This window comes from Oryctolagus cuniculus, chromosome 19 (genome assembly GCF_051225735.1).
Source record: "Oryctolagus cuniculus isolate XC-2025 breed Fujian yellow rabbit chromosome 19, ASM5122573v1, whole genome shotgun sequence".
NCBI lineage: Eukaryota > Metazoa > Chordata > Mammalia > Lagomorpha > Leporidae > Oryctolagus > Oryctolagus cuniculus.
The window spans coordinates 24,525,073-24,597,161 of record NC_142885.1 but is presented as its reverse complement, the minus strand read 5'-3'; the positions used below and the strand labels follow the sequence as shown (position 1 = coordinate 24,597,161).

General features: G+C 41.9%; 3 pseudogenes; 1 reads left to right on the top strand and 2 right to left on the bottom strand.

Moving 5' to 3' along the window:
• The first annotated feature begins 21,214 nt into the window (after positions 1-21,214).
• On the top strand, positions 21,215-22,246 carry LOC138846969 (egl nine homolog 1-like; annotated as a pseudogene).
• Positions 22,247-37,983: 15,737 nt separating this feature from the next.
• On the bottom strand, positions 37,984-39,054 carry LOC138846895 (N6-Methyl-AMP deaminase pseudogene; annotated as a pseudogene).
• A 21,230-nt stretch (positions 39,055-60,284) lies between these two features.
• LOC138847164 (Krueppel-like factor 13 pseudogene) lies at positions 60,285-61,325 on the bottom strand (annotated as a pseudogene).
• Positions 61,326-72,089: the final 10,764 nt, after the last annotated feature.

Genomic DNA, 72,089 nt, shown 5'->3' with positions numbered 1-72,089 from the left:
TGGGTGCTTTCTTTCTCTCTCCCTCTCCCTCTCTTCCTCCCCTACACACTTCAAAATAAATAAATATCAGAAAGCATATTCCAAGGTATTTTGGGGATTGCCTTGTTTTCCTCTTTTTCTTGCAATTGATTATTGGTGTACAGAAAGCCAACTAACTTTGGTATCCTGGTTTTACACCCTGCAACTTTTAAAAAAATTTATTTTATTTATTTGAAAGAGTTACAAAGAAAGGTAAAGCCAGAGTCAGTCTTCCATCAGCTGTTTCACTCCCCAAATGACTGCAATGTCTGGAGCTGAGCTGATCTGAAGCCAGAAGCCAGGAGCTTCTTCCAGGTCTCCCAGGCAGGTGCAGGGACTCAAGGACTTGGGCCATCTTCTACTTCTTTCCCAGGCCATAGCAGAGAACTGGATCAGTAGTGGAGCAGCCAGGACTTGAACCAGTGTCCATGTGTGATGCTGGCATTGCAGGCTGGGACTTTAACCTCTGTGACACAGTGATGGCCCCTTATACCCTGCAGCTTTTCTGAAGTGTTACTTACCAGTCCTAAAATTTTTTCTTTGCTAAATCTTCAGTTTTTTTTTTAAAATGAACTCTGTTGCTATTCTTTAGTCAGTATGTTGAAATATTATTATTTGAATTTAGCAAGTATTAGTAATATGGACAAAATGCATGTCTTAACTCCTTTCCTGAACACTAAAATAAGTTTAGGACATTTTCATTCCAGTCACTTAATATTTCTTTTTCTGACGATATCTTGATTTTTTCCATATTTTATTTTTATTTCTTAACTTTTTCCCAGAAAGGCTTTAAATTTACAAAATAAAAGTTGTGTAGGATGAGTTCTAATCTAGCCTACATGCAGCTTTCTCTATTGTTAATACCTTACATTAGTATGTCACAGTCCTTAAACCACATCAAGTAGCCCCTACTTTTGAAATACAGTTTTTGCTGACTACAGAATTATGGATCTCTCTCCATATCATTGAGATTTTACTTTTCAGTACTTTGTCTTTCGTCATTGCCATTGAGAAACTGGCTCTAAGTCAGTTGTGATTTTCCTTTCAGGTTCTCTGTTTTAGTCTCTGCCTACTTTTCAGCTCATCTGTTTTTATTTTATGTTCTACAGCACTATTCCTGCATGTATTACAATGAATTTCTGTTTATTTATTCTGCTTGCTACATGTTGTATTTTCCATTCATGTGAACTTTGAAATTCTCATCTTTTATATACTTCAGTGTTTCCTGTTCATTATTTCTAGTTTTTCTTTCTGCAACTCAAAATGGGCTGTGTAAAATCTCTCATTCTATCTTCAATATCTCTATATATTTTGTTCATGTTATTATTCTGAAAAAGTTTTTTTAAGTTTTATTTATTTATTTGAGAGGTTGAGTTATGGAAAGAGAGAAGGAAAGACAGAGAGAAAGGTCTTCCATCCACTGGTTCAATCCCCAAGTGGCCACAACTTCCAGAGCTGGGCTGATCTGAGGCCAGGAGCTTCTTTCAGGTCTCCCATGTGGGTGCAGGTTCCCAAGCACTTGGGCTATCTTCCACTGCTTTCATGGGCCATAGTGGAGAGCTGGATTGGAAGAGGAGCAGCTGGAACACATACTGGCATCCATATGGGATGCCAGCAGTGCAGGTGGAGGCTTAGCCTACTATGCCATAATGCCAGCCTCCTGAAAAAGGTTTTAAAATGCGTCTTCCATTTTCTTTCTTCCAAGGTCTCTCTTTGTCTGTGTCTAATCCACTATGTAAGTAACATATCTTATATATTTTGTATTTCAATAATTACAATCTTAGCTTTAGGAAGTTATATTTGATTATTACATTTACATGGTAATTATTTATTTATTTGAAAGAGTTACACAGAGAGAGGAGAGGTAGAGAGAGAGAGAGGTCTTCCATCTGATGGTTCACTCCCCAATTGGCTGCAATGGTTGGAGCTCTGCTGATCTGAAGCCAGGAGCCAGGAGCCTCCTCCGGGTCTTCCACACAGGTGCAGGGGCCCAAGGACTTGGGCCATCCTCTACTGCCTTCCCAGGCCATAGCAGACAGCTGGAAAAGAAGTGGAGCAGCTGGGACTCAAATGTGCCCATATGGGATGCCTGTGCCTCAGGCCAGGGTGTTAACCTGCTGCACAACAGCACAGGCCCCTATGTCATAATTATTAACATGCTTTGCTCTTCTTACACACCCTTTTTTTGAGCACAAAATATGTAATTTTTTAATATTCTGAATCAGATAATTCCAAATTCCAAAGTCTTGGGAGACTAAATTTATATTTTGTTGTGCCCACTGTCTCACTTATGTCATCCTTCCTCAATGTATTTGTTTAAAAGCTTGAAGTATCACAATACCAGATTTCAAGACATAATACAGGGCAGTTATAATCAAAACTGCCTGGTACTGGCACAAAAATAGACATACGGACAAACAGAACAGGATAAAAACCCCATAAATCAACCCACACATCTAAAACCAAACTTATCTTTGACAATGTAGCTATAATCAATCCTTGAAGAAAGGACAGTCTCTTTAACAAATGGTGTGGGAAAAATTGGATCTATGTATGCAGAAGTATAAAACAAGAACCCTACCTTACTATATCTTATACAAAAATAAATTCAAGGGTCTGAACTAGGACTTGATTCCACCAAATTACCAGAGAGGAACATTGGGGAAGCTCTGTAGCACATTGGCATAGGCAAAGACTTCTTAGAAAAGACCTCAGAAACACAGGCAATCAAAGGCTAAAATAGACAAAAGAGATTACAGCAAGCTGAGAAACTTGTGCCCTGCAAAAGAAACACTCAACAAAGAGACAACCAACAGAATGGGAGAAAATATTTGCAAACTATGAAACTGATAAAGAATTAATATCCAAAATCTATGAGGAGCTCAAGAAACTGGACAAAAAACAATGTGGTTAAAAAATGTACAAAGGACTTGGACAGGCATTTTTCAAGAGAAAATTCAAATGGCCAACTGACACATGAAAAAATGCTCAGAATCACTAGCCATCAGGAAAATGCAAGCAAAACCACAATGAGGTTTCACCTCACCCCAGTTATAATGGCTCTCATACAGAAATCAACCAACAATAAATGTTGGTGGGGAACGTTTGTGGGAATGTAAACTGTTGCAGCCATTGTGGAAAACAGTGTGGAGATACTTCAGAAAGCTGAAAATAGATCTACTAAGATGACCCAGCCATCTTACTCCTGGGAATTTACCCAAAGGGAATGCAATCAGCAGATGAAAGAGTTATATGTACTCCTATGTTTACTGCAGCTCAATTTGCAATAGCTAAGGTATGGAATCCACCCTGATGTCCAACAACTGATGACTGGATAAAGAAATTTTGGTATATATACACTATAGAATAGTATTCAGCTATAAAACAAATAAAACCCTGTCTTTTACAACAAAATTGATGCAACTGGAAACCATTATACTTATTGAAATAAGTCAATCCCAAAAAGACAAGTACCATATATTTTCCTTGATCTGTTGTAACTAATTGAGCACCTAAAATATAATGTATGGGAGTGAAATTGACATTTTTAGCTTTGGTAATTGTTTACAGCCCTAAAAAGTAGCTTTTTTCCTTCCTTCTTGCTATTTGTTGAACTCTTTACTTAGTGTGGGTTTAATCTTATGCTTATAAAGTAAACTGTGGCATAGCAGGTAAAGCCACTGCCTGCAGTGCTGCCATCCCATATGGGCACCGGTTTGAGTCCTGGCTACTCCACTTCCAATCCAGCTCTCTGCTGTGGCCTGGGAAAGTAGTAGAAGATGGCCCAAGACCTTGGGCCCCTGCACCCAAGTGGGAAACCCAGAGGAAGCTCCATGCTCCTGGCTTTGGATCGGCACAGCTCTGACCATTGTGGCCATCTGGGGAGTGAACCAGCAGATGGAAGACATCTCTCTCTCTGCCTCTCCTTCTTTCTGTGTGTACTCTGACTTTCAAATAAAATAAATAAATCTTTTAAAAAAGAATAGTAGGTCATTGTAAAAATTAAGTGTGGGATTAGGAGAGGGAAGAAGAAGAAGGGTGGGAGTGTGGATGGGAGGGTGAAGTGGGAAGTATCCCTATGTTCCTAAATCTGTATACATGAAATACATGAAATCTGTATAAATTAAATAAAATTTTAAGAGGGAAAAAAAGCATTTGTTTATCTTTGATTGTGAGTTCATTTTTGTTTGAAAACTTGATTTGTAAGAAGATACATATTTGCCTTTTTCAGTTGCCAGGGGTCTAAAGTACCTGTAACAATTTAGCCCTTCCCCATTTTTTTTCCTGCCCTGTTGTGAGAGTGTCAGGACTTCTGGGTAAGTTTTACATGTGTTTACTGCTAAAATTTTCTTTCTTTTTTGAGCATTGCCCTTCAGCCGGAGATCCCAGTAATGATGGAAAAGTTTATATTTGTGTATTTTTTGCTTGTGTGTAGTGGAGAACTTTGTGGAGAATTTAGTACTCTACATAGGACATGAGCTTGCATTTTCTTTCCCAGGGAAGGCCACTAAATAGACATGGATGCTATCCTAAAACACTTGCAAACACATCCTCCTGTCTTTCTAGGTTTTGTGTGAGGTGTTTGTCTTAAATTACTCAAAATTGCCCATCAGTTCCATTTCTCAGACTTCGTATCTTCTTTTTTTTTTTTTTTTTTTTTTTTTGACAGGCAGAGTGGACAGTGAGAGAGAGAGACAGAGAGAGAAAGGTCTTCCTTTGCCGTTGGTTCACCCTCCAATGGCCGCCGCTGCAGCCGGCGCACCGCGCTGATCCGATGGCAGGAGCCAGGATCCAGGTGCTTTTCCTGGTCTCCCATGGGGTGCAGGGCCCAAGCACCTGGGCCATCCTCCACTGCACTCCCTGGCCATAGCAGAGAGCTGGCCTGGAAGAGGGGCAACCGGGACAGAATCCGGCGCCCCGACCGGGACTAGAACCCGGTGTGCCGGCGCCGCAAGGTGGAGGATTAGCCTATTGAGCCACGGCGCCGGCCTAGACTTCGTATCTTCTAATGTAGCCTCTACAAAACACTAGGCTGGCCTCAACATGCCATTTTCCTGAAAAACATTATGACAAGTCATTAGCATGCTCTGCAGGTCTCCATCACTTTCCCTCTCGCTTCCCAGGTGTCCCAGTGCACTCCTTGCTCCAGTATCACCAACTTCATGGCCTTGTCAGTGTGTTTTCTGTCCTCTTCCAGGACAAAATAATTTCTCACTAGCTGTTAAGTTATTGTATTGTTTTGCTCAGAAGTCTGTTCATTTTTTTCCTAAGTAATGAATCTGCTGCAGAGGCCAATTATTTTTAACCTACAATATTTAGTGAGAGCCAAATATTACAGAAGTGGGAATTAAAGAAGAAATCCCCAAAGTCAATTTTAATATACTGTATAACCAATCTACTCCTGAAAATAAGTTAATTGCAGAAAGAACTATCCAAGGATGAAATCATAATTAGGTTATAATCTTTGAAATCTGAGCTTTGTCAATAATAAAAAAAAAGGTTTCATGGGATGACACTTCCTCCAGCAGTAACACATCTACACTGTCAGCCAGGCTAAGGTGTGAGTTATGCTTGGTGCGAGGAGGTTGTTTGCAATGCCTAATTCTTTAGCCTGACTGCATATCTGTCTAGTGACATAAAAACTGCATGAAGGCCTGAGTTCCCCATGTAGAAGGTAATCAGTATATTAAATTTGAAACCATGTTGAGGTAATTGGACAAAACCAAGTAAGATTATTTATTAAGAAAAATCTATCAGCTGAAGTTTTTGTTACCACATCAATAAGACAATCCACTGATTGACTATTTCCCTGTTGTTAGCATTGTGCTGCAGCCTTAATGAATAGACAATTTGGGGATGCATTGAGACCCTGTAGTGGATGAGAACATCAGTACAGCTCAGCAGTCTTGGGCCAATGATCTCAGATAACCCTACTTGTGTTCTAAGTTTCTCACATGGTTGATGTGATGATTAAACAAGTGAAAATATGGCAAACATCTACCATTGTACTTATTCTTAAAGACCTTCCACACTCAAGAGTACAATATAAAATTAACTGCCATTTTATGACTTTTATATACAGAGAAATCATTTTTCATAACCTGTAGAAACAACTTGAATAAAAGCAAATAAAAATGTGGTCATAAAATTACCTTTAGTGAATCAAGAACTCCAATGTTCACTAATTGCAAACATTTTATATGAAGTTCTCTTAAAGGAGGTTTCTTGTGTGAATAATTTATTTTTCTTTCTTATAATGAAACCTTTAATGTCTATCTATACCTTCAAAATATTGGACTATTTTCATTCAATTAATTTAAATTATGTAATGTGAAAATGAATGATGGCCAGGAGTCAGGGACGGTGTAATTCTGGTGAGGATTTATATTTTACACATTGTTTATTTAGTTAGAATTTTTTGGGGTAATAAAAATAGTGTTATATAGAAGTTTGTGGTATTTAGCCTCACACATACTGCCATGAATGACTCTTGCAAATCCTATACACTGTGCAACAGTGACAAGCCCTGCAGAAGGCAACTTTACAGGAAAGCTTGACTATTCCAGATTCACTGGGAATGAGTTGTTGTGTAGGTTCCAGATAGCTGTTTTAACATAGCAAAATAATGAATATTTCAATGACTTGTATTGGAATGTTTTTTCAACTTCAATAAGTTTTTAGTTAAAACTTTTTAATCGATATTTGGAAGACAGGGAAAGAGTTATAGCAACAAAGAAACAGAGAGAGAGACCTTCCAATCACTGACTCACTCCCCAAATGCCTGCAGCAATTGTGGATGGACCAGGCCAAAGCCAGGATCTGGGAACTCAGTCTGAGTCTCCCATATGAGTGCCAGTAACCCAGCTACTTGAGCCATCATTGCCTGCTGCCTCCCAATGCACACCTCAGCAAGACTCTGGAATCAGGAGTGGAGCTAGGACTTGAACCAAGGCATGCTAATATGAGATATGGGCTTCCCAAATGACATCTTAACTGCTATGCCAAATGCATATCCCAGATTTATTATTATTATTATATTAATTTATTTATTTGAAAGGCAGATCCCAAAGAGAGAAGGAGGGACAGAGAAAGATCTTCCATTTGCTGGTTCACTCCCCAAAGGCCACAATAGTTGGTCTGGGACAGGTCAAAGCGAGGAGTCAGGAGCTTCTTCCAGGTCTCCTACATGGGTGCAGAGGCCCAAGGACCTGGCTTTCCTAGGAGCATTAGCAGGGAACTAGATCTGAAGTGGAGCAGCTGGGACTCAAACCAGTACCCATATGGGATGCTGCCACAGGAGGCAGCCCAACCCCCTACACCAGTGCTAGCCCTCCAGATTTTTAATTGATTCAGTAATTGCATATATTTATAGGGTACAATGTGAGATTTTAATACATGTCTACAATACAATGTGAACGATAAGGTCAGGGTAAATGATTAAACACTTATTATTTCTTTGTGTTGGGAACATTTAGAATCCTTTCTACAAGCTATTTTGAAATTTACAGTTGTTAGGGCAGGAATTGTGGTGCAGCAGGTAAAGCCACCGCCTGCAATGTTGGTATCAAGTATGGGCACCAGTTTGAGTCCTCGTTGCTCCATTTCCAATCCAGCTCCCTGCCTGGGAAAAGCAGCAGAAGATGGCCCACGTGCTTTGCCCTGCCACCCATGTGGGAGACCTAGAAGAACCTCCTGGCTCCTGCTTTGACCTGGCCCAGGCCTGGCTGCTGCAGCCATCTGGGGAGTGAACCAGCAGATGGAAAATCTCTCTCTGCCTCTCCTTGTCTCTCTGTAACCTTGACTTTCAAATAAATAAATATTTAAAAAAATAAATATACAATTGCCAATCATAGTTATCCTACTGTATCCTGTAGAATATTTGAATGATCCCATCTATGATTGGAACATTATCTAATTGCATCATATATCTAGTTTTTTTCTTAAATGGATCATATATGGAACTTTTCTGAATGACTCATGATGTATGCCTCTATGGCCTAGATACTTAGGAATCAGAGAACTGGATCTCAGTATTTAAATACACATAAATACAGCTTCTTTGGAACACAGCCATGTCTGTGCATGTATATGTGGTCAGGCAGTTAAATATCATTTATTTATTTTAAAGGTAGAGGGACAGAGAGCAAACACACAGAGTGAGAGCTCCCATGATCTGGTTCATTCTCTAAATGTCCACAATTGCTAGGACTGGGCCAAGAGGCAGGTATTCAATCCAGGTGTCTCACATGGGTGGCAGGAACCCAACTGCTTGAACTATCAGTACTGTCTCCCAGAGTCTTAACTGGGAGGAAGTTGGAGTCAGGAATCAAACCTCAGTACTCTGATGTGGAGTATGGGCATCTTAACAGGGGCCTTACTCCTAGGATAAAGGCCCTCCACCTGGCAGCAAGTATTTTTTAGAAAAGCATGTTTCAAGCTGATCCCACATGTAATAATTATAAACACAAAATATTGTTTGAAAAGGATAATATTTGTATGATTATGTCAACAATTTTCACAATGCAGATCAAGGTTTTAACCTTCCCCCAGTCAACCAAGAGCATTCATTTACCTCAAGTTATTCAGAATTTGTTGAAATAGGAGAAAGAGAAGGAAAGGGCTGATCCCTAGGTTTTGCCTACCAATATGGGGTGTTTTTTGTTTGTTTGTTTAAATTCATTCAAACACAATGGTCTGGAAACTTTTAAGAATTTTCTAAATTTCTTAAGTAAATCATTTCTGATGACCCTGGAATGTGAGGTCTTCTCTCCCAGAGTGGGGCAAGCTGTTTCTCTCCCTAGCCCTTATTCCCAAGGGAAGATCAGGGACAAACAGTTCTGATAAACGAACTTTGAACCAGCTGAATGAATAACTCCAACAAAGAAGTTTTAAACAAGAAGAGTCTGAGTCTCTTAATTAACCACTTAAATTCTAAGCACTCTTTCTACTCATCTCTCCTACACAGGCATGCCTAGCTACGTAGGGACAAAAATCAGTTAAGAAAATATAGTCCTTTTCTTAGAATATATGAAGAGTAGTGTGCTGTTTTTTTTTTACTTCTCTTCTATATTCAATCATCTGTTTTCTCTTAAGCAGTGACTTCAAAATGTTTTGATCATACCCCTGAATAAAAATATATTTTACAGCATTATCAAGAATATTTCTAGTTATGCATGTGCTTGAAATAAGATGTCACAAAATGGGCAGGATATTTGGCTGAGTGATTAAGATGTGCTCATCCCAAGTATCTAGGTTTCAGTCCCAAGTCTGCTTCTGGCTCCAGCTTCCTGCCACAGCATCAAATGATGGCTCAAGTAATTGAGTTTCTGTCAACCATGTGGGAAACCTCTACTAAGTTCCTGGTGGCTTTAGACCTGGCCCAGCTGCTTTGGGCATTTGGAGAGTGAACCTGTGGATGGGAGATATCCCTCTCCTTCTGTCTGTCTGTGTGTGTGTGTGTGTGTGTAAACAAATAAATAAATAAACATCCTTTACAAGTCAGAGATAAAATTTATCTTTACTCTGTGTGATGTACTCTGTATTTTCTGTGCTTTAAAAAAAGTCACTCACATACAACTAAATTTATTTCATGACCCAGGTGATATTCTGTGACTGATAACTTGAAATATACTTCCCTAAAGGCATAATGAGGTGAATAAAACCTTTGTCCCTTCATGGTATAGCTACAGATGCTGTGCTTTCACATCGTTCTGTTTTGATAGCTCTACTGACCCCACAGTTGCAGGAAGCAATCAGTTATTAAGGCTATCACCATAACATTTACTGTAGAAATCAAGATGCTTTCAGTTATATTTTATCAAAACCCAATCCAAACCTAAAGTGATAAGTATGATCTCATGTAACAGGAGAACCATGATAATGTTAACTTCAAGCATAGCCGTATACAGGGACTAAGATATTTTTATTTCTTCTCTCACCTCTCTAAGTTGTCTTATTTTCATTGAGATCTACTCTACTAGGTAGGGATCATGTCTTGTCCCAAACAAGAATCCCCACAGTTCACAATGTAAAAAGATGAAAAGTGCTGCTCCCCCTCACTGTCCAGATGAAATCTCATGGAAGCATTCTGATTGGCCATGCTTTAGTACTCCTACACAGGCATGCCTAGCTACGTATGTACTCCCCCTTGAACCCATCACAAAGTCCAGATATATAAAGGAACTCTGATTGCTTCATTATGATCTCATGTTCAGCCCTTGACCTAGAGTGCAACAACAGATTGACAGTACCTCCAGGCCCACATGGAAGGGGGAAAGTGAGGTAGCTATTAAAATAAGGGAGGGGGCATTTTGCTCAGACAAGTAGAAAAATCAAGGAAGATACATAGGTAGACAAATTAATAGTGGTACTTATAGAAAGATAGGTCTTGTGTGGAAGTATAAATAACTCTCTTATCAATCAAGTCAATTTAGCAGCAGACTTTGTGACATTCTGTGCCCTTTTAGGAAGACAAGGGGAGGAAAGTGGCAGATAAACTAAAGAAATAGTGAATCCTGGTTTTTGATATGCTAAATTGGAATAACATTGCAGGTAGCTTCAACAGTGCTTGCTCCTTCAAGGCAGAATCAAGCAAAGAAGCTGAGAAAGATGCTAAGGACAACTTTTCTTTTTGTCTTTGGTTACAAAAAGTATGTTAAAGAAATATAATCCCCAACGCACAGCTCTTATAGGATGAAGGGCATGTGAGTATCAGGCATTAAGTGCTATTATAGCCATTTACAAAGATAACACTAATGACCATTTCCTGTAGGAGTGAATAACATTGAGTCCATTTCCCATGCTGCATAGTTGATTGTGTCTCTTACATCCAAGCTCTTCAGCTGATGCCTTCAAATAACTCACAGCAGGTGTTCTTAAACCAAGGTCAAGTATGGATTCTGTATTTCTGAGACAGTGGAAACTTAGTTAACCCACAGGGGTAGAAATCAAGATCTTTGCCTCATTGGTCCCTTACAGTACCTGCAGAGCTAACTCAATGCAGACCATTTGAGAAGGAAAAAAAAATTTAAATAAAAGATACCTTTGACAGCAATTATATAGCAGCTTTTGAAAGAACTCCATATGATTTACAAACTTTAAAGACAGTTTTTCAAAACATTCTCTTATGGCTGGTAAAGTGAGAGGGTAGTAAGAAGATAGAAATAAGACAAGAGCCCTCTGCTTTCTTCCTCTTCTAAAAGCCTTTCCTTCATCAAAGGAACACATGGCTGCTGAGCAGCAGCTTACCATTTTTCCAGGGTCAGTTCACTTGTCCTGCTGCTCTAAACTCTGCTGAAAGCTAGCTCCTTGGGGAGCCCCAGCTGTTGGGGCTGGCCCCTCTTCAGTCTGCACACACTCAGAAGGAAATGTCCCTTGCTGAGAAGGCGGTGGTGTTGGGGGGAGAATCCATCTACTGTCAGGAAGTATCAATTAAATGTGGATGCCAATTAATTTAATTTATATTTCTGCATGAAAAATGTCATTCCATTATACATGCACTGGAAGGATGCCAGGAGCCCAGGTTAATAAATTACATCTCAACTGACATCATATGGAATCATAAACTAATCATATACTTATTAAATGCCCACCTGTGCTTGGGGCTATACCTTGCAGAAATCCAGTTGAAATAAGATCTGTCAAGTAGGGCCTGTGCCTACCCTGTGATCATCTGACACACACCCTTGTGCTCCTCTTCTCCTAGCTTTAGGCCTGTCTCCTGGGAGCAACTCTAAAAACAAATAATCAATATTCAATTACCAGTGGTTCTGAATGGCTTCACTGGATAAATCAGGGAATGAACACTGAGGAAGTATACATAATCTCCACTTAATCAGGGAATTGGTCTGTTCCAGTTAACAGGTTCCCTGCCATAATTGATATGGATTCACATCAGCTGGTGGAGGGATGAAGGTTATGAAGCTCCCACTATGTGCCAGACTTGCTGCGTGTTTGATTTTGAAGCCTTATGGCAGTCTGTCAAGGTGGGGATTATTCTCTCACCCTACTCCACCCCTGTTTTATTTTTATTTATTTACTTATTTTAAAAGATTTGTGCATTTGAAAGGCAACGTGTCAGAGACAGAGACATATACACAGAGAGAGAGAGGGAGGGAGAGACAGAGAGAACTTCTATCCACTGGTTCCAGTATACACTAATGAAAAGGAGGTCAGATATATGGAGTATCAAGTAATTTGGAGGTTTGATATTTTCCACTAGTAAATATCATCTAACTGAATTCAGGTAAAATGCCCTTTGAGTAAGTCGAATAGACAGGAGCTTTGAATGGGGGAATTAATTATTGCTGTTCTCTCAAGGAAAAGAATCCCACTGTGGCAGGAAGAATATAATTAATGGGAGGTAAGCACCAACAAATCACTCCCTAAAATATTAATGCTATCAAAGAACAGCTGGGTAATGAGAAAAACTTGACCCTTGGGGACTGCAGAGGCTGCTGCTGTAGAACTTTATGTACTTGTGATGTAATGAAATTCCTCTCCATGTTAACAGCAATAACACTAAGAAGTGTGGTTCTGGGAAAGTTATTAGCAGTAAATATCTCTTTGTAGCTTTAGCATGTTATAATTATTCCATCTTACTTTTGCTGTGATTCCAAATTACCTTTCCCCTTCAGTGCTTAGGATATATTTACAACATTAATAACACTCCTAAAAACAAAATAGGGTAAAAAAAAATTCATTAAGCCTGGTAAGAACATTTTTTTTTGGTAAATAAAGGCCCAGTACCTAAAAAAAAAAAAAATTCTGCAAAAACATTTTTCTATGTGTTTAAATTCTTTAAAACAATATAAACTGTCCCAAGAGTTGTTGGTTGATTAAAAAAAAAAGCCCTAACTTAATTTTGTTTTATTGAATAGCTTTTTATTGTCCCAAGAAACATCTATTTCTAAGAGAATACGGTTAAATATTTACAGTCCTACTGAACATGTTAAATGTGTTGGACATTTAGTTTTACAGGGCTATAAACCAAAGGATAATCCCAGTATTTAAAACTTAGAAGTCAGAAGCAATTCTTTAGTTGGAGTACACTTTAGCTTAGATTTCATAAAAGGAGCCATTTTATTCGAAGTTTGTTTGTTTGTTTGTTTTTTGTTTTTGTTTTTGTTTTTGTTTTTGTTTTTTGACAGGCAGAGTGGACAGTGAGAGAGGGAGGAGAGAAAGGTCTTCCTTTTGCCGTTGGTTCACCCTCCAATGGCCGCCATGGCCGGCGCAGCGCGCTGAACCAATGGCAGGAGCCAGGTACTTATCCTGGTCTCCCATGGGGTGCAGGGCCCAAGTACCTGGGCCATCCTCCACTGCACTCCTGGCCATAGCAGAGAGCTGGCCTGGAAGAGGGGCAACTGGGACAGAATCCAGCGCCCCAACCGGGACTAGAACCCGGTGTGCTGGCGCCGCAAGACGGAGGATTAGCCTAGTGAGCCGGGGCGCCGGCCTTTTTTTTTTTTTTTTTTTAAAGAATCTCTAGAACAGACTGGACCATCTCGAAGCTGCAGGTGCGACAGGCCCTCGCTGTTGCACGCTGGCATCGCTAGTGCGCAGCCCATTTGGTTTCACTCACTTTGCCAGCATCTGCATCAGGGACAAGGGTAGTCAGCGTGTTTGACAAATAGAGCCATGCCAAACACATTCACACATCCCCATAAACGATGAGAGGTAGCTCATGGTGCAGCAAAAATAAATTCTGTAATTTGGCCCAGGTTTCACATAACACCAGTCCATAAGGCAGTTACGCCTCTAAAGGATCAGTGCCCCTGCAAATAGCACATGGAGGATACATCATTTAAAGAAATGTGTTTCTTTGCCCGAACAGAAGTTCAGATCTGCTCAATTGTCATTCATTTTGTTCTATGTCCTTTAGGGGCGCAAACCGCGAAATCAGGCCCAGTTCGGGTGCGGGAGCCTTGGCTGGCAGAGGGGGCGAGAGGCGCGCAGCATAGGGTGGGCGAGGGGGCGACGGGGTGTGGACGTGGGAATACCGTCCCTTTCTTCCGGGAACCATGGTGACACAGGTGGAAAGCTCAGTGATAATGTTGCCGACCCGTAAATATCCTGTTGTGAGTCCCAAACCCCGAGAATCGGTGTCCTAGGAATGAGGAAACAGAAGATCTGACAAACTTCAGTCACCGCGTGGACACACGTGGAACCCCGCACCCTCGACCTCAGTGCGCACGCTTGTCTGGGCTGGGTGAGGGCTGGGGTGTGTGTCCCTGAGGTCCCAGTCCCGCAGGTTTAGCGTCCGGTCCTGGGGGAGCGCGATGGGCAGGGGTGACAGGGGTAGGCCGCGGACCGCGCGTGAACCAGAGAGTGCAGAGGCCCAGCAGCGCTCGCCGCGCCCGCCATGATTAGCTCCATTCGCGACACCCGGGAGGGCGGACTCTCTCTTCAACCTCATGGTCTCCTCCTTCTTCTTCTCCCTCTTCCTTTTTAAGGGACGCCTCGCTGGCAGGGCTGTCAGCAGCTGGGAGGCCATTTGCACTTGGCGGCGGCCAGTCTGACTCCCGCTCCTGTAACAGGCAAGGGCGGGGGCTGGACAGCCGCACGCACGCGGGGAACAAATTCTGCCTCCTTCGGGCTCCTCTTGGGACCAGGCTACAGGCACAAGTCGGGACGCAGTGTGGTCCTGGACTTGGCAGCCCTCGCCCTACGAGATGGCTCCCGTGAGGAGTGGGGAGGGAGGTGGCCGGGGGGATCCGCGCGCCCCTCGTGCCCCTCGCGCCCCTCGCATGGTGAGCCTGGCAAAGGGCGGCAGCAGCAGCCTCAGCGGCAGCCTCTGCCAGCACCTCCCATGGTCCCTCGCCAACTCGCACCCGTGCACCATGCAGACCCCCTGCCTGCGGAGCCCTCAGCGCAGCCCCTGTTGCCTCTCCGGCCACCGCTAGCCTCAGAGGGAGCGGTCAGCCGCCCGTGCCATACCCCGAGGGAGGCGGAACTGCGGTGCCAGGAGGCAGTCCCAGCTCAGCCCTTCGCTCTCCAGCTGCGTGCGTCCCCTTCCCCGCCGCCCAGGCATCCAGAGGCGATGGGGGCGCTGCTGGCTCTCTGCCTCCTGGGCTGGCTGCCCTGGGGACCTGCGGGTGCCCAGCAGTCTGACGAGTACTGCCGCGGCTGGTTGGCCGTGCAGGGAAACCACCACGAGGGCTTCCAATGCCCGGACTTCGACACGTTGGACGCCACCATTTGCTGAGGCTCCTGAGCGCTCCGCTGCTGCTGAGCCGAGGCCAACGCCAGGCTGGAGCAGGGCGGCTGCACGAAAGACCGCGGGGAGCTGGAGCACCCGGGCATCACCGCGCATAAATGCCAAGCCCTGGGGAGAAGTCCCCCGCAGGCACGCCGAGAGCGTCCGAGTGCTCTCGGGGGAATGCGCAGGCCTCCCAGGGTCTGTGCGCAGAGTGCACGCAGCAGCCAGGTGGGGGGAATCAAGGGAGGAGTGGGTTTTCTGGCCAGGAGGCCTTGTTCCTTTGCAGCCCTCGCGAGTCCCCGCGAGGGACAGCGAGGACCAGGAGTTTACACCTGATGGTCCAGGAGAGGACGCTGGAGGTCCGGGGAGGAGGCGGTCGGGGTAGCACTAGAATACGGGTGGCTTTCGGGGCGGCGAGGGGCCACCGTGGTGCCAAGGGCGTGGCAGCACGACTGTGGCCCCGCTGCGCTAAGCAGCTTCAACCTCTTTCTTCTTCTCCTTTTCTTTTCTTTTCTCTCTCTCTTCCCTTCCTTCCTCCATCTCTCTCTTTCTCCCACCATCCCTGTAGCGTTTTTAAGACACTGCTCCACTCTTCCGACTTCCTTTCATTTCTCTGCATCGAATGAGTCTCCCCAGCCCACCCCCTATTGTCACGCCTTTCAGCAACACCCAGGACTTGGAGGTTGAGATTTAGAAACTGGGGTCGCAGGGGCCTCCCTGCCCCCTATTCTCGCGTCGAGAAACACGGGTCAAATTTCCGTTCACTTCAGAGGGAAATATATTTAGTACTCACACTGTAATTTCTATGTTAATGATAATTGTGGCGTTCTAAGTCCAGCTATTGGTGTAATCATCTAATATTACATATCTCAAGGGCCACTGAATTTCATGCCTGATGATTATGTATGTATTTGGGCAAATATCCTGCTGGGTTAGAATAAATAAAATATGTTTTTATGAACTCTATTTGAATTTCAGATCAAAGCACTTCATTTTATCTCCTGAGAGATATTGTTTGTTATTCAATAAAAAGAAATGTCTTTACCTCATATCTTGAAATTAATTTTTTTTCTCCAGCAGGGCTTAGGAGAGCAGCAGAGGAATCGACATATTCAAGCAGTCTCAGTCTGAGGGCTGTACGCAGCCCTTGGACAAGTCCTTTGGTCTGTAGAGTTTTAGCAAAGCAACACTGCTTGTAAGAATCTAGATTTCTGGCTTCTTGTGACATGCAGAAGGGGTGGCATGATGGGTCCTTCACTGCCATGGGGTCAAGCCAACCCTCTTCAGTCAGGGCACCACCTGCCACTGGCTGGCTTTCTACCTGGTCTTCCCCTACCTGGCCCACCTGGCCCCTGCAGTGTGGCCTGGGAGTGCAGGTTTAAATGAATTCATACTATTACATGTCTTCCTCAGTGGTTCTTTCTGAGCACAACTGGGCAAGGATTGAAGTTGGATCTCAGAGAGTGGCTTTGTTTTCTACATGAGGGAACAAGTTCAAAGATTTGCTCAGTCTAATGGCTCTGACTTCCAGTCTCTTGCTTTCTTCCACATCCACACGGGGTCTGGTTCCCAGGTATCTCAAATTACTCCGGATAATTCAAGAAGGAAATAGTGGGTGTGAGAGGGTGGTCACACTCCTACACCATCAGACTGATTTTATGTTTGCTGTGTACTGCTTGTTTTTTCAGTTTTAAGTTCACCTTTATTGAGCTCTTATAATGGGCTGAGCACTCTTCTAATTATTTACATATACTAACTTATCTCCCAAACAACCTCAACAGGGTGGGATTATAATTCCTATTGTACAGATTTGGAAATTGAGACTCAGAGAAATAGGTCCCACAGTTAATCACTCCTGGAGTTCGTTTGCAAAAATAGATTCAAACATCAAGGGGAAACACTTGCTTTGAGATTCTGACATCTCTGTACACAAAATCCACTGCAGAGGTCAAGTGTGAGTTAAATCCTCCAAGGAGGCTGACCCAAGGAGCTCTCCTTGGAACAAATATTCTGTGAGATCCCTTTAACCATCTTAAAATGAAACTCATAACCTAACTCATAATTATAATATTATTGGCAGATAGAAAGGAGCAAGAAAAGGAAAGTAACTTGTTTCAAAATATAACAATTTGAACAGACTCAAAGAACTCAGAGGCTAACTCCTTATGCAGAATCACAGGGGTGCAGCAGCTCCGAATCTGTATCACTGCAGGTGTGTGAGATGGACAGCTCAACACAGTTGCCCTGCTGCTGTTACAGTGATTTTTCAAACAAAGCAAAAGTAGAACTTCCTTTGACTTACATAATAGTTGTATAAGTAGAGAATTTGCTATATATGAAGCCAAGAGTATTTTCTTTATAGGTGTAATGGGATTAATTTTGTACGCCAATAGGAATGGTGGGACATTGCAAAGTCCTGGTCCTGGACATAGAGTATTTATTGTGCAGGTTGCTTCATTCATTGTAGTATCTCTGTTATAACCAAGTTCTACCCAGTGAATGACAGTAGCACACCCACCTCTATCCTCAAGCCTCCTAATGCCACAGGTGCCCCCCTGCAATTCTGCAGTATCCTCCAGAGGATAGAACCATTAGGTTTGTCAGGTTTTTCTGTGACTGTATTTTTCTATCTGTTTGGAGAGCAGTTATGTCCACCAGGCTGATTAACACTAACAAATTCATACAGAGCTCACATCTGCAGATTTTCCTTCCTTAGTAGGATGTCCCAGTCAGCTAAGTTCACTGGCCATATATCATTTAAAATTAGGGAGATAATGCTACCTCATTAGACATCCAGCGATAATGAATCACATTACATTCTTATGTAATTGGTGGCATAGTGCATGTCTTTGACTTTCTATCTAGAAGCTACATAGCTGGTAGTATTATTATTCACAATCCTAGGGTAACAAGGCCATCCTGTGACAGAATTCCAGATGCTGTCCTATTCAACCAGCTTTTTTGGAACAACACTTGTGAGGCACTGTAATAGGACTTGAGAATCCCAAGATAAATGATAAGCTGCACCTCTAACTCAAGGAGCCACTATTTAACAGGGACTTGTGGTAAAAGTTATAGGTGCTTTATGAAAGAATCTTGTTACCTTTTGGGCTCTCTAGAAACACACAGTCAGACAAGGGAGGAGGAACTCATAAACCAACACTTAAACTGCATTGAGCTAACTGTGATGGTTACAGGGGAGTACAGCATGCCCAGGCAGCATGGACAAAGGGCATTCATGCAGCCTGGAAGGATTAAATTTGGAATTGGGCCTTGAGATATGCATGGAATTTGAATGAAGGAGACCAGGGTTGGGTTGGGGGGAGGTGAGGAGGAAGAGATAGAGGAAGAAAACATAGATGGAAATAAGGGGATGAGCATATTACAGAAGTACCCATGGGCATGAAACAACAAAGAATATTCTGGAAAGTAGACACAATCCAAAAGATAAGTGAGGGTGGAGAGCTCCTGAATGCTAGGGTGGTGGCTGGGAAATGTGCCAGTTGCAAGACAGACCTTGAAGGGTTTTACAGAGGGCAGTGGCTTTATCACATCTTCTTTTTGGAAGATTAGACAGCAAGGGTCAACCCAAATCACTTGGTTTTCCACAGGGATATTCACCATAACCTGCCACAACACCAGAATGCAGCAAAAACTTGTCTGATGGATGTTTTTGTTACTTTCACACTCAAACAAACACAAAAGTGAGCCTCAATATCTTCAAACCATGGTTATTATTAACAGTGAAAGCTCTATACCCTAAAAGATGGTTATGTCAATAATGAATAACATTTATTAAGCTCATGTGTATTCTGAGTGCTTTATGGATTGTACTGTTTCATCTTCACAACCCTGAAGCAGGGACTATCATGCCTGATTTGCAGATGAAATCAAGGCAGGAAGGTTAATCACGTCCAAGGGCAGATAATAATAGGAGAGCCCAGATTTGAACCCAGGCATTCTGATTTGAAACTACAATTTTTGTGACATTAGGCTTAGAAAGCCTACATTTTTCAGGAAAACATATCCATCCTAATTTCAGAAAATCTGTGGGAGAAACATTATTAATTGTGTAATATTTTATCCTGAAAATATCAGGGGTTTGAAATAAGTAGAGTTTGTGCTACATCATGAGAACATAGAATACAAAAAAGCTTGAATAGAGGTACTGGATGATAAATGTTTCTCCCCATATGCATGTGAGACACAGGGCACAAAAGGTTGATTTAGCTTTTAATTAATTTATTTGAAAGGCAGAGAGACAGAAATTTTCTGTTGACTTGTTCAGTCCTCAAATGCCCACAACAGCTGGTACTGGGCCCACATAGGTGACAGGAACCCTATTACTTGAATCATCACTGCTCCAAAGTGTATAAGCAGGAAGCTGGAATCCCAAAAGAGCCAGACCTCAAACCCAGGCACTCTGATGTGGTTTGTGGGCATTGTAAGCCAGTGTCTCAACTGGTGCCTCAAATTTCTACCCTTAGCATGGATTTTGAGATTTTGAGTTTTTCTGGCTCTATCTCTTAAAAGAGGAGTAGCTTTTGAGTATTGTCTTTCTCACCCCTTCTTCTCTTTTAAAAAAAAAGATTTGTTTGAAAGGCAGAGTTACAGAGGGAGGGAGGGAGGGAGGGAGAGAGGGAGAGAGTGAGCAAGTGGGCGTGAGCTTCCATCTGCTGGTTCACTCCCCAAATGGCTGCAATGGCTAGGGCTGGGCCACACTGAAGCCAGAAGCCAGAAACTTCTTCTGGGTCTCCCACATGGGTGCAGGGGCCCAACCACTTGGGCCATTTTCTGCTGCTTTTCCCAGGCTATAAGTAGGGAGCTGGATTGGAAGCAGAGCAGCCAGGACTTGAACTGTCACCAACATGGGATTCTGGCATCTCAGCCAGTGGTTTAACCTGCTATTCCACAAGGCCAACGCCTTGGCTATTTTCTTAACTGCCTTTTTCAAAAAAATTTATTTGCATGCATTTCACAAACACAACATTGGGAACATAGCAATTTTTCCCACTGTACTTGCCCTCCCACCCACTCTCCCACCCCTCCTCCTCCTCCCTCTTACATTCTCCATCCTGTTTTTTTTTTTTTTACCAAGATTCATTTTCATTGAACTTTATACACAGAGGATTAACTCTACATTAGGTAATGGCTTAACTGCATTTTATCTATTTTCTCATCTGTAAAGTGGAGCTGTGAAGAGTACCTTATTGGTTAGGGTTGTCCTGAGAAGTGAGAGGCATCATCTCAAGTAATTAACATTCCAGTGGCTAGGGAACTGTGCAACAATCAGCGCTAAATAGCAGGGAGCAGATGAAATATTCTAGAATAAAAACGAAAGGTCCAGTACTGCAGAAAGCAGATGTCAGTGTCAGTCAGGAACAGGGAGCAGAGAAAATGGCCAACAGTTTGATGCTCCTGGTAACCGCAGTTTCCCAACTTGAGGCAGAAAGGGCTCAGGGATCGGAGAGATGGGGCTGGACCCTAGGCCGAGGCCATGTCCTGCAGAGTGCAGGCGATCTAAGGAGGAGGCCTAGGTGCCACACCTGCGACCAAGCCTGTAAGCAGCCACTGCCCCCCTTGGCCCTCCTGCAGGCCTCTCATGCCTCCCAACTGGGTCTCAAGGGGGCTGTGGTGTACATACAGAGCAGAGTACGCAGAGATAGAGGAGTCTGCACACCCTGCGCTCCTCCAGAAACCGGGCCTGGCCGCCCGGGATGCTAATGAGGTGGCCCGGAATGCTGATGATCTTGTGTGCCCAGAGTGGAGATCCTTGTCCACCACGCAGGCCATACACCCTTGGCCCTTGCGAGATGAGGCACTGAGGCAGCCGCTGATGCTGCGGGGTCGTACCCAAAGACGAGAAAGCAGCCTGGCAGAGGGCGAGGGGCGCTGGCCTGCTTGAGTAGAGGGGCGGCAGGCGCATGGCACGGTAACATTCCCTACAGCTCTCCCTGCCCCCTGGCCCTGGGCTAGACATTGCGGCCACCACCTCTCTTACTCGACCACCGCCGCTGCCACCATGGGCAATGACAGTGGCGGGCCTGGCGGGCCGAGCCCCAGCAAATGGGACCAGCAGTACTGTGAGCCCTGCGGGAAGATGGAGAACCTGCTGTGCTGAGGCCACTGCCGCAGCTCCTTCTGCTGCAAGGAAGGACCGGAAGAAACACAAGCTCCTGTGCTAGGGCAGCGAGGGCGCCTCTGGCCACGGAGCAGGCCAGCACCAGCACCCAGGCCGCTGCCCAGTGCCGGTGGGGTCTGAGCCTGGGAGGCCAGAAAAGGAGCGGCGCTTCGGGACAGCGTCGCCGCCGCCGCCGCCGCCGCCGCCGCCAAAGTTTCAGGCTGGCCGGCCGCCGGAGATGCGACCAAGGCAAAGGCCAAGTTCCTGGCCAACCCTGCAGTAGCTGTGTCCCTGCCTCCTGTGAACCCTGCCCTCCAGGGCCCTGCATCGGTTAAGGCGGAGCCTGGGAAGGAGGCACCACTGACCGGCTGGTCGCTGTACCTGGAGAAGGGGAACCTGTACCCACCAAGCAACACACCCAGGGAAGGCTGGGCCACAGCGTCGGCCTGCGGCCCAAAGGGCAGAGAAGCTGCTGTGGTCACTGAAGCTTGCGCTCGAGTACATCCTGTCTTGCATGAACAAGCATGGTATCTGTGTAGTGGATGACTTCCTGGGCAAGGAGACTGGGCAGCAGATCCGCGACGAGGTGCACCCTGCACTACACCTGCAGGTTCACGGATGGCCAGCTGGTTAGCCAGAACAGCGACTCGTCCAAGGACATCCCAAGCGATAAGATCACCTGGATCAAGGGCAAAGAGCCCTGCTGTGAAACCATTGGGCTGCTGATGAGCAGCATGAAAGACGTGATCCACCACTGTAACGAGAAGCTGGACAACTACAAAATCAATGGCCGGATGAAAGCCATGGTTGTTTGTTATCCAGGCAGTGGAACAGGTTATGTGCAGTATGTTGATAATCCAAATGGAGATGGGAGATGTCTGACATGTATATATTATCTTAATAAGGACTAGGGTGCCAAGCGGAGGTATACTTTGAATTTTTTCCAGAATGCAAGCCCAGTTTGCTGACATTGAACCCAAATTTGATAGACTACTGTTTTACTGGTCTGACTGGCACAACCCTCATGAAGTATAACCAGCATATGCTACAATAACTGTTTGGTATTTTGATGCAGATGAGAAAGCACGAGCTAAAATAAAATATCTAACAGGTGAAAAAGGAGTGGAGATTGAACTCAATAAACCTGATTCAATCAGTAAAGGTGTCTTATAAAGCCTCTCATCCAGCAATACCCTCAGTTCACTACAATAATTGCTGACACTATTTGTTAACTTATGAATGCAAATAAATGGGATAAAGAAAAATAGACAACCAGTTGGCATTTTAATGAGGAAAAGATACAACTGTTTTGTGGTGCATCAAACAAGAAGATTTAATTGCTGTGACTTTGTACTGCATAATGTACCCCAAATCTGTGATTGCTTATGAGAGGAAGGTAAGCTATCAGTTGAAAGGGTTTTTACATCTGTACATGAAGTAAGTGCCCTGTGCAGAATTTTTTCTTTCTTATATTTTGTCCAATCTGTCATCTAGCTGAGTTCATCTCTCCCTTTTTTATATCAAGTTTGAATTTGGGGTAATTTTTGTATGATTAGGTACAATTTATCAAAACTGAATTGAGAAAAAATTACAGTATTATTTCTCAAAATTATTATTCTCAATCTATTTTTATAAACCTCTTCATACTATTAAATTTTGCCCTAAAACACCTTAAAAATGATTGTTGCTAGTGACTGATGATTAATTAATTTTCTTTTCATTTAAAATAAGAAAAGGAGCACTTTACCAGTGGTTTCAGATGTTTTGTAGTCCAATCTTGCTCTATTTTGGATTCTTAAAGATTGCTGCCATCATGTTTTTGACATTGTTAATAATAAAACCTAACAGTAAAACAGTCACCATTTATTACCAGTAACTTTAGTTCATGTTTTATAAGGAAAAATACACTGTATGAAGGATTTATCTTTTCAAACTTGTTTTTTTTTTTTAACAAAACTAAAATGACTGCCTCTAAATAAGCTTGAGATTATCCTCAGCATCAAGTTCCTAAGATAAAAGGCTTTCTTCTGCTTTCAGGTGTTTCCTAAAGAGTTAGATGATGATTTCCCATTTCCAATGTTTTCTCAAATTGATTGTACTTTTAAATTTATTGTTTTCTTCCTATTACTATGATCCATCTGATTTGCAGATCAGAACCTTGTTTCTTTTGAAGAATATCAGGGGGAGATTATATTTGCACTGAGAAGGAAATGTGTTTATGCAGACTTGTTGTTCAGTGAGTCTTCAGACAGCTCTTGAGGCATTCCTCAAATGTGATGCCAGCCTTCTTGTCAGTACTGATAGATGTATGCTTAGTTTAGAAAAACAAAAAAGTGCGAAACCAGACAATTTTATTTTGGGGGGGTTTCTTTTTTACATTTTAGAAAAAGAAGAAACACCACATAATCACGCAAGGCCTCTAAGACTTCTGTTATTTAAAGAATGAGTTGAGATAGACTTCCTGGATTTCATTCTCTTAGGCCCTTTAGCAAAGAGCCCTTACTAATTTAAGTTTTCTATCCTCCTTCCTCTATCTTCTTTGCCGAAATCTGAGTATACAGAAATATTCCTATATATTTCAATTTACAACAGTTTTAGAATCTGTATAGTTTGTATGTAATTACAGACCTTTTCTATGGAAATCTCAGTAATTTTTATTAAAATATTGCTATTGTTCATGTAAAAAATGAAAAAAATTATTTAGTGAAACTGACAGTGTGAATTTAGAATGATTAATTATTTGATATCATGTTCTCACTTAGGAGAACCTGCAGGAAAAAAGGTGATAGTTTGTTGCTTCTCCTTGCCCATGTTCAGCTTTGTCTTACTTCCTCCCCCAGATGCTAACATAACATCCCTACAGTAAGTTCCTCTCTGCCAGCCTGATCTGGGAGTGCAAGTTATTCTTGCCATCTCATCTATAGTGCAGTGCACTGCCTTGGACCATATCTTGAAAGCACTATCATTTTTAGGGTTAGTAGGAATTGTTTTATGTAGAGTGAAGTCTGTTAAGATGTATAGCACAGCTTTTTAATTTGGGAGCCCCTGTTGTTCAAATGTGTGTACCTTTGCAGTTGTACAGTTATCAGATTCTAATATCTATTGGTTGTGCTTGATAGACAGGTCTTAAATTGTATATTTTTTGAATAAGTTTATATACTTTCTTGGAGATCATTGTGAAAATATCAAGAAATCAGGATAGTCATTTATTTTAATACTCCCTGAAACTATTCATTTGATGTTAGTGGGACCGTTAACTTGTCACCGAGCAGGACTATAATTAAAACTAAATTGAAAATGATTTGTGGCATCTATGTGTTTAATCCTGGTTAAAGATAATTCTTCACAATGCTTATTTGTATTCAACACATTAACCAGTTGTAAAACACAGAACTTTATCAATAGTAGGCAAATAATTTCAGGATTCCTATATAGAAAAGACTATAAAGTCATAATTTGGGAAGCAGTGTTTCTTTATGAAACAGCTCTCAAGTTGCTTGTAAAGCTAACCTAATTAAAAAGACATATAAATGTTCTTGAAAAAAATTTAATGGTTCCTAGAGAAAATTCTGGCATGACAGACCCCTATTTAGAAAATTACTTAAAAGAAAAACAAAAAGCCAACCATTTAAATGTTCTTTAAATGATTGGAAGGTCATACAGCAAATAAAAGAAAAATACTTACTGAAGAAGATCTTCTAAGAATCAGTAACAGCATGGAGATCCAGTGGTATTTCAATCCAGAACTTCTCTCTCTCTCCTGTCAGTGAAATGGGAACTCTATTTCAGACATGTGGAGTCAAGAGCATGAGGCTTCCTCTCCCAGCAGTTGGTTGGTGAGTATTCTGAGTGTGACAAGACATGCTCATTTTTTCTCCTTTCCCAGGTACCTGCTGCTGTTCATATGTTATAGTTGAGTGCAACTGAGAGGTAGGTTTCTGACCTCATTTGTTGATGGGGGCTCTACATTGTGCATAAGAACACTTAGATACCATCATCAACTGCATGTAATGTTTACAACAGGCAGATTTCTCAAAATAGTAGATTTCTGGTTGCTGTGGATTGGAGGGATGAGCATGAGCATATAGTTAAGAAAGAGTAGGCCGGTGCCGTGGCTCAACAGGCTAATCCTCCCCCTTGTGGCACCGGGTTCTAGTCCCAGTCGGGGAGCCGGATTCTGTCCCAGTTGCCCCTCTTCCAGGCCAGCTCTCTGCTGTGGCCCAGGAATGCAGTGGAGGATGGCCCAAGTGCTTGGGCCCTGCACCCCATGGGAGACCAGGATAAGTACCTGGCTCCTGCCATCGGATCAGTGCGCCAGCCACGGTGGCCATTGGAGGGTGAACCAATGGCAAAGGAAGACCTTTCTCTCTGTCTCTCTCTCTCACTGTCCACTCTGTCTGTAAAAAAAAAAAAAAAAGAGTTACAAGGCACTAAATTTGGGGGAGTTTTTTACTTTAACAAAATTGGCAACTTCTTTATACAAAAGGAATAATTTCCATCTTTTAAAAATGTTTTTAAAATTATATTTAAGTTACACAATTTCATGTATCTTCAGCATAGTGATACTTCCCACTCTTCCCTCCCTCCCAACCATGCTGAAACACTTCTTCCTCCTCCCTCTCATATTCCCACCCTTAATTTTTTTTGACAGGCAGCATTAGACAGTGAGAGAGAAAGAGACAGAGAGAAAGGTCTTCCTTCTGTTGGTTCACTCCCCGAATGGCCACTATGGCTAGCGCGCTATGCCGATCTGAAGCTAGAAGCCAGGTGCTTCCTCCTGGTCTCCATGTGGGTGCAGGGTCCAAGCACTTGGGCCATCCTCCACTGCCTTTCCGGGCCACAGCAGAGAACTGGACTGGAAGAGGAGGAACTGGGACAGAATCCAGTGCCCCAATCAGGACTAGAACCTGGGGTGCCAGTGTTGCAGGCAGAGGATTAGCCTAGTGAGCCACGGCGCTGGCCTCCACTCTTAATTTTTACAAAGATGTATTTTCAGCTTACATGCTGATTGTATAGTTAACCCTACACTAAGTAAGAGTTCAACAAACAGTATGAAGAAAAAAAAAAAAAACACTGCTCCTCAACAAGAACTGCAATCATCAAGTTTCAAAATGCCTATTTCACTCCAATACATTACATTTTGGGCACTTTATTAGTTATCCCAGGTTGGGAAAAACATATGATATTTATGTCTTGGGGATGCACTTATTTCACTAAATATAATGGTGTCCAGATGTATCCATTTTGTAGCAAAGGACAGGCTTTCTTTTTTTTTATAACTGAGTAGTGATCCATAGTGTATATATACCATAATTTCTTTATCATGTCATCAGTTGATGGACATCTGCATCAACGCCATATCTTAGCTATTGTGAATTCAGCTGCAATCAACATGGGGGTACAGATAACTTTCATATGCTGATTTCATTTCATTTGGGTAAATTCCTAGAGTGGAATTACTCTTCATCCATTGTGATAACCATATGGTTTGTTTTTTTTCAATTTGTTAATGTGATGTATCACATCACATTTATTCATTTGAGAATGTTGAAACATCCGTATCTATAAGAGAGAAACTCCAGTTGGTCTGGGTGAATGATCTTTCTGATGTGTTGCTCAATTAGCTAATATTTTTGAGGATATTTGCATCTATATTCAGCAGGGATATTCATCTACAGATCTCTTTCTCTGTTGTTTCTTATTCTGGTTTAGGAATGAAGATGATGCTGGTGTCATACGAGTTTAAGAGGTTTTCCTCTTTTTCAATTGTTTTGAATAGCTTGAGAAGAATTGGAATTAGTTCTCTTAAAATGTCTTGTAGAATTGAGTAGTAAAACCATCCAGCCCTGGGCTTTTCTTTATTGGGATGGTTTAATTAGTGATTCAGTTTCTGTCTTGGTTATTGGTCTGTTAGATTTTCTGTCTTCATACTCAATTTAATTAGATTGTATGTGTGCAGAAATGTATGCATTTCTTCAGGACTTTCAAATTTATTGGCATATAGCTCTTTGTAATTTGTCCCAGTGATTCTTTTTATTTCTATATTATCTATTTTTATATTTCCTTTTTCATCTCTGATTTTATTGAATTGGATCTTTTCCTTCTTTTATTGGTTAGTTGGCCCAGTGGTGTATCAATTTTGTGTATTTTTTCAAAAAAATCAGCTCCTTATTTCACTGATCTTTTTTATTTATTTTACTGGTAGAGTTATAGAAAGTAAGAAAGAGGGAGACAGAAAGAAAGATCTTCCTTCTGTTGGTTCACCCCCCAAATGGCCACTATGGCTGGAACTGCGCTGATCTGAAGCCAGGAGCCAGGAGCTTCCTCTCAGTCTCCCATTTGGGGGCAGGTGTCCAAGCACTTGGGCCATCCTCCACTGCCTTCCCAGGCCACAGCAGAGAGCTGGACTGGATGAGGAGCAACAGGGACTAGAACCTGGTGCCCATATGGGATGCCGGTGCCACAGGCAGAGGATTAACCAACTGACCCATGGTGCTGGCCCTCACTGATCTTTTGTATTTTTGTTTCAATTTTGTGTATTTCTTCTCTAATTTTAATTATTTCTTTTCTTCTACTAACTTGGGGTTTGGTTCATTGTTTTTCTAGGTCCTTGCGATGCATTGACAGCTCACTTATTTGGTGTCTTTCAATTTCTTTCCACCAGATCTTATCCTATGCCTCATCCACTTTTTTTATTTTATTTTATTTTTTTTTTATTTTTTGACAGACAGAGTGGACAGTGAGAGAGAGAGAGAGACAGAGAGAAAGGTCTTCCTTTGCCATTGGCGCTGATCTGATGGCAGGAGCCAGGTACTTATCCTGGTCCCCCATGGGGTGCAGGGCCCAAGCAATTGGGCCATCCTGCACTGCACTCCCTGGCCACAGCAGAGAGCTGGCCTGGAAGGGGGGCAACCGGGACGGAATCCGGCGCCCCGACTGGGACTAGAACCCGGTGTGCTGGCGCCGCAAGGTGGAGGATTAGCCTAGTGAGCCGCGGTGCCAGCCCTTCAATTTCTTATGTAGGTTCCAATTGCTATAAACGTCCTTCTCTACACTTCCTTTATTGTACCCCATAAGTTTTGATATGATGTATTGTACTCTTTGATTCTTTCCAGAAATATTTTGATTTGTTCTATGACCTACTATTCATTCAGGAGCATGTTGTTCAGTCTCCATTTGTCTGCATATGTCCTAGAGATTCTTAAATTGTTGATTGCCAGGTTCATTCCATTGTGGCCAGAGAAGAAGCATGGTAGGATTTAAATTGTTTTGAATTTTCTGAGACTTGCATTATGGCATAGCATATGGTCTATCCTAAAGTTCCATGGACTGGTGAGAAGAATGTGTGTTCTGCTACTGTGAGATGGAAAGTTCTGTAGATATCTTTTAGGTCCATTTGGTCTACAATATTGATTAACTTTGTTGTATCCTTGCTGATTTTTTGTCTGGTGATCTGTCCATTGCTGAAAGTGGAGTATTGAAGTCCCCCATTACTATTGGATTGGAGTCTATATCTCTCTTTAGGTCCCTAACATTTCTTTTAAATATCCAGATGCCCTGTAACTGGGTACATATACACTTATAATGATATCTTCCTGTTGAATTGTTCCCTTAATTATTACATAGTGCCCTTCTTTTTCTCTTTTAACAGTTTTTGTGTTAAAATATGCTTTGTCTGATATTAGGAGGGCTATATCAGCTCTTTTTTAGTTTCCATTAGCATGGAATAACTTTGTCCATCCTTTCTGTTTCAGTCCACATGTATCTTTGTTGGTGTTTCTTGTAGGCAGCAAATACATGGGTCTTGTTTTTCAATCAATTCGGCCAGTCTGTATCTTTTAATTGGAGAGTTGAAGCCATTTGCATTCAAGGTGCCTATTGATAAAGAACAACTTAGCCCTGCCATTTTTCTCCCTTTTTTAAAAGATTTATTTATTCTCTTGAAAGTCAGAGTTACACAGAGAGAGGAGAGGCAGAGAGAGAGGAGAGGCAGAGAGAGAGAGAGAGAGAGAGAGAGAGAGAGGTGTTTCATCTGGTTCACTCCCCAATTCGTCGCAATGGGCCGAGCTGTGCTGATCCAAAGCCAGGAGCCAAGAGCTTCTTCTGGGTCTCCCACTTGGGTGCAGGGGCCCAAGGACTTGGGCCATCTTCTACTGCTATCCCAGGCCACAGCAGAGAGCTGAATCAGAAGAGGAGTAGCCGGGACTCGAACAGGCACCCATATGGGATGCTGGCACTTCAGGCCAGGGTGTTAGCCTGCTGTGCCACAGCACGAGCCCCAGCCCTGCCATTTTTCCATGAATATTCCTTTTTTTTTTTTTACTTTTGACAGGCAGAGTGGACAGTGAGAGAGAGAGACAGAGAGAAAGGTCTTCTTTTTACCATTGGTTCACTCTCCAATGGCCACCACGGCTGGCACGCTGCGGCCGGCGCACCACACTGATCTGATGGCAGGAACCAGGTGTTTCTCCTGGTCTCCCATGGGGTGCAGGGCCCAAGCACTTGGGCCATCCTCCACTGCACTCCTTGGCCATAGCAGAGAGCTGGCCTGGAAGAGGGGCAACCAGGACAGAATCCGGCTCCCCGACCGGGACTAGAACCTGGAGTGCCGACGCTGCAAGGTGGAGGATTAGCCTATTGAGCCACGGTGCTGGTGAATATTCCTATTTCCTATTGTTTATTTTGGATTTCCTTTGTACTTTTACTAGGACATTTTATGTCTTCATTTTATTTCATATTGATGACCCTGTTTCTGTGTTTCTGTGTGTAGCACATCCTTAAACATCCTTCATAAAGCTGAACAAGTGGGGTGAAATTTTTTCAATTTATGTTTAACAGAGAAGGTCTCTATAGTAATTGTAGAATTATTTAATCATTTGTCCATCTCTAAATGTTTTTGTTTCTAAGTTGTAGGATTTTCTTATATGCAATATATCTCCAATAATGATATCTTCTGTAATATGAATTGTAAAGACTTTTCCCATTAAATGGGTTCCCTTTTCACTCTGATAGTGCTTTTTGTTGTGTATAAGTAGTTTTAATTTTATACAATTCCTGTTGCAGTTTTCTTTTGCTGCTTTTGAATCATTAATATTATATAAATAAGTTATTGCAATCCTATTTTATTATATAAAATAAGTTTCTCCCTTTTTTCTTAACATTTTAAATCCAAAATTAAAAGTTGATATCATAACAAACTATTAAAATATTGTCATTTATTTAGAGAGCAATATTCAAATTAAATTTAATACATTTCCAGTTAGGGTGGCATCCTTTGCTACTACTAGCTTTTTCAGTGTTTTAAATATGCCAACTTTATTGGCTCAGTAAGCCTTGGCCAGCCTACATTCAAAGGGCAGTAGTTTCCACCTCAGATGTGAGAGTCACAAAGACATTCTGGCCTCCATGTATCTACCACAGTTGTCATTGTTATTTTGTATTTTTGTTTCATTCAACACAAATTCTAATTTTCTTTGTGTTTTTTTTTTTTTTTTACCCATAGATTATATAGGTTATTTGAGTTTTAAATACCCAAGGCTTCCGGGCTTCTATTTTTTTATTGACTTCTTTTTAAAAATTTTTAGAAAGCTTTCATTTAATTAATATAAATTTCATAGGTACATCTTTAAGAATATAGTGGTTGTTCCCCCATACCCACCCTCCCACCCCCACTGTCATCCTAACTCCTACTCCCTCTCCATCCCATTCTTCATTCAGATTCATTTTTAATTAAGTATATATGCAGAAGACCACTTCTACACTTAAAGATTTCAACAATTTGTACCACACACACACAACATATAAAGTACTGTTTGAAAACAAGGTTTATACTTACTTCTCACAGTACAACAAATTACGGACAGAGGTCCCACATAGGGAGTAAGTACACAGTGACTCCTGTTGTTGATTTAACAATTGACACTCTTATTTATGACCTCAGTGATCACCCATGTGTCTTTTGTTTCATGTCATTTGATACTTTCTTTTGGTCACCTTAATATTTACAATTGTTATATCATTCAGATATATGATTCATTTATTTCCATGAAAAGTCTTAATAACATTTGCCAATTTTAGAGTAATCTATAGAGATAATTCTATATCTACACTTCAGGAATAAAATGTGACTTTCAAACCATTAAAGATGAGTATGAAGATTACAAGAGAAATTGCATCCAGGGTACATCATAGAGTATTGTAATTTAAGAGTCTTGGACTGTCAAGAAATTTTAGAAACAATAAAAGTGAATGGGTATGTGGCCTGGCAGTTAAGTCACAAGTTGGGATGCCCACATATAATATAGTGCCTCAATTTGAGCCCTGGTTCTACTCCAGATTCTGGCCTTGTAATATCAGACACCCTGGGAAGCAGCAGGTGATGGATCAAGTATTTTTTTTTTCAATTTAAAAATAGTATTTTATTGACATCTTCCCTGAGCAGCAGAGAAACCAAAGGACACTATGTTATTTTACACAGTGAGGTCCATATTCCAATATCTCATGCTGTGGCCACCAAGCATCTGAACATTTCTTAGGCTTCACAAATCCCTGTTTGTCCAAAGTTGACATTTGTCAATTTTTAACAGATAAATGAGGAAGCAACCATTTAAGAGACTGGGCCAAGTTCTAGTGATGGTCTTGATGTGGATCTCATGTAGGTAAAATAATAAACCATGAGCTAAATACACCCTTAAAGGAGCCACTGTTTTGGCACAGTGGATTAAGCTGCTGCCTGTGACACTGGCATCCCATATGAGTGCTAGGTTTGAGTCCCAGCTGTTCCATTTCCAATCTGGCTCCCTGTTAATGCTCCTGGGAAGGCAACAGAAGATAGCCCAAGTGCTTGGTTCCCTGACACCCATATAGGAGACGTGAATGAAATTCCAGGCTCCTGGCCTTGGCCCAGTCCAGTCCCAGTAGTTGTGGCCATCTGCAGAGTGAACCAATGGATGGAAGATCTTTCTCTCTGTGTGTCTCTATCCTCTCTCTCTCTGTAACTCTGCCCCTCAAATAAGTAAAATAAATCTTTTCAAAAAATGTATGTTTTTAGCATAGGGCAGAAGCAGCAGCCACTGTGATATCAAGTAGGTCTGGGAAGGAACTCTGAAAATTAAAATAGAATGTACTCATAGGATGAATTGGTATTATCAGTAGAAACTGGGCATGTTTTTCAAAATAGCAGATCATGAAAGAAATCAAGGAAATAAAGTTCCAGAGGGTCTGTTCCATATCTACATATATGTAGTTTTTTGTAACTTTTGTTACTTTTTTTCTTGACATAATTTAAAACTTAACAGAAAAAGTTCCAAAAAACTCCTGTATATTTAATTTCACCAAAGTAAAGTTTTTGGAAATTTGCTTTAGATTCTTTCTGTATATACAGACATATACCTATGTACACATTTGTTTGTTTGTTTTTACTTTTTCTTTCTTTTCTTTTTTTTTTTTTTTTGGACAGGCAGAGTGGACAGTGAAAGAGGGAGACAGAGAGAAAGGTCTTCCTTTTCCATTGGTTCACCCCCCAATGGCCACTGCTGCCGGCACACCACGCCGATTGGAAGCCTGGAGCCAGGCACCTCTCCTGGTCTCCCATGCTGGTGCAGGGCCCAAGCACCTGGGCCATCCTCCATCACCCTCCTGGGCCACAGCAGAGAGCTGGACCAGAAAAGGAGCAACCAGCACAGAATCCGGCGCCCCGACCAGGACTAGAACCTGGTGTGCGGGCACCGCAGGCGGAGGATTAGCCTATTGAGCCGTGGCGCTGGCCCCTATGTACACATTTTAAAAGTCACTTGATTGGGGCCAGCACTGTGGCATAGTGGGTAAAGCTGCAGCCTGCAGTGCCGGCATCCTATATGGGCACTGGTTCAAGTCCTAGCTGCTCTACTTCCGATCCAGCTCTCCGCTGCAGCCCGGGAAAGCAGTAGAAGATGGCCCAAGTCCCTGGGCCCCTGCACCCAGTAGGAGACCCGGAGGAAGCTCCTGGCTCCCGGCCCCAGGTCAGCACAGCTCCGGCCATTGCGGCCATTTGGGGAGTGAACCAGTGGATGGAAGACCTCTCTCTCTCTCTGTGCCTCTGCCTCTCTGTAACTCTGTCTTACAAATAAAAAAATAAAATAAAAAATAAAAATCACTTGATAGCAACTAGGAGACACAGGGCTCTTTACCCCTAAACATTTCATATTGTGTATTTCTTAAGAACAAGGACGTTCTCTGAAATAACCACAGAATAATTATCAACATCAGGACATTTAAAATTAATACTCTTCATTCACATTTTTAAAATCACTCCACTAGTGTTCCTTATAATGATTTTTTTCTTCATCCAATATGCAATCCAGTGTCATGTCTTTATGTAAGGATTTCTTTATTTGAAAGACAGAATGACAGAGAAGGATAGAGACAGGGAGAGATCCTCCATGTGTGGCTGGTTCATTCCTCAAATGATAACAGCCAGGGCTAGGCCTGGCTGAAGCCAAGAGTCAGAAATTCCACCCAGCTCTCCCACATGGATGGCAGGGACCCAAACACCTGAGCCATCATGTGCAAGTCACATTAGCGGGAGCTGTATCACAAATGGAGTAGCTACGATTGAAACTGGCACTCCAATGTGGGATGCACGCCCATCTCCAGGATCATATTTTACATCTGACATTTCTTTTTAGTCTCTTTTAAATCTTACCCTTCATTTTTCTTGACCTTCACACTTTTTGAAGAGTATTAGGTCAGTTATTTTTTAGAATGACCTTCAGTTTAGGTTTAATTGATGGTTCCTCATGATTAGGTTCAGTGTGTGCATTTTTGGAAAGAATACCATAAAAGAAATGTTGTGTCTTTTTGAGTGCATACTATCAGGAGACACATGATTTAGTTTCTCCCAATATTGGTGGTATTAACTTTGTTCCTTGGCTATGGTGTGTTTATTAGGTTTATTCACTGTAGTTACTGTCCCCCATTGTTATTAGTAATATGTAGGAATACTTTGAGACCGTGTTTCTCATTAAATACTTTGTTTCATCCACCAGTTTTAGCATTCACTACTTTTTCTTTTTTTAAAGATTTGTTTATTTGAAAGGCAAAGTTACAGAAAGAGAGGATAGAAAGACCTTCCATCTGCTCGTTCATACCCAAATAGCTGCAACAGCTGGGGCCGGGCCAGGCCCAAACCAGAAGCTTCACCCAGGTCTCCCACATGGGTTCAGGGGCCCCAGCACTGGGACCATCCTCTGCTGCCCTCCCAGGCTCATTTGCAGGGGGCTGGATTGGAGGTGGAGCAGCAAGGACTCAAACTGGCACCCATACGGGACGCTGGTGTTACAGGGACAGCTCAACCCGCTACATCAAAATTCTGGCCTCCATTCACTACATTTTCTAACTCCATCATTCTTTCCCTATAATCATCTCTCAGTATCCATGGAGAATTGATTCTAGGACCTCCCAGAGATGCTCAAGTCCATGTACATCCTTTCACATACTTTAAATCATCTCAAAGTCACTACAATGTAATCACTATATAAATGGTTGTCACACTACTGTTTAGGAAATGATGGTAAGTAAGTTTGTACACACTGTTGTGTAGGCACAATTGTTTTTCTGAATATTTTCAATCTGCAGTTAGCTGAATCCACAGATGCAGAACTCACAGATACAGAACCCATGGATACAGAAGACTGACTGTATATTAGCTGACATGCTACTTTAAGGAAAAACTTTCCCTTTTCCTCCATATATTATTACTACTATAACTCAAATTTTTTATTTTGATGAGTTAAAAATCTATTATTATCCTGAGGTCAGCACTGTGGCACAGCAGGTGAAGCCACCACCTACAACACCAGCTTATTTATTTGGATGCCAGTTCCTGTCCTGGCTGCTCCACCCCTGATCCAACTACCTGGCAATGTCCTGGAAAAAAGCAGCGGAAGATGATCCAAGCACTCAGGCCCCCGCTACCCACATGGGAAACCCATTTGAAGCTCCTGGCTCCTAGCTTTGGCTTGGCCCATCCCTGGCCACTCTAGCCATCTGGAAAGTGAACTGTCAGACAGAGGATGTCTCTAACTTTCAAATAAATGAATAAATATTTTTAAAAAATCTATTACTATCCTATATTTCAATGCTAAAATTATCTCAGAGTGGACTGTAGGAGTCTCTTCAAATTAGCTCTTGTACTCATTTTGCACTCCCTTATTTTCTGATGCAGTAAGGTGTTTCCCACTGTGTGTTCTTCTACTGTAATCATTCACCTTTTTCTTCAACTGATTTTTGAATATTGATTTCTTCCTGTGACTGTTACTTCATTTTGTAGAATTCGTTTAGTTGTTTGTAGATTACTAAGTAAATAATCATGTTATCTGTAAATAGAAATGGTTTTTACTTCTTTCTTTCTCTAATCCTTCTACTTTTTACTTCTGCTTGCCTTATTATATTGGCTAGGACCTCTAGATCAGTATCACAGAGCAGTAGTTAGAGCAGCTGTCCTTTACTTGTACTGATCTTAAGTGAAAACATTAAATATTTCATGATTAAATTTGATGTTACCAGGCAGGCATTGTGGCTTAATGAGTTTAGTCAGCATTGGGATGCCTGTATCCCGGCCTGTATCCCATGTCGGAGTACCAGCTGGAGTCCTGGCTATTCCACCTCTGATCCAGTTCCCTGCCAGTGCTCCTGAGAAGCAGCAGATGATGGCTCAAGGACTTGTGTCCCTATTTCCCACGTGGGAAATCCAGATGGGATTCCTGGCTGCTGACCCAGCCCCGGCCACTGTGACCACCTGGGGAGTGAACCAACAGATGGAAGATCTCTCTTTTTCCCTGTCTCTCCCTCTCTCTGTCTTTCAAACAAAGAAAAAATCTCCAACCAATTTTTTTGATGTTAGTCATAGTTTCATAAATGTTCTATATCAGACACTATTCTTGTTTATGTGATCCCTTTGGTTTTTAGTCCTATCATTATGATCAATTGTGAACAGAAATTGATCACTGGGACTAGTGAGATGGCATTGGTACATGCCACCTTGATGGGATTGAATTGGAATCCTCTGGTATGTTTCTAACTCTACTGTTTGAGGTAAGTCAGTCAATCCACATATTTTGAATTCTGGAACCTCAAACAGGAAAAACCTATTCCATCCTCACTTTCCCACTCCCAATTAAAACTAGTATGACTTTCATACTGTGAAAAGAATTTCATGATAAAGCTAATAAACTAGAATCACTCACATCACTAACTTTCATATATATACATAAACACTTTAAGTGGCTGCAAAATATCCATGTTTTATGGATAAACCATTACTTTTTTACTTTGTGATTTCTATATGAGTAGATGGGAGTAGAGAATAATATAATGTTATACGGAGTTACAAACATACATCTAAGTACTTCAAAAACCTCAGAGCTTCCTTCACCCTGTTCCCAAAGAGAACAAATGCTTTTCAGAAACCCTTAGCAACTGAAATTAGTATTAGCCCAACTTCCTGATATCAAGGATATATATTCTAAGGAACAAAGCAATTCAAGTATACTTTGATATGTAATAAATTCTTTTTCTTACCATTCAGAACTGTTCTTAGTTTGTCCCTTGTCTTCATCTGAAGTAGACATGTTACAAGTGTGAGTTTATGTAGGCCTGCTCCAGTAGTCTGATAGTGTGACCAGTAGTGTGGTTACCGGTCATGTACAGAACCCCAGTGACTCCAGTTTTGCCACTACTAGAGAGATCTTTGCAAATGAAGAAAATGAGTAGTGCAGTAGAAATCTTGGTAGCTCAAGTGAAAAAAAAGAAAAAGGAAAAAACTACAGTGATAGAGTTCAAGTGAAAGGAGTCTGATTAGAGTAAGCACAACAAAACACAGGGCTATTGTCACAAGCTAGCAGGCTTATAAGGGTCTTGGTGGTAATTTATTTTCCCCTTTCTGCTTTACTGTAGGCTATCATTCCAAAACTTTTCTTGATAAGAAATTACTTTGATTCCTCTAGTTTTATTCCTCTAGCTATTGGGGTGGGACTGCTAAATCAAAGAAATCACTAGTGGAACAGGGAGTTTAGGTAGCAACAGCACTTAAAGTCTTTCCAAGTAAACAGCAGGGAAGTAAGCTACATCTCAAGGCCTTAGTCAGTTTAAGACATATTAACTGAACACCAGCCATGGATATGGTTCAGTAATGGAGCCCATGGTACTTGGCTGCTGTGCTTCCTAAAAGCAGTGGTGGACAGCTTATGGGATATAACAAGAAGATTGGTTGCGGCCAGCGTGGCGGCTCACTAGGCTAATCCTCTGCCTTGCGGCGCCGGCACACCAGGTTCTAGTCGCGGTCGGGGTGTTGGATTCTGTCCCGGTTGCCCCTCTTCCAGGCCAGCTCTCTGCTGTGGCCCGGGAGTGCAGTGGAGGATGGCCCAAGTGCTTGGGCCCTGCACCCCATGGGAGACCAGGATAAGTACCTGGCTCCTGCCATCGGATCAGTGCGGTGCACCGGCAGCAGCGCTGGCCGCGGTGGCCATTGGAGGGTGAACCAATCGCAAAGGAAGACCTTTCTCTCTGTCTCTCTCTCTCACTGTCCACTCTGCCTGTCAAAAAAAAAAAAAAAAAAGAAGAAGAAGATTGATTGCAACACTAACCCAAAGGTAGTTGACTTCATTATAGCTTAAAATTGTAGCACTTTGGGCTTCAGATTATTCCACTTCTTCCTCAGTTCAGATCTGGTGCTATCAGAAGCAAAGATGTAGTTGATGGATTCATACGATAAATCCCACACCTGAGACTGGGTCAAATTAAATGTTTCAGCTTCCAGCCGGTACTCTTGAGAAATGTATGTTGCAAAAACACCTTTATCATTGGTACAGGTCACAGAAGGATGTGCAATGGTGTACCAGAATCCGAAATGATACTGGTCATAAGATGGAACTGTCTGACTTTTGATGTTTGAGGTCAAACACAGTTCCAGAGTTATCCGATGTTGCCTCACAAAGTCCACCAGATCCAGGGATCCTCCCTCAGAAGAGTTGAGGAAAGTTCCATGCCCAATTCTGTCAGGAAGTAGGTCCAGGAACATTTGGGTTTATTTTCCTTGGTTTGGGATCTCTGAAAGATGCAACGCCAACTTCAGACCTGCATTTTTAGCTTCTAAAAGAGGTTCCAAGAAGTCTTCTGCTCATCCTATAGTAGGGTCTCCACTAAGGTCAAGGCCAAGAACTACATCCTCAGTAGAAAGGAAGAACTTCTCCGCAAGTTTAACAGTCTCCTTGGCAACTGAAGGGCCGCCTCTTCTGCCGATTGCTATCAAATACCTAACATTGATGTCTAAGTTTTCTTGTTTGGACTGTTTTATACCCTCAAGTATAGATTCCACATAACTCTTTTTAGTCATTCCAATAGCATTTTCTCTTCTGGGAGTGCTCCTTAGTTCCAGGTATGTGACACCATCATCCGAAAATTCTTTAATGACATCTTTTGTGATCATTAGAATATCTTCAGGACTAGTAGTAAGCTGATGAATTATCTGAAACATCTGGAAACATTCTTCAAGAGTTCTTTTCTTTCCTTTATCAATCATAGTCATCTCATCGTGGATTTTAAAGTCTGGCTTCTTGGCTATTAACTTCTTCATGGTATTAGAACTAATGGATCCATTCAAGTGGGCATGAAGTTCCAGTTTTGGTAGTTCCAAGTAAAAGTCTGTCTTCCATGACTGTTGCTGTTCCTCTACCTCCACCATGATTGCAGTAGGGAAAAAAATGGTTCTACTCCACTCTTACTCTTGGTGTGCAAAATACAGTGTATTTCAATCAGTAAATTCTGTGGTCCTGAATTTTCTTCAGATTATTTCACTTCCACATATTTTGATGAGATGAGCTCGCTAGGTAGGTCTGGGCTCAGCTTCACCTGGAGATTTCCCAACTATGAGGCTCTAAACATGTTTTCTCTTCAGACTGAAAAGCTGGTACAGAAAAATGACAAGCGGTGCTCCCTTAACACACATGTCACAGGGGTAGCAGGCTGTCTTCCCGGCAGAACCAAAAAAATGTCAATTGCCCTCATATTTTAGCACAAGCTACCCCTTCCTGAGCTCATTGGCACCGCCGGATCAAGTATTTTGATTCATACCACCTATATAAGAGATCTGGATTGGGTTCCTGACTTCTGGTTTCAACAGATTCATTCCCAGTTCTTTTGCACAAATGGGAAATGAACTAGTGTAAGAGAGTTCTGCTTCTGTCTTCTCTCTACATGGCTCTGTCTCTCCACTTGCCTCTCAGATAATAAAGAGCAAGAAAGACAACAAATTTGCCTCACTTAAATTGCATGCATTCTTACAAAATTTCCATTAAGAATGTATACTTAAATATAGAAAAAGATGCTTAGTGTTTCAAAGGAATCCATTTGGAAACAGTACTTAGAAATTCAATATAGGGGCAGAGCCAAGATGGCAGAATAGGGAGGGCGTGCAACAATAGTCCGGGAAAATTTAGTTTAATAAAAGTGGAGTTACGGTAGCCTCAGAAAAAGGATCAGGAAAAAATTGCAGAGGAAACTCTTCCGGATCTAGTGGCTGTGACTCGGAGGACCTACTGGGAGAACAAGGTCGCCCACCACGCAGAAACCAAGCCACGGGAGCCGCAGGGTCTGCGTGCCAGTGCAGGAAGGGGAGTGGATGTCACACAGACACCAGCAGCGAGAGTTGGGACGCCCAGGGCTCTGAGTCCACACATTGGCGCTGGAAGGGGAGGTGAGCTCAGTAACCCGAGACATTGGCGGGGAAACGGCGGTCAGAATCTAGAGGGGAGTGGGAAAGTTCACCAGACTGACTACAGGAGAGAAGGAAAAAAGGTGGGGGGGTACTGTTAGGGATGAGTTTCTCTCTCCACCAACCTTGCAAAGGTGAGCAAGAGACAAACAGCAGGTCCCCATTCTGGATTTACATAACAACAGGGGAGAGCTAAGGAACTGAGTCACTACAATTCAGTAGCCTAGGCAACGCAGTGGGAGTCCAGAGGAGAAACAAAGCCTGCACAGACACTTTGGGTAGAAGCCAGAGGCCAGAAGCTAAATACCATAAATTCTGCACAGCTGTACGGTGCAGTATTACTTACTTCCTGAATAAATAAAATAAATAAATAAATAGAGAGAAAGAGAGAGAGAGAGAGAGATTTACCACACATAACCTGAGGGTGTCACCTTTGCACACCTGTAACCCGGAAGAACCAAGCAGAGCTCTCAGGCCACACCCATCTCAAGCCTCCAAGGCTCCTCCAACAGCAGGCAGTCCACTTAACACAGACATAGTATAAAATTAAAAAAATTAAAAAAAACGCACAGTGATGAAAGATGAATTAACTATGCCAAGCAACAAACACAAATATCGAGGGAACAAGATCAACGAAGACACTATGATGTCTCCAAATAAACAAAACACCCCAAGCCAAGATTATGAAGATGATGAGATAGAAGAAATGCAAGATATGGATTTCAAAAAATTTATGATAAGAACATTTATAAGTTTTCAAAAGCAAATCCTTGAACTACAGAAATCCTTATTGGACAGGATTGAAAATCTCTCTCGTGAAAATGAAATTTTAAGGAAGAATCAAAATGAAACACAGAAACTAGTAGAACAGGAAAGTGTGATAGTGAAGAGAAATCAAAATGAAATGAAGAGCTCAATAGATCAAATGACAAACACATTAGAGAGCCTTAAAAACAGAATGGGTGAAGCAGAAGAGAGAATATCGGACTTAGAAGACAGAGCACAGGAAAACATACAGTCAAACCAAAGAAAAGAAGAGGAAATTAGAAATCTAAAAAAAAATTGTTGGGAATCTACAGGATACTATTAAAAAAACCAACATTCGAGTTCTAGGAGTTCCTGAAGGCATGGAGAGAGAGAAAGGATTAGAAGGGCTTTTTAGTGAGATACTAGCAGAGAACTTTCCAGGTTTGGAGAAGGACAGAGACATCCTAGTACAGGAAGCTCATAGAACCCCCAATAAACATGACCAAAAGAGATCCTCACCACGACACGTTGTAATTAAACTTACCACAGTGAAACATAAAGAAAAGATCCTAAAATGTGCAAGAGAGAAACGTCAGATTACTCTCAGAGGATCTCCTATTAGACTTACAGCAGACTTCTCATCAGAAACACTACAGGCTAGGAGGGAATGGCGAGACATAGCACAGGTGCTAAGAGAGAAAAATTGCCAGCCCAGAATATTATATCCTGCTAAGCTCTCATTTGTGAATGAAGGTGAAATAAAGACCTTTCATAGCAAACAGAAATTGAAAGACTTTGCCGCCACTCGTCCATCCCTGCAAAAGATACTTAAAGATGTGCTACACTCAGAAACACAGAAACACGACCATCAATATGAAAGAAGGTAAAGGAAGAAAACCTACCAGTAAAAGAGGATGGGAAGCTCAAAGCATATACTAGAAAATATTTCCGGGAAAATGGCAGGGCAAAGTCACTACGTATCAATAGTCACATTAAACATTAATGGTCTTAAATCTTCAGTTAAAAGACACTGATTGCTGATTGGCTCAAGGAACACAAACCAACTATTTGTTGCCTACAAGAAACACATCTCTCTAACAAAGATGCATGCAGACTGAAAATGAAAGTTTGGAAAAAGATATTCCATGCCAACAGAAACCAAAAAAAAGCAGGTGTAGCCATATTAATATCAGACAAAATAAATTTTAATACAAAAACTGTTAAGAGAGACAAAGAGGGACACTGTATAATGATTAAGGGTTCAATTCAACAGGAAGATGTAACTATTATAAATGTATATGCACCTAATTACAGGGGACCGGTCTATTTAAAAGATATGTTAAGGGACTTAAAGGGAGATTTAGATTCCAATACAGTAGTACTGGGGGAATTCAATACTCCACTCTCAGAAATAGACAGATCATCTGGACAGAAGATCAACAAGGAAACAGCAGATTTAATCGACACTATTGCCCAAATGGATCTAACAGATATCTACAGAACTTTCAATCCTACATCTAAAGACTTCACATTCTTCTCAGCAGTGCATGCAACCTTCTCTAGGATTGATCACATACTAGGCCATAAAGCAAGTCTCAGCAAATTCAAAAGAATTAGAATCATACCATGCAGCTTCTCAGACCACAGCAGAATGAAGCTGGAAATTAGCAACTCAGGAAACCCCAGAAAGTATGAAAACACATGGAGACTGAACAACATGCTCCTGAATGAACACTGGGTCATTCAAGAAATCAAAAGAGAAATCAAAAACTTTTGGAAGTAAATGAGGATAACAACACAACATATCAAAACTTATGGGATACGGCAAAAGCAGTATTGAGAGGCAAGTTATAGCAATAGGTGCCTATATCAAGAAATTGGAAAGGTACCAAATAAATGAGCTTTCAGCGCATCTCAAGGACCTAGAAAAACTGCAGCACACCAAATCCAAATCTAGTAGGAGAAGAGAAATAATTAAAACCAGAGAAGAAATTAACAGGATTGAATAAAAAATTTGCAAAAAAATCAGCCAAGCGAAGAGCTGGTTCTTTGAAAAAATAAACAAAATTGACACCCCATTGGCCCAACTAACTAAAAAAAGAGGAGAAATTACCCAAATCAATAAAATCAGATATGAAAAAGGAAACATAACAAAGACACCACAGAAATAAAAAGAATCATCAGAAATTACTACAAGGACTTGTATGCCAGCAAACAAGAAAATCTATCAGAAATGGATAGATTCCTGGACACATGCAATCTACCAAAATTGAACCATGAAGACATAGAAAACCTAAATAGACCCATAACTGAAACAGAAATTGAAACACTAATAAAGGACCTCCCAACAAAGAAAAGCCCAGGACCAGATGGATTCACTGCTGAATTCTACCAGACATTTAAAGAAGAACTAATCCTATTTCTTCTCAAACTATTCAGAACAATCGAAGAAGAGGGATTCCTCCCAAATTCTTTCTATGAAGCCAGCATCACCTTAATCCCTAAGCCAGAGAAAGATGCAGCACTGAAAGAAAATTATAGACCAATAATATCCCTGATGAACATAGATGCAAAAATCCTCAATAAAATGCTCGCCAATAGAATGCAACACATCAGAAAAATCATCCACCCAGACCAAGTGGGATTTATCCCTGTTATGCAGGGATAGTTCAACATTCGCAAATCAATCAATGTGATTCACCACATTAACAGACTGCAAAAGAAAAACCATATGATTATCTCAATAGATGCAGAGAAAGCATTCTATAAAATTCAACACCCTTTCATGATGAAAACTCTAAGCAAATTGGGTATAGAAGGAACATTCCTCAATATAATCAAAGCAATTTATGAAAAACCCATGGCCAGCATCCTATTGAATGGGGAAAAGTTGGAAGCATTTCCACTGAGCTCTGGCACCAGACAGGGATGCCCACTCTCACCACTGCTATTTAACATAGTTCTGGAAGTTTTAGCCAGAGCCATCAGACAAGAAAAAGAAATCAAAGGAATACAAATTGAGAAGGAAGAAGTCAAACTTTCCCTCTTTGCAGACGATATGATTCTTTACTTAGAGGATCCAAAGAACTCTACTAAGAGACTGTTGGAACTCATAGAGGAGTTTGGCAAAGTGGCAGGATATAAAATCAATGCACAAAAATCAACAGCCTTTGTATACACAAGCAATGCCACGGCTGAGAAAGAACTTCTAAGATCAATCCCACACACAATAGCTACAAAAACAATCAAATACCTTGGAATGAACTTAACCAAGTATGTTAAAGATCTATACAATGAGAATTACAAAATCTTAAAGAAAAAAATAGAAGAGGATACCAAAAAATGGAAAAATCTTCCATGCTCATGGATTGGAATAATCAACATCGTCCAAATGTCCATTCTCCCAAAAGCAAGCTATAGATTCAATGTGATACCAATCAAAAGACCAAAGATGTTCTTCTCAGATCTTGAAAAAATGATGCTGAATTTCAATGGAGGCATAGGAGACCTCCAATAGCTAAAGCAATCTTGTACAACAAAAACAAAGCCGGAGGCATCACAATACCAGATTTCAGGACATACTACACGGAAGTTGTAATCAAAACAGCATGGTACTGGTACAGAAACAGATGGATAGACCAATGGAACAGAATTGAAACACCAGAAATCAACCCAAACATCTACAGCCAACTTATATTTGATCAAGGATCCAAAACCAATCCCTGGAGTAAGGACAGTCTATTCAATAAATGGTGCTGGGAAAACTGGATTTCCACGTGCAGAATCATGAAGCAAGACCCCTACCTTACACCTTACACAAAAATCCACTCAACGTGGATTAAAGACCTAAATCTATGACCTGACACCATCAAGTTATTAGAGAACATTGGAAAAACCCTTCAAGATATTGGCACAGGCAAAGAGTTTCTGGAAAAGACCCGGGAGGCACAGGCAGTCAAAGCCAAAATCAACTATTGGGATTGCATCAAATTCAGAAGTTTCTGTACTGCAAAAGAAACAGTCAGGAAAGTGAAGATACAACCGACAGAATGGGAAAAAATATTTGCAAACTATGCAACAGATAAAGGGTAAATAACCAGAATCTACCAAGAGATCAAAAACTCCACAAACACAAAACAAACAACCCACTTAAGAGATGGGCCAAGGACCTCAATAGACATTTTTCAAAAGAGGACATCCAAATGGCCAACAGGCACATGAAAAAACGTTCAAGATCACTAGCAATCAGGGAAATGCAAATCAAAACCACAATGAGGTTTCACCTCACCCCGGTTAGAATGGCTCACATACAGAAATCTACCAACAACAGATGCTGGTGAGGATGTGGGGAAAAAGGGACACTAACCCACTGTTGGTGGGAATGCAAACTGGTCAAGCCACTATGGAAGTCAGTCTGGAGATTCCTCAGAAACCTGAAGCTAACCCTACCGTTTGACCCAGCCATCCCACTCCTTGGAATTTATGCAAAGGAATTTAAATTGGCAACCAAAAATGTGGTCTGCACCCTAATGTTTATTGCAGCACAATTCACAATAGCCAAGACCTGGAACCAACCTAAATGCCCATCAACGGTAGACTGGATAAAGAAATTATAGGATATGTACTCTTTATTATACTATACGGCAGTAAGAAACAATGAAATCCAGTCATTTGCAACAAAATGGAGGAATCTGGAACACATCATGCTGAGTGAAATAAGCCAGTCCCAAAGGGACAAATATCATATGTTCGCCAATCGGTGACAACTGACTGAACACCAAAAAGGAAACCTGTTGAAGTGAAATGGACACTATGAGAAATGGTGACTTAGTCAGCATAGCCCTGACTGTTAATGGACAACTTAATACATTATCCCTCTTAGTATTTTTTTGTCTGTTCTACTTAATATGACTGGTTTAATTCTGTAATTAATACACAGTTATTCTTAAGTGTTGAAATGTAACTGAAATGTGATCCCTGTTAAACATAAGAGTGGGAATAAGAGAAGGAAGAGATGTATAATTTGGGACATGCTCAAGCTGACTTGCCCCAAATGGTAGAGTTAGAAACATACCAGGGGGCTCCAATTCAATCCCATCAAGGTGGCATGTACCAATGCCATCTCACTAGTCCAAGTGATCAATTTCAGTTCACAATTAATCATAATGAAAGGGCTAAGAGTCAAAGGGATCACATAAACAAGTCTATTGCCTGCTAATACTAACCGATAGAATAAATAAAGGGGAGAGTGATCCAACATGGGAAGCGAGATACACAGCAGACTCATAGAATGGCAGATGTCCTAAACAGCACTCTGGCCTCAGAATCAGCCCTAAAGGCATTCGGATCTGGCTGAAAAGCCCATGAGAGTATTTCAGGCATGGAAAGCCAAGACACTCTGGCAAAAAAAAAAAAAAAAAAAAAAAAAAACTAAATGAAAGATCTCTGTGAGTGAGATCCCAGTGGAAAGAACAGGTCATCAAAGAATGAGGTACCTTTCTCTGAAGGGAGGAGAGAACCTCCACTTTGAATATGACCTTGTCTAAACAAGATAAGAGTCGGAGAACTCAAAAGGCTTCCATAGCCTTGGAAACTCATGACTGGAGCATAGGGAGATTACTGATGCCATAAACAGGAGTGTCAATTGGTAAAGTCAACAACAGGAGTCACTGTGCACTTACTCCTCATGTAGGATCTCTGTCCTTAATGTGCTGTACATTGAGGCTTAATGCTATAACGAGTACTCAAACAGTATATTTCAATTTGTGTTTCTATTTGGGTGCAAACTCTTGAAATCTTTACTTAATGTATACTAAACTGAACTTCTGTGGAAAAAAAAGAAATTATCAATTCCCAACTTGACTCTCACTGGGATTAAACATGACAATAGGTCTGATCTGATTTCATCATCATTTAAAAAAATCATCTATTATTTTTCACTTTATGTTTCTGTGTGGGAGCAAACTGTTGAAATCTTTACTTAATGTATGCTAAACTGATCTTCTGTATATAAAGAATTGAAAATGAATCGATGTGAATGGAAAGGGAGAGGGAGTGGGAAAGGGGAGGGTTGCGGGTGGGAGGGACGTTATTGGGGGGAAGCCATTGTAATCCATAAGCTGTACTTTGGAAATTTATATTCATTAAATAAAAGTTAAAAAAAGAAATTCAATATAAATATGTTTTGGTAATGAATATGGTCAAGATATCTTGTAACTCCATTCAGGCGTATGTAATGTAGATAGGGCATAAATCCTACCCATTCTCTGGTAACGTTAAAAATGTAAATCTAGTACCTATTAATACGCATATAATTATTAATAAACAAAGCCTTAGTAATATGTATTTCACTGCTTACAGAAGTTGTATAGTGGATACACTAAATGTAAGGAAGGAAGTCAGTGTAGGGAAATGTCAGCCAGATTTTTAAAGCTATGCATATCTATGGGATACCATATGATGTTTCACTACATGTATCCATCCATGTTGGTACATTTAACTTAACACAATGGACTCCAGTTTCCAGCGTTTTGCTGCAAAGACAAAACTTCATCCCTTTTATTACTGAGTAGTATTCCAGTGTGTTTATGTACCATATGTTCTTTTTCCATTCATTTGAAAATGAAACTCCATTGATTCCATATTTAGCGACTGTGAATAGTGCTGTAACTCTCTGATACAATTATTTTATGTCTTTTAGATATTTACCCAATAGTGGGATTTCTGGATCCTAATTATAAAGAAATTGCCAAAATTTATTCTGAATCTGCTAAATGCATAGATAGGAATTATATATTACTATAGTGCTAATAATTTTGTGACTACTTTAAAATTTAATTTATGTAAGTGATGTTGCATATCTTTTCATTTGATTATTGCTTATAGCCCTTGCCTGTTTTTCTGCTGGATTATGGTATTTTTAATTTTTATTTGTTTAACTTTTACAAATTAGTAGAACCATTAAGCCTTTGACTATGATGTAAGTTAACAATCTTATCTCCAAAATATACTTATTAAATTAAAAACAAAAAGATATTCTGACAGTTTTCCATAGTTGCTAAATAATTTACATTACCACAGATATGTGTGAGTTTCCAATTCACCACATCCTTGCTTGCATTTATACTTTCTGTCTCTTTAATGATAGCATTTGAACAGCATTGAGGTGATATCTCATTGTGGTTTCCATTTGAATTTCTATTTTGACCAGTGATATTTGACCAGTGAGCATTTTTCATGTGTTTCTTGGGGATGTGTATATCTTCTCTTGAGAACTGTCTGCTCATGTCCTTTGCCCATTTCTTCACTGGATTATTTTTGCTCATGAGTTTTTGTTTCCCATATATTCTTAATCATTTCTTTGGTAAGTAGCTTGTAAATATTCTCTCCCATTTTGTTAGATGTGTCACTTCCTTTGCTATGAAGTAGTATCTGAATGTAATATAATTTAATTTATCTAGTTTTGTATTCCTTGCCTGTGCCATTTGTCATTGTATTCACATATTCTTTGTCTACATCAATATTTTGAAGTTTGTTCCCATAATTATCTTCTAGTAATTTTATAGTTTCATGTTTTATCTTTAGGTCTTTATTCATTGTGAGTTGATTTTTGTATATGGTGAGAAGTATGCATTTTATTTTTTACATCTGTATAGCCAGTTTTGACAGATCATTTGTTGAATGGATTATCCTTTTCCCAATGTCTGTTTTTGACACCTGCATCAAACATAAATAGGATGCATGTGTATGGCTTGATTTCAGCATTATCTAATCTGTCCCATTTATCCTTGTGTTGGTTTTTATGCCAGTATGATGCTGTTTCAATTATTGAAGTTTTGAAATCTGGTACTGTGATGCCTCCAGTTCTATCTTTTCACTTGGGTTCTGTATCTTTTGTGATTCCACATAAATTTAGGATTTTTTGTAATTCTGTAGAGAATCCCATTGATATTTTGATGGAGAGTCATTATATCTGTATATTGCTTTAGACTGTATTGACATCTCAACACTACTAGTTCGTCCAGTTCATGAACAAAAATCTTTCCTTTTTTCTGTGACCCTGATGATACCTTTCACTGATGTTTTATAATCTTAAATATCTTTCAACTTCCAAAATTATTTCTTAATATTTAAATTTTTGTATCTATTGTGAAGAGAATTTCAGAGAAAAAGTCATTATGTAATAATGCAAAAGATCAATGAAATGAAGAAGTATTATTTTGAAAAATAACAAAATTGATACATCCATGGTTTAAATAACCACAAAAGGGAGAAGAACAACATTAACAAAATCAGAGATGAAAAAAGAGATGTTGGGATTGGTACTGTGGCACAGCAGGTAAAGTTGCAGCCTGAAGTGCTGGTATCCCATGTGGGCACTGGTTGGAGCCACGGATGCTCCACTTATGATCCAGTAGAAGGTGGCCCAAGTCCTTGGGCCCCTGCACATGCATGGGAGACCCAGAAGAAGATCTTGGCTCCTGGCTTTGGATTGGCCCAGCTCCAGCCATTGTGGCCATTTGGGGAGTGAACCAACATATGGAATCCCCCCCTCTCTCTCTGCTTCTCCTTTTCCATCTGTGTAATTCTGAATTTAAAACAAATAAATCTTTAAAAAATAAAAAAGAGATGTTAAAACAGAGACCACAGAAATAAAAAGAATCATCAGGAATTACTGCAAACAACTATATGTCAACAAATCAGAAAATCTACAAGAAATGCATAGATTTCTACAAGCATACAATCTATCAAAATTGAGTCATGAAGAACAATCTTAAATCAGCCAATAAACAAGATGGAGACTGAATTAGTAATAAAGACCCTCCCAACATAGAAAAGCCCAGGGCCATATGATTTCACTGCTGAACTCCACAAAACTTTTAAAGAACAAATTCTAATTCTGAAATCTTCACAACAATTGAAATGAGGCCAGCATCACCTTAAGTCTAAGACAAGAAAAAGATACAACAAAGAAAGAGAACTATAGACCAATATCCCTGATGAACATAGATGCAAAAATCCTCTATAACATATTAGCTAATCGAATCCAACAACACATTAGAATGATCATCCACCTAGACAAGTGGTATTTATCTCTGGTGTACAGGGATGTTTCAACATAGGCAAGTTAATAAATGTGATACATCACATTAACAAACTGAAGAATAAAAATCATGATTATCTCAACACGTGCAAAGAAAGCATTTGATAAACTACATCTTATTATTATAAAAACCTTAAGCAAATTGGATACAGAAACATTCATTTCTCAACACAATCAAGGAAATATATGACAAACCTACAGCCAGCATTATACTGAATGAGGAAAAGTTGGAAGCAGTGGGATCCATAACCAGACAAGGATACCCACTTTCACAAGTGCTATTCAGTATAGTCCTGGAAGTTTTAACCAGAGCCACTAAGCAAAAAGAAAAAGAAATAAATCAATGATATACAATTTGGAAAGGAGGAAATCAAATTCTCCTTGTTTGTAGATAGCATGATCTTATATATAAAGGAACCAAAATATTCCACTGAAGAAAACTGGAACTCATAAGAGAATTTGGTGAAGTTACAGGATATAAAAGCAATACAAAAAAATCAGTAGTGTTTATATACTCAGACAATGCCATGACTGAGAAAGAACTTGTAAATTCAGTACAACTCACAATAACTACCAAAAATCTAAATACCTTGGAATAAATTTAATCAAGTGTTTGAAATATCTCTACAATCAAAATTACAAAACATTAAAGAAATAAGAGAAACCACAAAATATTTTTAAAAATCCATGTTTGTGGATTGGAATAATTAATATACTCAAAATGTCCATACTACCCAAGGCAATTTATAGATTTCAATGCAATCCTAATAAAAATGCCAATGATATTCTCATATCTAGAAAAAAATGCTGCCAAAATTCACATGGAAGCACAAAACACCTGGAAAGACTAATGCATTCTTAAACAACAAAAACAAAGCCAGAGGCATCACAATACCTGATTTTAAGACATACTATGAGACAGTTATAATCAAATAGCTTGGTGCTGGCAAAAAAAAAAAAAAAAAGACATGAAGACCAATGGAACAGAATAGAAACCCAGAAATTCATCCATGCATCTACACCCAATTTTGACAAAGGAGCTAAATCTTTGACAATGGAGATAAAATCAATCCCTAGAGAAAGGACAGTCTCTTCAACAAATGGTGCTGGGAAAATTGGATCTCCACATGCAGAAGTATGAAATATGACACTTACCCAAAAGTCAACTCAAAGTGGATCAAAGATCTACATCTATGACCTGATATAATCAAATTAGTAGAGGAAAACAATGGGGAAACTGCAAGACACTGACATAGGCAAAGAACTCTTGGAAAAGACCCTATAAGTATAGTCAATCAAAGTCCAAATAGACAAATGGGATTACATCAAGCTAAGAAGCTTTTTCACTGTAAAATGCTCAACACATTGAAGAAGCAACTGAGAGAAAGAGAGAAAATATTTGTGAGCTATGAAACTGATAATTAATATCCAGAACCTATAATGAGCCCAAGAATCTCAAAAACAATAAAACAAAATAATCTAGTTAAGAAATGGATAAAGGACATGAACAGGCATTTTTTTCAAAGGATGAAATATAAATGCCAACAGACAAATGAAACAATGCTCAGGATCAGTAGTCATCAGGGAAATTTAAACAAAAACCACATTAGACTTTTCCTCACCCAGTTCCAATTGTAATCATCCAAAAATCAGAAAAATAATAAATTCTGGTGAAGATGTAGTAAAATGTTACCTTAAACACTGTTGGTGGTAATGTAAACTAGCAAAATCATTATGGAAGACAATAGGGGGATTCTTCAGAAATCTGAAAATAGATCTACCATATGACTCAGTCATCCATCTCCTGGGAATTTACCCAAATAAAATGAAACCACCATATGAATGAACCCTCATGTTCATTTCAGATCAATCCACAAATAGCTAACACATGGAATCAACCCAAATGCCCATCAATTGATGACTCAATGAAGAAAATGTGGAGGCCAGAGATGCACTGTAGCAAGTTAAGCCAGATCTGCAGTGCTGGCATCCCATGTGGGCACCTGTTCAAGGTCTGGATGCTCCACTTCTAATCCAGCTCTTTGCTAATGCATGTGGGAAAACAGTGGAAAATGCCTTGTGTTCTTGGGCTCCAGAACCCATGTGGCAGACTTGGGAAGAAGCTCCCAGCTCCAGTCTGGCCCAGCCCTGGCTGCTGTGGCCATTTGAGGAGTGAACTGGCAGAAGGCAGAAGGAAGATTTTCTCTCTCTCTCTCTCTCTCTCTCTCTCTCTCTTTCTCCTTCCCTCGCTCTCTATAATTCTAACTTTCAAATAAATAAATCTTCAAAAAAGAATTTTTAGTATATATACATGATTGACTACTACTCAGCCTTAAAAACTAATGAAACCCTGTCTTGAAAATGAATGGATGCAACTGGAAATAATTATGCTTAGTGAAATCAGCCAGTATCTCAAAGACAAATACTATATGTTTTCTCTGATATGTAATAGATATTGTAAAGCACAAAAATGTATAGGAATGAAATGGACATCTTGTGATTTGATGTTTTTAGCCCTCGTTTATACTTCTGTGAAACTGTGGTCTTTCTACCTTTAACATTATTGTTAGTGGTGCATTAAATCTGTGATTATACAATGGATTGAAATTGTGTTTTTGCAAAGATTAAAGGAAAAAAGAAGGGAAAGAAGAGCATTGGCTGATGGAGAAAAGGGAGGGAGTGAAGTACGGTTATCTCACTAGAATCATACCTCTGAAATATATTTAATCTGTTCTTTATATTAATGAAAATTAAAAAGAACTGAGAAAATATTTTAAAACAATGAAGGTAATTTTTAAAAATTATATTGAATGCATAGGAAAAGACAAAACAATAAGAAAGCAAAGTAGTCTTTGCATCATGTTTATAAAGTGTAGAATCCCCTTTTAATCTTCAGTGCTTAGGATTAAAGTCTAGTGACTATTTACTGTTACATATGTTTTGTGACTCCCAGAAAGGAGTCTTTCAACTTGTTTAGGCATTTTTCTGTTATGCAGTGGCAGAAAATAACAAAAGGTCTTCATCCACTCACCCATGTGTCAATATCTATCCATTAATTGCTACCTAAACTTCAGTAAGTCAAAACGTTTTCAGAGTAGATTAAAAAGAGCAATATACTTCTTTAAGTTTATATTTCTCTACCATTTATGGAAAACCAATGACAAATGACTGTGGCTGCACTTAGAGGGATAAGGCATAATCCCAAATCTGTAAGTCCCTTAACCCCATGCTCAAATGCATTATGCAGAACAGTTTCTCTTTGTAGAATAAAAGAAAAGCATTTGTGACATTCACATGCTACTTAAATTCACTGAGCCTCAGTTTCTGTTTTCAAAACATAAAAAGGTTATAGTTTCTACCTTACAGGGTCACTGAAAAAATTTAATGGTAGTATACCTGCCAAATCCCTAGAACAAAATTTGCCCTTCATTAAGTGTTCAAAAATTATTAGTCATTATTTTTATTACCATAATTCATATTCACAGTTAATCATAGTAATTATAGTAATTATAGTAATTCCTCATGATAACAGGCATAGTGGCCTTGAGGGATAAAAATTAAAGTATTCTTAAATGTACAAACTATTACTGTATTTGCCAGAGTTACCCAGAGAAACAGCCAATAGAATATATCAATATATAAGTATATATATAAGAGATTTATTGTAGAAATTGGCTCAAGTGATTATTGTGGCAAAAAAAAAAATTGCAAGATGAGAACCAGGAAACCAATGATATAACTCCCAGTTCCAGGTGAAGGCCTGAGATCCTGGATGAAATCCTCTATTGAAATGGATTCTAGTTACCAAGGCCCAAGGACCAGGAGCTCTAGTGTCAGTGGACAGAAGAGGGATGTCTCAGCACAAGAGTAATGAGATAGAATTGGCTTTACCTACACCAGTTTGTTCTGTGTAGACCCTCTGTGGTTTGGACAACACTGGCCAACAATGATGACGGTGAATCTTGACTCATACTGATACAAATGTTAGTCACTTCTGGAAATACCCTCATATACACCTGGAAATAATGTTTTACCACATCCCTGAGCATCTCTTACTCATAAAATTAATCAGAATTACTAAGTGAAGAGCCCTGGTCCCTAGTATTGAAGGTGCTGCTGAATTGTGTAGGTACCTCCCTAAATATGTGAAAGACCATGGAAAAAAGATAACAGTCACATTGACAGGAAAGGTTGGCTTTCCACTCTTACAATGTTGAAAGCAGCCTGAAGAACCAAGAACATTTCAGAAGCAACATGTCAGGAAAATAAACTTGGAGGCTTTGGGGGACATAGTCTACAGTTTTGTCAGGGTCAGATCATCATTAGTGAAGTAAGCAATTTGCTGAAGTAGTCAGGTTTTCTTTTATCTTTAGAACATATGACCCAATACCAAATTACTGTTAGATTGATTTAACAGATGTATTGATATTGATATATGGGCATTTAAAAAGAGTTTGTGCTAGTGTTTCTTTCATGTCTTAGAAAAATGTATCTCTTTTGTGATACATAGCAATGTCTTATAAATTGTGATTTACATTCAATTCTAAGTCCCCCTCCCCTTTAGTCTACTTGCTAGAAAAGTCATTTTTCACATCACTAGAAATTAGTTTGGATTTTTCTAATATTTATAGGGAAAGATAATTTTTGGCTAATAGTAGTGGGTAGAAACAGAAATAAATAGTGTATTTGAGTAATATTTATGAGGCATAACTATTAGACTTGCTTAAGGTTAAGGGAAAAGGAAGTGTCAAAGATGCTTACTAGAAGTTAGAGTCGATACAATTTTGCTAAATATCCACATATATACAGCAAAATAACTAACCTGTATTAATATAAAACTGAATGAAAAACAAAATATGTAAATATTGCATAGCCTATAATATATATTAAAGATTTATTTATTTTGTTTTTTAAATTTTTTATATATTTTTAAATTTTATTTAACTTATACAAGTTTCATGGAACTCATATATACAGGTTTAGGAATATAGTAATACTTCCTACACCACCCTCACTCCCAGCCATGCTCCGGACCTTCTTCTTCCTCCCTCTCCCATTCCCACTATTATCTTTTAAAAAGATCTACTTTAGTTTAATTAATGATCATAAACTTAACATTAAGTAAAAGAATTTGACAAGTGGTATGGAAACAAAAAAAAATTCCTCAATGGAAGAAATAAGGGATGTAAACAATCATCAAATCTTACAATGTCCACTTCACTCCAATACATTACATTTTAAGTACTCTATTAGTTACCTCAGATCAGGGAAAACATATGGTGTCTCTATTTTTGGGATTGGCTTGTTTCATTAAGTATAATGATTTCTAGTTGCATCCATTTTGTTGCAAAAGACAGAATTTGATTTCAGAAATAGCTGCATAGTATTCCATAGTGTATACCTATAATGATTTCTTTATCCAGTCAACAGTTAATGGACATTTGATTTTTTTTAATGAATCATAAATTTTATTTCAAAATGGAAACGTCACTAAACATGCATACACATTAAAACAATAAAATTTACAATTTCGTTAATTTTTTTTCCTTTTTGCATAGGACATCATTACAATATAGAATCTATGCCATACAAAATACATACAAAGTTTTATCCGAGCAAGCCAAGGCCAGATTGGGAACTGTATACTGTAATACTTCACTGTAGTGATCCAGGAAAGACCTTCGGAAGTGTGGTGGGTGCTGGAGGGGGGGGAGAAGTTCCTGCAGGAAAGGAAATGTGAGCTCGATGGAAATGGTCTTGGACCCTTGCGTTCTGCCTTGGGATGCTGGCAAACAATTCCAGAGAAGCTCCACCATGGTTTGGGATGAGAAGGGGTCGCCAGTGAGACCTGGGGATCAATGTATCCAATATACCCACACACGCAATTCCAGGTCCCCAAGGAGCCACACAGCAAGCCCCAAACCTGACAATGCATAGTCTCCCAGTGAGGAGCCTCGTGTGATGCTGGGGTCCCCAGTACTCAGCACCAGGCTGGCTTTTCTAGGATGAGGGTAGGGAGCAAGTCGCCCACTCACTCACCCAGAGGCAGGCACTCTGATACAAGCATGCACGCTAGGACCAATGTCCCGCTGGGACGTGGCCCTCACTCCTCTCAGGCAGCCTGGGGAGGGATCCGCCGAGTACAGTCAGCTCTGCAGAGGATGGACGTGGCGGCCTCGAAGGCGTTTGGCTCACACCCTTGGCTTCAAATGAGCCTGCAAGCAGCCATCAACGGTCACCAGGCAGACGAAACCTCCAGCCCCCACGCCCCACTTCCTGTGCCCACCCCCCCCCGGAATGTGTGACATGGGTGGCAGGGGAGCAGGGGACACAACTTCTCTCTCATCCTGTTTATTCTTAAATAAAACCAAGTCTTAAAGCTAAAGAAGGGAGAGCTGAGCAGGGCCAGGCCTGGATCTCGACAGGGGTCAGCAGAAACTGAGTGTGGCCCCTCTTCCTTCGGGACATGGGGGTCCCCACTTCCTGCCAAACTCACTTTTCTGACTGACGGGGAGTGACAATGGGCAGCAGGAAGGCCAGCATGTCAGTATACGCTGGACTGTGCTTCTAGATTCTGGGGCAGACTTCTCTGGCATATGTCTAGGGCAAACACTCAAAGCCTCAGAATCAGGAGAATCAGGCACAGGCCCCGGCTCTTCTCCCGGGGGGGCCGACCTGATTTCACATCTTGATTTTAGCTTTGGAAAAAATGGTCACCAAAATTCACACAGGAAAACTTCGGATGGCAAAAGCCATGCATGACCTGCAAAGCCTTTCTCCCTGGCTGTGAAGTGACCAACACATGAAACCCCTTCGAGCCTTCCAGCACTGTGTCTTTGATGAATGACCTTTACCAAATGGGTTTCAAAAAAAAAATTTTTTTTTTAAATAAATACTGTCAGAAGTCAAAATGGTCAGGTAGCCTTGTAAACACAGCCACGCCTGTGGGAGCCTTCCGCTGGCTGGCACACACGCTGCCTGCCGAGATCCTGGAGCCTACAACCCTCTGGCAAGAAAGAGGCCAGGGCTCCTGAACCCACTGGGCTGGGCCGGGGGCCACCCATCTGGGACGGCTCTGCCCGTACCCATCTCTGAATCACCCTTCCCTGGTCTGAGCGAGGTCCTGGGTCGCCAGCGTGTGGATGTTTGCACCAAGAAGCTGCACCATGGCGAATCCTGCACCTGCCCAGATGCATAGCCTCAGAATAATGTCAGGAATTAGGGGGCTGGGTGGGGGCTCTTGTACCTCCAGTGCCATGGGGAGGGAGCTGCAGCAGGATGCAGTAGGGCACCTCCAGGCCTGCATTCCATCCCAGCATAGCACCAGGCAGCAGAGGACTCCAGGGCCCTGGGGGAAGGGCTGTGTCCAGCTGCATTTTTCGGTATGGCTGTAGGATTCAGTAGGCATCTGGGGGCTGACAGCCATCCCCCTGATATGGCTGATGCAAAAACGTTTTTTTCGCTTGAGACATGAGCTGAACCCTGGCCCCAGTGGCTGGGTCCAGAGTCACTTTTAGGCCTATTGATAGGGGTTCTATCTTCGCTTCCAGACCTCTGCTCCTGTGGCCTCTAGAACTGAAGTCTGCCCCCAAAATAAAGGTTTGCATTTGCATTATTATTTAGAAGAACCCTATGGCTTCCTTAATCCCATCGAAACTGGCAAGCATGGCCATAAACCACAGAAACCAAAGACCCTGCGATGGACCCAGGCTGGGAAAACATTCCACATCCCAGAAGGGATGAGACGGGAACTTGCTGAGCTGAGCCTGAGACTCATGCTCCCCCCCCCCCCGGTCAAGTGAGATGAATTTGCGCCCCAGATGATGTAGGAGGGTCCCAATGGAGGGGTTGGTGAGAACACCCTGGTGGCGGTGCCCTGCCTCCCCCCCATTTCCCAGGCTAAGCCCAAGGCTGCAGGACCACACCCTGCCACTAACCAGAACCACTTTGGGAGTGAAGAGGTTCATTTGCCAAAAATAGCCAGCGCCTGCATATTTCTGTTTTAAGGCAATGTTACCCTTCCATCTATCAGACGGAACAGCCCTGGGTCATTCAGAGGAAAAATTAAATTAAGTGCTCTCTTTGGAAACAGCCAACACCCACTCTCCCTCCCCCAACCCCCACCCCACTCTAAAACAAACCAGCTTTTTTTTTTTTTTTATTCCAAGATGACTGGGTTTGGAGTCCTTTTTCTCCCTTCCCATGTGCAGACAGATGTGGAGTTCGAAAACTGCCCACAGTGATGTGGCGACCTCCTCCCCTCGGCCCCAGGGCGCTCTGCCTGCCCACCTCCCAGGGACACGCGGCCTCTCTCCCTGCCTTCAGAACCGTGGACGGTGAGGGCACCAAAGGACTTTGGAATAAAATTCCTGAACCTGGAATGTGAATTCCTGAGACGTGAAATGTAGAGTGTGGCTCTCTCTACCTCATGCAGAAACAGCTTTGGGAGGGACCTCACTTTGGAACTGGGTACAAAGATCTCTGCACCTCAAGTACCCAGGGCTCTCTTCGGTCAAGACCCCACCACATGTTCCACCCTGTCCCCCAGACCCGTGCAACAAGCACAGCGGTGGGGGTAGGGCAGCTCTGCGTCTGGCCAGGGCAGGGTTAATGCATCACCACCCCCAGCCCCCACCCACAGCAGGAACAACACTACCCATCAGCTCAGTACCCATAATAATGCTACTGATAAGCTGCTTCCACAACACTAGCCAAATCTAGCTGACGCACAGTGGAGTTAGTGCTGGGTGCCCAGAGTGTCACAGATGGCACACTGGGCTATCCCCATGTAGTGGCTGTGCACACAGGGTGGCCATCTACTCTGAAGTCACCCCAAAACAGAAAACAGCAGCCAGGGGCCTTTGGGGTCTCTCTGTGCTGCACCCCATGTCATGGGAGGGCCGGAGTGGAAGCAGTATGGCCACAACTAAGGCACTCTGGGCCCGGGAAGCCCACCTATGGCCCTCTGAGACCCCAAGGGCAGCTCCTCATCAAAACAAGGAGAGGTCTCTGCAAGATACCCCAAGCCACCCCCACTGCTTCCCCACGTGTGCACACACACGCGGGCACACACACATACATACATACACACTGTCCTGGGGCCCTGTGATTACAGGCCTGGCTTTCCAGGAGAAGGGAAGGAAGACCCTGGGCCACAGGGATGGGGAGTGGTCATTCGAGGGCCCGGCGAAGGAACTCACTGGGACACGGCCAGACTGTCCCAGCCCCGGCCTCAAACCTCAACCCAGTGCAAGTCACAGCTCTGTGGTCCTCGTCTCCTCCCAGGAGCAGGCTGGCGACAGGGCACTGCAGGCTGCTGTGGCCTGGGCCCCGCAGGAGGGGGCCAGGAGAAGCTGGAGACTTGATGAGTCTGCACTGGGGACACAGAGGGTCTGAGAGCGTTTCCCACAGTCCTCGGCGCTCCCGGGGCGGCGGGAAGCAACAGCATGTTCTCCAGCAGCGCTTCCCACAATGTCGGCCACACTCCTGCCAACTTCCAAGTCCCAGTGCTCTGATCTGTCAGTACAGGACGGACTCCACAGAGTCCCCACACTGCCCACCACCACACAGACCTTCTGACAAGCTGGCCTGCCGGCCTCTCCCACAGAAGTGCCTGGGGGGCAGCCGCGGGGGCTGGATGGACCCACTGCACTTCCTGACACCTGTGCAGACGACCATGGTCCCCAGCCTCTGTTTGCCACACAACACAGGGTCCCCACGCGCCTTCTGCGGGGACACAGAGGTCGGGGTCCTGGGCAGGCGGGGCCCAGCCGCTGTCTCCTGCCAGGTCAGATGGTGCAATGCTGTGCCCACTCAGGCTCTGATTCTGGTTCTCCCAGGTGCCCCAGGCAAGGGCTCCTGGAGGTGGCGCCGGTGGGCGAGGCTCCCTCCATGGCTCCTCCTGGTGGAGTGCTCCTCTGGCCTGTCCTGGCTTAAGGCATCCCTCTGAGGCGGTGCATCCCTCACCGACCACGCCTGAGGGGCGAGGCAGGGCAGGGGCAGGGGCCTGGTCGCTTGGGAATCTGTGGGAGAAGTACATGACGGCATGTGCCCGGGCCCTGGCGGACTCCACCTGCACTGGTCAGCCCGCGCTGTCCCCAGCGTGTTCCCGAACCTAACAGAAAACTCCAGAGTGCAAATCTATGTACAGAGTAAGGCGCCAGGAAGGGGTGTCCTCACTGACCTCACAGAACGCGTCCATCCCTGAGAAAGGGGGTTCAACACCACTGAATCTCAACTTCATGGGTACGTCTGTTGTGCAATTTGTGAATGGTATTTTTGGAAATTTTTCGTTGTGGCTTTTTTTTTTCCTTAAAAAAAAAAAAACTGACTTTGACACCTGAGGTGAAGAAAAGTGTTTTCCCGTGGACTTTTCCTAAGTTCGCGGCTTCGTTCTCATTACAAAAGGACAGGACGGGGCCGGCGTGCTCACGGCGAGCTGGCCGGGCTGATGGTGGGGCTGCTGGCGTCCGAGCGGCTGTAGTCGCTCAGCGAGCCGGTCCGCAAGCCCCCGCCGCGCCGCTGCAGCATGCCCGGGTGGAAGTTGGCGTGGCGTCGCGGGTGCTTCCTCAGGTGGTCGCTGCGCATGAAGCGCTTCTCGCAGATGGGGCAGCTGAACTCGCCGGTGTGCGTGCGATAGTGCCGCGCCAGCTCGTCTGAGCGCGCAAACTTCTTGTTGCAGTCCTGCCAGCGGCAGGCGAAGGGCCGCTCACCTGTGTGAGTTCTCAGGTGCGCCTTGAGGTGCGAGGATTTCCCGTAAACTTTCTCGCAGCCCGCGTAGTGGCACTTGTGCTTCCTCTGCGGGGACTCGAGGTCAGCGCGGCTCCGGCCCCGTCGACCCCTTTGTCTGAGGCCGGGCTCGCCGCTCCCCGCAGGCGCCTGCTCCCGCTCGGGCTCGCTCCACGCGGGGCTGGGGGGCGCGGCCGCGGCGCCCTCGCCGCCGGGGGCGGCGGGCGGCAGGCGGCAGGCGGCACGGGGTCCTCGCCTTTCGGGCCGCGGCCCCCTCTCTGCGCTCCGCCGCGGCGGGTGCCCGCGCCTGTTGGTTGAGGTCCGCTAGGATCCGCGCCACCACGAACAGCGAGGCGCTGTCCTTGCCGTCGCTGCGCTCGTCGGCGCGGGGCATCGCGGGGGCGGCGGCGGCGGCGGCCGCACCCTCGGGCCAGGGCTCCGGCGCCTCCCGCGGCCCGTGCACGACCACGCGGCTGGACATGGACACGAGGCACTCGGCGGCAAAGTGGTCCACATAGGCGGCGGCTGCCATGCTGCGGGCTCCAGTGCGGGTCGCTGCGAGTCGCCAGCCGCGCATCCGCACCCACGGCCTCCGGAGAGCGGGCGGGGGGCGGGGGCGCGGCGCGCCCTCTCCTCGGCTGGGCTGGGCTAGGCTGGGCGCGCAGCCGCCTCTGTCCGCCGTCACCCGCGCGGCTCTGCGTCGGCCCGGCCGGCCACCGAGGCGTGAGCGCATGGGGGCGCGGGCCAGGGGGCTCCGCGCGGCCTCGGGAGCGGGCTGTCCTAAGGATGCCAAGCGGCGACGTCAGGGACGCCCGCGTCAAGCCGCGGCCGCAGTCTCGCCGCGCATTGTGGCAGGCGGGACAGCCGCCGTGCGCGCCACAGCTCAGTGTGGGCGTCCCGGCTGGACATTTGATTTGTTTCCATATCTTAGCTATTGTGAACTGAGCTGCAATGAACATGGGGGTACAGATAACTCTTTCATATTCTGGTTTCTTTTTGTTGGGTAAATTCCCAGAAGTGGGATGTCTGGGTCATATAGTAGGTCTATATTCAGATTTCTGAGATATCTCCATACTGTCTTCCATAATGGATTTACCAATTTACATTCTCACCAACAGTGGACCAAGGTACCTTTTTCTCCATATCCTCACCAGCATTTGTCATTTGTTGATTTCTGTATGACAGCCATTCTAACTGGTGTGATGTGAAACCTCTTTGTGGTTTTGATTTGCATTTCCCTAATGGCTAATAATCCTGAACATATTTTCAAGTGTCTGTTGGCCATTTGAATTTTCTCTCTTGAAAAATGCTTGCTTAAGTCTTTTGCCTATTTCTTAACTGGATTCTTTTTGTTGTTGTTGTTGAATTTCTTACACTCTTTACAGAGCATAGGTATTAACACTTTCCCTTATCAGTTGCATAGTTATCAAATATTTTCTCCAATTCTGTCAGTTGCCTCTTCACATTGCTGAGTGTTACTTTTGCAATGTGAAGCTTCTCAGCTTGAAGTAACCCCATTTTCAATTTTGCTTTTGTTTGCCTGTACTTCCGGGGTCTTTTCCAAAATGTCTTTGCCTATGTTAATGTCTTGCAAAGTTTATCCAAATTTTTTCTATAATAATCTGATGGTATTGGGTCATAGATTTATGTCTTTGATCCATTTTGAGAGGATTTTTGTGTAAGGTGTAAGGTAGGGTCCTAGTTTCATTCTTATGCATGTGGAGATCTAGTTTTATTAGCACCATTTGATGAAGACTGTCCTTGTTTCAGGGATTGATTTTAGCTCCTTTGTCAAAAATAAGTAGGTTGTAGATGCATAGATTAATCTGGAGTTTCTATCTTGTTCCACTGGCCTACACACACACACACACACATATATATATATATATATATATATTGCCAGTACCAGGTTGTTTTGATTATAACCATCCTGTAGTATGTCTTGAAATCTGATTTCATGATGCCTCCAGCTTTGGTTTTATTTATAAGATTGATTTAGCTATTCAGGGTCTGTAGTGTTCCATATGACTTTAGCATTGTTTTTTCTAGATCAGAGAAGAATGTCCTTGGTATTTTGATTGGGATCACACTGAATCTGTAAATTGCTTTTGGTAGAATGGACATTCTGATGATATTGATTCTTCCAATCCATGAACATGGAAGATATTTCCATATTTTGTGTCTTCTATTTTTCTATGTTTTTAATTTTTTCATGATAGAATTGCTAAGCGCCTTGGTTAAATTTAATCCAAGGCATTTAAATATTTTTGTAAATACTGTGAATGGGAATGATCTTTTTTTAAAAGATTTATTTATTTATTTGAAAGTCAGAGCTACACCGAGAGAAGGAGAGGCAAAGAGAGAGAGATAAAGGTCCTCCAGAACCTGCAGGAGAGGTGGGCAGAGCATTACACACTCCAATGGCTCCCACAGAAGTTGTGCAAGGGATCAGGTTACCATCATATTTCTATTGGCATCAGCCACAAACTGGATACTCTGCTTGCACTGAGCAGTCAGGAGCTATTCAGGATACTCTCTGAAGACTAACTTACACTCTGGGTTGATCCCCATGAAGTGTTCTACAGAGTCAGACAGTACAGCCCCATCAGAGTACTGTAGGAAGTCTAGCCAGCAGGCAACCCCAGTCAAAACAGCACCAAAGTGCAAATGGTAGGCAGGAGAATCAGCTCAAAGGAGGGTTCTCGGGGCCGGTGCTGTGGGGTAGTGGGTAAAGCTGCTGCCTGTAGTGAGGCATCCCATATGGGTGCTGGTTCGAGTCCCAGTTGCTTTACTTCTGATCCAGCTCTCTGGGCCTGGGAAAGCAGTGGAAGAAAGCCTAAGACTGTGGGCCCCTGCACCCACATGGGAGACCCAGAAGAAGTTCCTGGCTCCTGGCTTCGGATTGGCCCAGCTTCAGCTGTTGTGCCCAATTGAGGAGCGAACCAGCAGATGGAAGACCTCTCTCTCTCTGCCTCTCCTCTCTCTGTGTAAATCTTTCAAATAAATAAATAAATCTTAAAAAAGGATGGTTCTCTTGAGTAGAAAAAAACCCTTTCAAAAACTACAATATGATGACTATTAGGTTAAGATAGTCTGGAAAGACATCTTATAATGGATGGACAATTTGACTTTCATTTTGTGTGAGCTCCTCTTGAGGATACATTATGGAACTTAAACCATGTCATAGCTGTGAAGACCTTACACAAGATAGAATGATAAAATAATTTTTAAGTGTCAAAAGCCATGGGTTGTACAGTCCCTTTCAATGACTCGTTAGCCTTTTAGACCAAGTAAATGATCACTTTATTTCCTAGGGAGTGAAGTCCTATGTTTCAGTTTCTCCCAGGCATTATACCTAAAGTTTTAAATCCTTCTCTTTAATGAAAATCAATATTTCAATGACTTGTTCTCTGCATTTAAACCTTCCAGATAAATTTTCACTATTAATGCTTGAAAATTATCATAATTTTTTGGTAGTTCACTAGGAAAGATAAAAATAGTAGTACTGGAAATTTTTAATATTTAGAATAGTAGTACTGGAAATTTTATGACAAGACTTTTATCTAGCACTTGAATATCTATAAATGTACATAAAGACAAACTAGTAAGCATGACCTAGGGAAATGGCCAGATTTTGTATGCTGTTTTTTTGGCCTTTAAAGTAGCAAGTGACCAGAATCTTCCATGTCAGCAGGCTTTAAAAAAAAGCTCTTGAGAAGACACGAGGCACCAGCCAGCTTTCTGTACATTTCTTAGTTTGTAGTTTTCTAAGACTGAGTAAACAATTTAATTTTAGAAAGTAGAGGTCTGGTTTGTAACTCTCCTTGGACTTAATTATGTAAAAGTCTTTCCCAAAAACTACTATCTATTTCATTAACTTTGTTAGTCATGTTTTATTGGGTAAATTAAGAACCAGTGTAAGTTTGCACAGATTGCTGCAAAGTTGTACAGATTTCTATATTTTGGATTTTAGATGAGGAATTTTTCTTCTCTATAGTAAATAGTTTCTTATCTTGGCATTGAAAACAAATGCTTTAGAAAGTGTCAGGAAATACATGACTCTATATGTGTTTTGAGTATTTCATTTTCTTTTTTTAAGGATTTATTTTTTATTTCTTTGAAAGACAGAGTTAGAGAGAGAGGTAGAGACAGAGAGAGAGCGAGGTCTTCCATCCACTGGTTCACTCCCCACATGGACGCAATGGCCGGAGCTGTTGCACCAATCCAAGCCAGGAGCCAGGAACTTCTTCCTAGTCTCCCACTTGGGTGCAGGGGCCCAAGGACTTGGGCCATCTTCTACTGCTATCCCAGGCCATAGCAGAGAGCTGGATCAGAAGTGGAGCAGCCAGGGCTTGAACCAGCACCCATATGGGATGCTGGTACTTCAGGCCAGGGTGTTAACCCACAGCACCACAGCGCCATCCCTGCTTGTAAAACAGGAGCACTGTCACAGCTCAGTCAACAGGAAGGCATAATTCTGCAGCTTTGCCTGAACTCCATCTTTACTGTAGATCTGCTCATGGGTTTTATTTTGGGGGGTTATTTTTTCAGCTCACTGTGAGGGAACATAATGATATTGCCTTGTTTTGTAACAGGACAATAAAGGAGTCCCAGGATTTCTTTGGACCTGCGAAACTTTGGGTCCTTTCTATGCACTATGAGGGCTTCTTTGCCAGAACCATTACAAAATGTAACTCTGCTGTACTAAAGATTATCTTTAAGGTGAAAGGAGCAAAGTTAACATGCTCGCGGATGGGTGCCATACTCCTCCCTCTTTTTTTTTAAGTGTAGTATTAAGGTCCTGCATGGGAAGTTAATACACAGTGACTCCTATTGTTAATTTAACAACTAACACTCTTATGTGTGATATCTGTGATCACCTGAAGCTCTTGACATGAGCTGCCTAGGTTGTGGAAGTCTTCTGAATCCACAGACTCTGTCAGTATTCAGACAAGGCCATAAACAAAGTGAAAGTCCTCTCCTCCCTTTGGAGAAAAGTACACCCTTCTTTGATGACCATTTTTTCCACTGGGATTTCACCTAGAGAAGTTCTCCATGCAGGGACACATTTTCCCTCAAGTGTCCTAGATTTTCACACCTGAAATACTCTTGTGAGCCTTTCCCCAGACTAGAACGTCTTTAAGGCTAATTCTGAGGTCACTGAGTGCTACTTAAAGTGATTGCCACTCTATGAGTCTGCTGCAAGAACTGCTTTCCATGTCAGAGCATTCACTCCTCTATAATTTTATTAATTTTGTTGATATGATCACTGTAACAATTAGCCCTATCTGTATAATGGCTTTAAAAAATCCTATCTAATATGGTCATTTCAAAACAATCTAATTTGCATAATCACATTAAAGCTTAACACACCACTTTCACCATCTAGCCCAAAGGGATTTGAGATCCCATGGTGAAAGAATTTAGTAGTAAAGTTACAATTTAAGCTCTCATTTTGGTCATGCTATTATTTAAAAATGTTAGCCACTCCTTTCATAATATCTGAAAATCAGTCTGTGCATCTTGCAGAATCCCTAAGCACAGAGTATGTTTCCCAACTTAAAGAATAGAGAAATGAGGGAACAGCAGTTTCAACCATTAAATAACAACTTATGAAAATATTTACTAGAAGGTCCAATGTATTTTATAAATTTTAAGAATGCATGTCTTTGGAAATCTCTCTTAAATATCTAACACAGTGTAGCTTGCTTAACCAGCAAACTTAAGCACACACATATGAAGCATTTTTAGTTTCATCTTACCAATAGATTTTAAACATCTGACAAAGATATTTAGGTCACATGAATTAAAAATATCTTTGATCAATTTGATCAGTTTAAATTTATGAGCAATTTTTAATTTATAAGCCAATTAAGATGGAGCTTTTAATAAATTTTCCTATTCAGATGTACAATATGTACACATGCATAACAAAACATATAAGATAAAACAATGAAGCAGCTTTGGTAATAGTTTCCCAAAAACTTCAGCTGTGTTTTATTACCAAAAACCAATGAGAATTACTTTCCCTTCTTAGTAATCTAAATAAATCAAACTTCTTGAAATTGGAACCTAGTACATTATTGGCTTTATCTGCTCATAGGACTGACCCAGAATATTGAACACAATAACAGTCAGGAAAAAGAGGTCCTTCAAAACCTAAAATGACACATTTAAACACAGAAACAATAATGTTTTGTGTTTTATGAGCAGCAAGTCTGGTATACAAAACTGTGGATGACAAGAATTCAAATAGCCATGTTTAAAACTATAAACTCATTAACCAAAAAGAGGTACTCGCTTACTCCATATAGTATTTTTCAAAGCATCTGTAGGATCTTGTAAGAGAAATAACCCTTTCATTCCTCTGGGCCTTTCTCACTAAGATAATCATCACATCTAGTAATACAAGATCATTAGAATTTTTAACCTTTAGACATTTGTATCAGTAGTACTTTATATTATCAAAATTTAAAATTTATCATCACTTCACATCTTGACAGTACTTCTAATATAATTCAAATAGCCTGATTAGTTAGTATCTCTACAAGATGACAGACATGTGTCTTTGTCATTTCCATGGGCCCATGTGGAAATTTCAAAGCCCAATTTTTTTTGGAATTTTGATTTTTTTGAATTCCTGTAAAGGATGCCAAGAAGGCTCAAAATCTAAAATATCAGGTTGAAATAGGATCCTTTTACATCATGACATCATATACACCAAATCTGATTATGGTTATAAAGTGATTACTCACATGTTTTAGAATAAGCATATATTTAAACAAATCATAACTCCAGTAAGAACTCAACTATTTTAGCTATTAAGAGAACATAATAGATTACTTTAACATAATACAAAATCTGTATTTTTTAGTTGAGCCAAGAATTATAAATAAAACCTTAAATTTAAGAGCTGGTGTACTGAATCAAATCCCATAATTTGGAAGTTTTAACACAATCAGAACTAGGGAAGACAGAATAGCTTACTGGCAGAGTCATTAATTAAACAAAGCTATCAAAAGAAGTTGCTGTGGGGCCGGCGCCGCTGCTCACTAGGCTAATCCTCCGCCTAGCGGCGCCGGCACACCGGGTTCTAGTCCCGGTTGGGGTGCCGGATTCTGTCCGGGTTGCCCCTCTTCCAGGCCAGCTCTCTGCTGTGGCCAGGGAGTGCAGTGGAGGATGGCCTAGGTGCTTGGGCCCTGCACCCCATGGGAGACCAGGAAAAGCACCTGGCTCCTGGCTCCTGCCATCGGATCAGCGTGGTGCGCTGGCCGCAGCGCGCCGGCCGCGGCGGCCATTGGAGGGTGAACCAATGGCAAAGGAAGACCTTTCTCTCTGTCTCTCTCACTGTCCACTCTGCCTGTCAAAAAAAAAAAAAAGAAGTTGCTGTGGGATTTTGCATAGATTTTTGACACTAGTTTGGATATTTATTAATATATGTATTGTAAAAAACCTTGTTGTTTTAATATATTTTAGTTCTATGTCAAATAGAACTAAAACTAGACTAGACTAATAGCTTTTTTTCATCTACCAATTTCCTTGATTTACATTTTGAAATATTCCTTTAGAAATCTCCAAATTTAAGACTTTTTTAAAAATAAGGTAACATCAGATTTTGAGCTTAGTTAATTCAAAGCGGTATGGAACTATTTTACATTTAGCACTTAACCTAAATGACTTAAGATTCTGATATTATATCGGTATCTGAACTTACTCAAAACTAAAATTCCATTTTTCTATAATTAGCATTGATTACTCTGCTGTTTTCATTGAACACTGATTGATTGCGTGTTGCTATAGCATTGGAAACCTGTTAAAATATAGATTGCAAAGTAAATTCAATGAGTTACAAAGCAATTTTTTGACAGACATAGCTAGACAGTGAGAGAGAGACAGAGAGACAGGTCTTCCTTTCCGTTGGTTCAGCACCCAGATGGCCACTATGGCCAGTGTGCTGTGCCAATCTGAAGCCAGGAGCCAGGTGTTTCCTCCTGGTCTCCCATGTGAGTGCAGGGCCCAAGCACTTGGGCCATCCTCCACTGCCTTCCTGGGCCACAGCAGAGAGCTGGACTGGAAGAGGAGCAACTGGGACAGAATACAGCACCCCAACTGGGAATAGAACCTGGGGTGCCAGTGCTGCAGGCAAAAGATTAGCCAAGTGAGCCACAGCACAGGTCCAAGGCAATATTTTTGAAGGCAGCAATTCACCTGGATTCAAAGAGAGAAATTTCTTCTTGGTATTCAGTTACAAGGTGGGGACAACCTGTGATGGTAATTATAGGGTTAATTGAAAGATCTTTCTCACCTGTGTCAGCAGCAGGTTGGCAAAGGAGCTGCAGAGCCATGGGAGCCCAGGTTGGGCTTGCTGGAGTGGGTACTGCCCTCATCCCTCATGGTGTCCTGGGGCTGGGGCACATGTCTGAGCTGCCAGAATGCAGGTTGCTATGGCACCTGTGGATGCCACCGTGGCCATGAGTGAGGTTCCCTCCCCCTGTAGAATTTGCCCACTGGTGGGAAGCCAATACCAGTCTGGGACAGATCTGCAAGAGCACACTGTACATCGCAAGCACACCCAATCTCCATTTTCCCCCTCCCCCACCTGCGGTCTGGGCAGGGGGTGTGGAGCAGGATGAGCGTAGGAGGAGAAGCAGAGCTTAAAGATGTGGGTGGCTATTTTTCACCATGTTGCTGAGTTGCTTTCCAACATGAGAAGCTTGTGGCAGTGGCAGACAGAAGTCTTTGGGGCCAGTCATGGGAGTAGCCTCTATGACCAGATGCAATTTCCTCTCTCCTGACAGAGAGGCCCAGAAGCCTGTGAGGCAGATCTCTATAATGAGACATATAGGAGTTTTCTCTTCATCTAGTGGAGGTGGTAATGGGCACCCAGCCAATGGGATATGCCTCTCCACCTGGGAGGAGATGTCTTTGCTCTTCATCTACCTTATGCATTGAGGTCCATGTTTGATTGCCAGATGCTGCTTCATCTTGCTAAGCCACATTCGAGGATGAGCAGGGTGGTGGTACCTTTTTCCTCCACAAAGACATGGGGGACAGACTTCTGTGAACATGTCTGTGTTTATTCACAGGCACGTACATTATAAAGGGCAGGTGAAAGGGGTGTAACCAACTCTGAGGAACACTAACCATTGGACAGAATGGACACTGGCACCAATATACCTATTGAATCAGATTGAAGGTCAATTGGCTTCCCAGGTGGGCGTAATGCGCCTGGCCACACCCAGTAGTTTACCTGACTGGCAGAAGGTGGGGGGGAGAAATGTACCTGGGCTCAGCTAACTGCTGAGATTGCCCACAGTCCACATAACCTTGTCATATGGCAGCTTCTTCTAACTGTAAAGCAAGGCAGAAAGAGGTATGTGCCATCCACCTCCTGTGGAGGATCACAGAAGCAGCAGCATTGCTCCCATCAGGCCCCATGATTCAGCCAGGAAACTGAGGAGGAAAGGAACAAGGTGGCCCTTAAGGATCATCCAGTATGGGCAGGGAACACAGAGAGCACAAGGCTGGGCAAAGTTCCTTGGTGTCCATGGGAGATACTGGCTTTGATTTCAGGCTGTCCTTTCCAGGCAGAATACATTATTGTTGTTAGGAACTGAGAGAGGCTTCTCATGAGAACAGATGGACTGCCCATGGTTGGGTGAGCTGCTTACCCACAGTAACCATCCACAGGAACTGACTGATGTTCAGTTATGACCTAAGAATTGGTTATTGTTGGGATCGTGCAGCTTGGTGCCATCAAGAGTGGCATTGTCACAACCCTAAGAAGGTGTCCACTTGTCCATCTGTCTCTCCTATTCACTGACTGCATGCAACACCTGATTCCCCCATCTAACACCTGTCAGGCCCAGAGGATGTGATGGTCACCCTAGTCACACTGGCCCCTCCTTTTCCTGTGTGCAGTCAGCCTATAAATCCTGAGCCCAAGCCCACTTCCTTGTTCATAACACTTGCTTCATCCTTGTTTCACGTAGTTTTGGTAAGATACATTCAGAAAATTCCCCAAACCACTGCCATATCTGGTGCTCTATGGCCACCTTCCCAGTCCCTGCCTTTCCCTCCTGTCTAGGTAGAACTGTGAGAACAAACTAAAGACCTTGTTACTGCACACCAGGGTCTAATTCTCCAGTACTGATCTAGGGCTGGTCACAGTTGGTTGCAAACCTGCTGTGCCATGGTTCAGAATGAATGAGTCACTTGGTAGTTTCTTAGGTCCTGAGCTCACATCCCTGGCAGATACTTAAGATATTTTTCAAGAGGTTTTTAACTTAGTCCTGAAAATTAGTGACCTGCTGGGCACTTGTGATGCTAAGCCTGTGGTCACTGTGGAATGCTGCTGACCAAAGCATACAACACCAGGAAAGTTGCAGGGGCCTCAGACTGCACCCTCCCCAAATGCAGAAGCAAAGGCTTCAGTTCTGAGTGTACAAGTGCCTGCCCCATATCTACTGCTGTCCCTGTCAGCACTGAGCTGATTTTTGGGTCATGTGATTCTGGCTGATACTGACCAGGGTCAATATTGTAATTGCATTTGGGGAAAAGTGCTTTCTCAAGGAAGATGTCTCTGAAAATGGCCCAATCCATGAGATGAGATGTGGGATGTGTCACTACGGTATCCACAGTTTGGATCGTGTTCTCTTCCTTAGGCTTTACTTGCAGCTGGTCTTGGTAAGTCTATAACCAAGAGGGAATCTGGATAATTACTGAGGGACATGTAAGAGTAGGGTGTCTTGTAGACTGTATTTATATACATTCTACATGATTTCTAATAAATATTACAGTGTGAGAGATTAAATGTACACTGTTATGTTAATTGCTATGATTTATGAAAATTCATAAACAAAATCTCTGCCATCATTCTCTCACATGAAAACTGCTAACAAAACACAGCTATATCTTTTTTGCACAGACAAAAATTTTAAGTGTTTAAAACTATCACACTTTTTGAGTTATTTATTTTATTGAACTTTTCAACTGTAGTAGAAAGGTAGAAAATACACTATTTCTTTCGATTGTCACATCATATATAATATACTAGGTTGTTTATTAGTCAAAGTTTCTTGTACATATTATTATTCTGTACTTTGTTTTACTAAACAAATATATACATCTAAATATTTCTCACAATTTTAAACAACAATGAAGACAAAAATTCTTGGGAAAAATAATCCTTTAGATATTTATTCTACAAAAGTATTTAAATCACAGCAAAGACATATTAGTGAAAAGATCACCACCTCACTGTTTTTAATATAAAAGAATGATAGATCTTGTTCTATGAAAGTGCTTAAGAATAGTGTACAATTGGTGGGAGAATGAACACAGTATATCTATAGTACATGTATAGATATCATTTTATAACTCGATTATATTTAAACTCACTAAATACCACTATTTACTAACATTTGAG